General features: G+C 32.5%; 5 protein-coding genes across 8 annotated transcripts; 2 read left to right on the top strand and 3 right to left on the bottom strand.

Annotated features, from left to right (window-relative positions):
• The first annotated feature begins 9,849 nt into the window (after positions 1 to 9,849).
• Positions 9,850 to 11,547, top strand: LOC137821392 (fasciclin-like arabinogalactan protein 4). Its single transcript, XM_068625961.1, is given in 3 exon segments — positions 9,850 to 10,350; positions 10,353 to 10,693; positions 10,852 to 11,547. Coding segments are annotated over 3 exon segments (1,311 nt in total). The 5' UTR covers positions 9,850 to 9,971; the 3' UTR covers positions 11,443 to 11,547.
• Positions 11,548 to 19,109: 7,562 nt separating this feature from the next.
• On the bottom strand, positions 19,110 to 24,077 carry LOC137822501 (uncharacterized). The gene is made up of 7 exons (XM_068627396.1): positions 22,427 to 24,077; positions 22,213 to 22,334; positions 21,003 to 21,707; positions 20,366 to 20,831; positions 20,146 to 20,284; positions 19,612 to 19,705; positions 19,110 to 19,528 (listed from the first exon to the last, which is right to left on the bottom strand). Exons 1-7 carry the CDS (start codon positions 23,534 to 23,536, stop codon positions 19,411 to 19,413), a joined length of 2,754 nt encoding a protein of 917 aa, XP_068483497.1. The 5' UTR covers positions 23,537 to 24,077; the 3' UTR covers positions 19,110 to 19,410.
• A 3,255-nt stretch (positions 24,078 to 27,332) lies between these two features.
• Positions 27,333 to 32,360, bottom strand: LOC137821915 (LRR receptor-like serine/threonine-protein kinase GSO1). 2 transcript variants are annotated; one of them, XM_068626718.1, is made up of 3 exons: positions 28,933 to 31,917; positions 28,145 to 28,719; positions 27,333 to 27,892 (listed from the first exon to the last, which is right to left on the bottom strand). In XM_068626718.1, exons 1-3 carry the CDS (start codon positions 31,566 to 31,568, stop codon positions 27,522 to 27,524), a joined length of 3,582 nt encoding a protein of 1,193 aa, XP_068482819.1. In that variant the 5' UTR covers positions 31,569 to 31,917; the 3' UTR covers positions 27,333 to 27,521. The 2 variants fall into 2 exon arrangements, with proteins under 2 accessions (XP_068482819.1, XP_068482818.1); XM_068626717.1 differs by having other exon boundaries at positions 28,145 to 32,360.
• A 6,424-nt stretch (positions 32,361 to 38,784) lies between these two features.
• On the top strand, positions 38,785 to 40,621 carry LOC137823030 (peroxidase 7-like). Its single transcript, XM_068628099.1, has 3 exons — positions 38,785 to 39,137; positions 39,407 to 39,749; positions 40,126 to 40,621. Exons 1-3 carry the CDS (start codon positions 38,817 to 38,819, stop codon positions 40,533 to 40,535), a joined length of 1,074 nt encoding a protein of 357 aa, XP_068484200.1. The 5' UTR covers positions 38,785 to 38,816; the 3' UTR covers positions 40,536 to 40,621.
• A 19,400-nt stretch (positions 40,622 to 60,021) lies between these two features.
• LOC137820588 (uncharacterized) lies at positions 60,022 to 71,834 on the bottom strand. Of its 3 annotated transcripts, none has more exons than XM_068624734.1 (13): positions 71,639 to 71,834; positions 71,414 to 71,538; positions 71,164 to 71,313; positions 70,950 to 71,080; positions 70,435 to 70,668; positions 68,925 to 69,103; positions 68,134 to 68,234; positions 66,901 to 67,053; positions 61,906 to 61,961; positions 61,741 to 61,798; positions 60,952 to 61,072; positions 60,777 to 60,887; positions 60,022 to 60,684 (listed from the first exon to the last, which is right to left on the bottom strand). In XM_068624734.1, exons 1-13 carry the CDS (start codon positions 71,652 to 71,654, stop codon positions 60,590 to 60,592), a joined length of 1,530 nt encoding a protein of 509 aa, XP_068480835.1. In that variant the 5' UTR covers positions 71,655 to 71,834; the 3' UTR covers positions 60,022 to 60,589. The 3 variants fall into 3 exon arrangements, with proteins under 3 accessions (XP_068480835.1, XP_068480836.1, XP_068480837.1); XM_068624735.1 differs by having other exon boundaries at positions 71,164 to 71,307; positions 71,639 to 71,828; XM_068624736.1 differs by having other exon boundaries at positions 71,164 to 71,304; positions 71,639 to 71,828.
• Between the last annotated feature and the right edge of the window lie 255 nt (positions 71,835 to 72,089).

Here is a 72,089-nt window from a genome sequence, read left to right as displayed (position 1 = left end):
AAGAATCAGTTTTTTTAGGTGTTTGAGACACTATATGAAAGAGGATAAATGAAAAGTAATTATCACAATAAGTTTGTTAATGTGATAACATTATTTATGTATATTTTTCACAATTTCTCTTTATCGGGAATATCTCTACAAAATTGGATAGTTAAAATGAAAACTAAAATTCTACGAGAGATGGTTACCATATTTTATGAGATCTCTTCTCCAAAACACTACTAGCCAAAGACGATAAATATCGTCTATTATGTATAAAATAAAATATTGATCACAATAATGTTAAACAAAACTTCTTATGAACTGTGGATTGGAAGAAAACCAAGATTTCTTATTTTCATTTGTTTTATGTAAGTGTTTCAAATTTAATGGCATACATCAATAGAGAAATTTTAATTGCAAGGTAGAAAAATGTATATTTCTTAGTTACTTTTGACATAATCGAGGTTTTTAAAGTCTATAATACCAAAACCTATGTCATAAAGAAAATACAAATAATAAATATTATTTTAATCAAGTTTTTACTAATAAGAAATTAGTGGATTTCCATAATGACTTTAAGGATTTATAGATTAAAATATGTGACTTCACAAGAATACGTGACATCACATCCTTATAAACAAATGATAAAAAGTTGAAGGTTTATGAACAAGATCTTTTTCAAAAATGAAACCTCACATGCCTTTGTGTTTCAAATTGAACAAAACAATATAGAGGAAGCTCTATCAAACAATAACTAGATTGTAACATTGGAAGAAAAAGCTTAACAAATTCACTAGAAAGAATGTTTAAACTATAGTTTCTCAACTTAAGGTAAAAAGAGTGATTGAGAACCATATGAGTTTACATAAACAAACTAGATGAGCAAGGAAAGGTGGTAAGAAATAAAGTTTGGTTAGTAACTTAAGGTTATAACTAATAGGTGTTGATTTTGCCTTAATCCCAAGTCCCACATCAGTGAGTTCATTGTTTGGGAAAGAGGTTTGAGGGTTCTGTTTTAGTGGGGAAATTACCCGTTTTTCCCAACAAGTGGTATCAAGAGTCGAAGGTTCGCCCTTGAGTTGTTTGAAATTATTTGTAATATTGAATATTATATTTTGAGTTTGTAATGGAAAATCAAGAAGAAGAAGCGAAGGATGTATCCAGAGTGTTGGGCTCCTCATCATCATGGTAGAGGTTCCCGGTGTCCACTTTGAAATTGGCGGTGAAAATATTTGATGGCACTGGACATTTTGGCATGTGGCAAGGAGAGGTCTTGGACTCTCTTTTTCAGCAGGGTCTTGATATTGCTATTGAAGGAGAGAGACAAGAAGAGGTAGAGGAGAAAGACTGGAGCATCATCAACCGGTTGGCATGCGGAACTATTCGATCCTGCTTGTCCAGAAAGCAGAAGTATGCTGTAAAAAACGAGACTTCTGCACACAAACTGTGGAAGGCATTGGAGGACAAGTTTCTGAAGAAAAGTGGTCAGAACAAGCTCCTGATGAAGAAAAGGTTGTTTCGATTTGACTACCAAAAGGTACTACTATGAATGCACACATCACTATGTTTAATCAATTAGTAGCAGACCTGTTGAATTTAGATGTGAAGTTTGAGGATGAGGATTTGGCTTTGATGTTGTTATCATCTCTTCCTGATGAATTTGAACATTTGGAGACTACGCTCCTTTACGGGAAGGAGAATGTGTCGTTAGATGCTGTTTGTTCTACTTTATATAGTCATGAATTGAGAAAGCAGGATAAGATGAAAACCAAATCAACGACATTAGAAGAAGCATTGCTGGCAAGAGGTCGTCAGCAAAGCCAGACAAAGGGGAGGTCTAAGTCTAAAGGTCGAGTCGTTGCCAAAGATGAGTGTGCTTTCTGTCATGAGAAAGGACACTGGAAGAAAGACTGTCCAAAACTGCAGAAGAAAGGGAAGGCTCCGCAAGATGCAAATGTTGCAGAATGCAAAAGTGATGTGGAATCAGATATCTCTTTAATTGTCTCGCTTTCAGCATTATCGTATCCAGATGAGTGGATATTGGATTTAGGTTGTACCTATCATATGTGTCCCATTCGGGAATGGTTCTTTGAATTTCAAGAACTTGATGGCGGGGTTGTTTACATGCGCAATGATAATTCATGTAAGACAACTGAGATAGGTTCAATCAAGTTGCGGAATCATGATGAATCCACCAGAATGTTGCGGGATGTACGGTACATGCCAAAGTTGAAGAAGAATCTCATCTCATTGGGGGCTTTAGAATCTAAAGACCTAGTTGTGACGATGCAAGATGGAATTCTTAAAGCAACTTCAGGAGCACTGGTGATGTTGAAAGGCGTGAGGAAGAACAATCTGTATTACTATCAAGGTAGTATAGTGGCAACAGTAGCGACAACAACTTCTAGCTCTAAGAAGGATGCTGAGGCAACGAAGTTGTGGCATATGAGGTTGGGACATGCTGGAGAGAAATCCTTGCAAATTCTTACCAAGCAGGGATTGTTGAAAGGTACAAAGGCTTGCAAACTTGAATTTTGTGAGCATTGTGTTTTGGGAAAACAACGAAGAGTGAAGTTTGACACTGCAATTCACAATACCAAGGGTATTTTAGATTATGTGCATTCAGATGTGTGGGGACCTGCCAAGACTCCATCTATAGGAGGTAGACATTATTTTGTCACTTTTGGGGATGATTTTTCCAGGAGAGTTTGGGTGTTTACTATGAAGAACAAAAATGATGTGCTTGAAATTTTCCTTAAGTGGAAAGCTCAAGTTGAAAACCAGACAGGAAGGAAGATTAAGGTTCTCCGAACAGATAATAGAGGAGAATACAAGAGTGATCCGTTCCTGAAGGTATGCCAAGATTGTGGCATAGTTCGACACTTCACTGTTAGAAAAACACCACAACAGAATGGGGGTGTCGGAGCGTATGAACAAAACATTTGTGGAAAAAGTCCGTTGTATGTTGTCTAATGCTGAGTTAGGCAGAGAGTTTTGGGCTGAGGCTGTGACATACGCTCAACATCTCGTCAATCGTTTGCCATCATCTGCTATAGATGACAAAAGCCCATTAGAGGTATGGTCTGGAAAACCTGCAACTGATTATGATTCTTTGCATGTTTTTGGTTCTATTGCATATTATCATGTGATTGAATCAAAGTTGAATCCACGGGCAAAGAAGGCTATTTTCATGGGCTTTAGTCCTGAAGTGAAGGGATACCGTTTGTGGTGTCTAGAGGCAAAGAAGACAATTATCAACAGGGATGTTACCTTTGATGAATCTTCCATGTTAAAGAAGGTAAATCCAGAAGGAGCTGATAGTACTCTGCAACAGGTGGAGTGTGCCCGGAAGCAGATGGAGTTTGAGTAGACAGTGGTGATCCCAACACGAAATACTACAAGTGACTCTCCTATGGCAGAAGAAGAGTCAGATGAGAAAGAGGTTCCTACCCAAGAATCTCAACAACAATCATCGCCAATTGCAGCTAGAAGACAGAGACAAGATATTTAGAAGTTTGCTCGTTTCATGGATATGGTTGCCTATGCACTTCCAGTTGTTGATGACATTCCATCTACTTACCCAGAAGCCATTATGAGTTTAGAGAGTGGTAATTGGGCAGGTGCGATGGAAGAGGAGATGCAATCTTTGAAGAAGAGCAAGACGTGGAAGCTAACACAATTACCAAAAGGTAAGAAGGCAATTGGGTGCAAATGGGTACTTGTAAAGAAAGAAGGATTTCCTAATAAAGAAGATGTTCGCTACAAGGCAAGGTTGGTTGCTAAAGGCTTTGCTCAGAGAGAGGGAATTGATTATAATGAGGTATTTTCTCCAGTTGTTAAACATTCTTCCATTCGAATTTTGTTGGCCTTGGTAGCACAGTTGAATTTGGAGCTAGCTCAACTTGATGTAAAGACTGTGTTCCTAGACGGTGATTTGAAGGAGGAAATCTATATGACTCAACCAGAAGGATACAAGGTTGTTGGTAAAGAAGATTGGGTTTGTAAACTTAACAAATCGTTGTACGGACTGAAACAATCTCAGAGACAATGGTACAAACGATTTGATAAGTTCATGAAGGATCAGAAGTACAAGAGAAGCAAATACGATCACTGTGTGTATTTGCGCAGACTTGAAGATGGTTCCTACATTTACTTACTCTTATATGTTGATGATATGCTGATTGCAGCAAAAAGCCAAGTTGAGATTGACAGGTTAAAGGCTCATTTGAGTAAAGAGTTCAAGATGAAGGATTTGGGGGAAGCCAAGAAGATTCTCGACATGGAGATAAACAGGGACAGGAGGGGAAAACTTTGGCTGTCACATAAGAAGTATTTGTAGACGGTACTACAACGTTTTGGTATACACGAAGATACAAAACCTGTAAGTACCCCACTTGCTCCTCATTTGAAATTGAGTAGCCGTTTATCTCCGACGACTGATGAAGAACGAGAATACATGGCGAAAGTCCCATATGCAGATGCAGTTGAAAGCTTGATGTATGCAATGGTGTGTACGAGACCAAATATTTCATAGGTTGTGAGTGTTGTTAGCAGGTACATGCATGATCCGGGCAAGGGTCATTGGCAAGCTGTGAGATGGATTCTACGGTACCTCCAAAATACCTTAGATGTTGGATTGACATTTGAGCAAGATGAATCACTTGGTCAATGCATAGTTGGATATTATGATTCTGATTATGCAGGTGATTTGGATAAGCGATGGTCTACAACTGCTATTTGTTCACTTTAGCAAAAGCGCCAGTTAGTTGGAAGTCTACCTTGCAGTCTACGGTGGCTTTGTCTACGACCGAGGTAGAGTATATGGTGATTACAGAGGCAGTGAAGGAAGCAATTTGGCTTCATGGGTTGCTTAAAGACTTGAGAGTTGGTCAGAAACAACTTGAGTTATATTCTGACAGTCAGAGTGCTATTCATTTAGCAAAGAATCAAGTCTTTCATGCACGGACGAAGCACATTGATGTTCGTTATCACTTTGTGCGTGAGATTCTCGAAGAAGAGGAGATTGTTCTCCAAAAGATTCGCACTATGGAGAATCCTGCAGATATGCTCACCAAGGTGGTTACAAGGGCCAAGTTTGAACATTGTTTAGACTTGGTTAATATCTTGCACATTTGAAGTTGGCGCCTGGAGGTGCAAATTTGAAGCACTGCAAAGTTTGTTTTTGTTATGTTTTGAGAAGATTTGTATTAGGTGGGACTTGAAATTAAGCCAAGGTAGAGATTTGTTGATTTTGGCTTAATCCCAAGTCCCACATCGGTGAGTTCATTGTTTGGGAAGGAGGTTTGAGGGTTATAAATTAACATCTCCTTCTTCACTGTTAAATATCCCAATTTGTAATATCTTCTCCCATAGTAATAAAAGCGGACTGTTTCAGCTGTGCTCGGAGATTAGGCTAAATTGGCCGAACTCCGTTAACAATTTTCTGGTGTGTTTTTTCCTCTTTATCTCTTTTATTATTCCATTTTATTTATTCAATATTATTTGTCGGGTAACTCTGTTAGTGTTCTTTTTTAGTGGGGAAATTACCCGTTTTTCCCAACAATAAGAAGGTATAAATTTCAATGAAACCTTTGCATTGATTGTTAAATTGAAAGATATTAGAATCCTACTCGTCTATATTGCTCATAAAAATATTAAACTATATTAAATGAATGTTATAACTGTCTTCCTATATGGGTTTATTTAGGAAGAAAGTTTGGTTAAACATATATAATATAAACCATGTTTTTAAACTCAAAAAGTCTTTCACCATCACATCCACACTTATCACCACACTCTCTAACCCCACCTTTTGTATATGATTCTTAACCATCTACTGCACCATCTCTATCATCATTTGTTATTTAAGACTTATTTTAGATAATAGACTGCTCAAGCTTCAAGGATAGTGACTAAAGTGCCTAGATACAAACCTTAGAGTAGACTCATATCATAAAGGCCCTTTGCATACATTCTCAATAAGATTGAGATAGCATATTTCATAAAGCAAATATGTTATGTCAGTTTGTGGCAATAATGTTTAAATGGGGTTGATCTCTTATTTGTTAACGTTGTTGCAATTGGACTGAAAGAACATCCTTTATGATGTTATTATAGGTTGAACCCCTTCCTTTGAGTATATCAGAGGAAGAAAATACCACCTTAGATCACTCCAACATCTTTTTGCATCCAAGAATGAGAGAGAGGTATTCCTTACAACCCATGCTGTTTGGGAATCCTGCACAAAAGGTGAGTAGATACCCTTCCTCACTCCTCTCAGCCTCCAATATATTATAGTGGCTCATCGTTTGAATATTGTAGTACCTTGGAAATGTACCAACTCTACAACTTTAGGTTATATGACCTTCTAAAACAAGGATAATCCCTCTAAACCTTGGGTTGAGTGATGAGTTTGAGTTGTGGCGATCAAATGAATACATTTTCAATTTACATGATGATAATATTGTTAGAATGGATGACTTTAAACTAGAGGGGGGTGAATTGTTTAAAGAGGATTTTCACAAACTTTTAAGTCAAGAATGAATTTATCTCAAGAAACAATTGATAAGGAATCCAGTTTGCCAAAACAGCAAGCAAAAACAGCAGTACCAGAAAAACAATCGGTTGTTTCGCAGAAACAATCGGTTGTTTATACCAGCAAACAAATATCAAAACTGAATTTAAAGAGATTAAGGATAGAGAGATTGCACACAGATGTTTATACTGGTTCACTCTAAACCCAGAGCTACATCCAGTCTTCTCAGAAACCACTGAGGAAATCCACTAAGCAACCACACCTTGATCACTTACACCACAACCAAGAAAGTGACCTTGATCCCCTCAAGACACACACTTCTCTTGGCCAACACACCAACACTAAGATTGTTGATCTTGATCTCCTCAAGAACACACAACAAATCTCAGCAAAACACACAAACGAAACTTGTTCAACAGAGTACAAGGATTACACTTGTTACAGAAGATAATCTGAAATCAATACAAGCCAAAATCCTATTCCACACACTTTGATCAATCACAAACTCTAAGCAATCTCAACTCTTTGAAAAACTCAAAATCTCTATTCAAAAACTTATTTCTCAAATCTGTTTTTCTGAATATATTCAAAGATGTTGTTTGTTATCAAATCTTAACAAACTCTTAATTGCATTTAAGGATTGGTCAAAACATTTAAAGACTGGAGCGTAAGCAGTTAAAAACATTTAAAACTCAGTCAAAGATAAAACAGTTTTTCTGTTATGGTGCCAAAGCAAACAATCGGTTGTTTCCTCGAATCAATCAGTTGTTTTGGTTTTAACAGCTCAACCATTTGAAAAACAGTTTTCAATCTTTTCTAAAAACATCTATGTATAAACAATCGGTTGTTTCGACAAAACAATCGGTTGTTTTTAACTTAGTTTGAAAAACACTTTTCTTTTTAAAAGATTGAGAATGCCTATGCTTTGGATTCAATCAAGAGGTGGATTACAATACTCAAACTACCCCATAACCTATCTAGGATAGCACAACAACATCAAGCACAGTCAAGGCTTCAACATCCTTCAAAGGGTTTGGATTCTTCAAAGCTTGAACACCACTTGGTTCAACAAATATTGTTACGTGAAGAATACTAGCTCCACTAAAACTCTTGATTAACTAATGGGGAACATAGAATCATATGACATATCTTGTTACACAATTCGAAACATCACGCTTAATGATTTTTTTATTACAAGTGGGCATGCATGTTACTCGTCTGCTTCTTCCTTGCTACAAGGGGCGATGACTCCTTAACAACCTTCATACGAGCTTGGCCCTCCAGACTCTTTAAATCACCAATTCAAGCCATATAGGAGAAGTCAAAATATGTGAGGACCATTGATGACTTAAAGATGATAAGGAGAATGCCATTTTCACATGCCTTTTGTAGTGGCTTGGAACTTAAAGAAAAGCTCTCACACAAAACCTACCATGTACTAGTGGGTAAATGATCTATTGTACACATGTGTTAAGGCATACACAAGCTTAGTTAAGATAAAGATGCAAGTTTTTATATAAAGTCATGCCTAGGTCACCCAAGTATTGGTCATAATAAACAACATGATTTTGGTATGTCTAATAATGCTACCTAGTGTGAAACATATATACACATTGAATAACACTTCAAAAAATTATTTCCTACTTGATAATCATGTTTATATAATGTTTAGATGCAAATACACTTATTATGATAAGACGAAAGTCAGATATTAAATACAAAACACAAATTTAGATGAACTCACAATAGACAAAGATGCATTAATTCAATCGAAATTCTTTATATTGTTCATATTTTATTCTTTTCGATATCTTATTCTATTCACATTCTTGACCATTTAATCACTCATAAAACTCTAAGCATGATGTTTTAATCATCTTAAAAAAAATAAAAATAAAGGAAACTTCATCTTCACAATAGTTTTCAAAATTTTATTAAACCTTAATTAAATTTACCTATCTCTTATTTTACATACCTATTGATTGCACTATTTTTCTTTTGGATCCATCATAGACTTGATATCTAGGAAAACACTTTATTCCTAAGTGCATCCTTCTCTTTGGATTATTGCCCCAATAGGTACGAAGTGACAAGGTTTCCTAAGTATGCTTCAATGGCACCAAGCTTCTCTAATCACAACTAAATCCTTTGCCATAGAAAAAAGAAGAAGCAATAACACCACTAAGTGTTTGCCAATTCTAAAATCACTATAAGAGAACTTGTTACATATAATTAAGTTTAATAATTTTCTTATAAATAAAAACAGTATTTTAATGTAAATCTCATTAATAAATATAATTGTTTTAAAATTTAAAAAAACTACTCATATTAAAATGATTTTGTCAATTTTATTGAATCACATTTGCAGTGAGATTCATATTAAAATAATATTTTTTTAACAAATATTTATTAAAGATATTATAAATGTAACATTATATTTTAAATGTTAATCAGCGATACAAAAGGAAAAATAAAAAAAATTATCAGTAGAGTCAATTTTGAATTTGCATTTAATATAAATTAAAATACTCGTTATTCTTTATTTATTATTATTAATTAATTTGAAAAAAAAGAGATTACAGTAGTTAATAAGAATGTTTTTGTATGAAAAAAAGTTGGAATGTTTTTTTTGGGTAACAATGAATGATTATTGGTGTGTGGGGTTGAGGTGTTTTCAAAAGCAAGATAGATTGACATGGGTGGATATTGTAGTGAGAGACTTTCCATAAACATATACTCTTTTAACAAATAATTTACCAAGTACTTTTCATTTAATGCTAAACCAACTTAACCATTTTCAACTACCACCTAAATTAAGTTTTCAACCATTTTCATCCACTATTAGAGTTTATACCGATGAAATTTAAATTAAATTTTTTTAAAAATGAGTTCAATCGCTTGCCTTTTAAATGGCGTGTGTGTTTTATCGGACACTAACATTTATGAGACATTAACACTTTGGTTGTCTTATCAGACACTAACATTCGTGAGACATTAACACCTGTGTGAATTTGTATGTCTTATCGGACACTAACATTTGTGAGATTAACACCTGTGTGAATTCGTATGTCTTATCGGACACTAACATTCGTGAGACATTATTACATGTGTGAATTCGTATGTCTTATCGGACACTAACATTTGTGAGACATTAACACCTGTAAATTCGTATGAGAATTATTATTGAAGTGTTTAAAAAAATATTTATTAGATTTCTGATAATTTATTTTAAAAAGAAAAATAATTAATGAAAAATATTTTAATGTTAAAAAATAGAAAATGAAATGGTGTATATAAGAGGGAATAAATGAAAAAGTAATAATAATGGAAGGAAAACATTAAGAATCCACATCATGATTGCATCACCTCTCACTGCACATCTGATCATTCACAGCTTGCAAATGCAATTGAGAGAGTGAGAAACTCACTTCACTCTCTCATCTCAACTCAAGTGATGAACAGAAGAGAAGAAGAGAAACCAGCAATGCCTTCTCCATCATCTCATTATGGATTTTCGATTACCCAAAATGCCCTTTCACTCTTTTTCTTATTTTACCTCCTAACGGTCCCACCTCCCTCCACCGCTCTCAACTTCACCGCGCTCCTCTCCACCGTGCCGGACCTCTCCCAATTCACCGCGCTCCTCGCCTCCGCAACGCCTCTTCTCGCGGATCTCTCCGACCGCTCCTCCCTCTCCATCCTCGCCGTCCCCAACGCCTATCTCGCCGCCGACGACCACCTCGCCCGCCACCACCTCTCCCCCGCCGCCCTCGCTGATGTCCTCCGCTACCACGTCCTCCTCCAGTTCCTCTCATGGTCAGACCTCCGCGCCCTCCCCCCGCCGGGAAACTCGTCACCACGCTCCTCCAAACAACCGGACGCGCCACCGACAACTTCGGCTCCGTGAACCTCACGCGCGACCCCCAATCCGGCCTCGTCTCGATCCGCTCCCCCGCCCCCTACTCCCCCTCGAACGTCACCGTTTTGTCCCTCGTCAAAACCCTACCCTACAACGTCACCATTTTCGCCGTCAATTCCCTCCTCATCCCCTACGGCCTTGACCTCATGGCATCCGAAACCCGCCCCAACATCGTCCTCAACATCACCAAAGCCCTAATCGACGGCCACAACTTCAACGTCGCCGCCTCCATGCTTGCGGCCTCCGGCGTAGTTCAGGTAGTGTTGGTGATACAGATACTGAGTTTGAGTTTGAGTTTGAGTTTGAATTTGAATTTGAATTTGTTTTTTGTTACGATGGTGTTGATGTGAAAATCTCTATCTGTATACATCATTTGCACTTGGCATTTAACTAACTGATGAATTTCCAATTTTAGGAATTTGAGGCTGATGAGGGTGGTGCTGGAATCACTCTTTTCGTACCTGTGGATGATGCCTTTGCCGATCTTCCACCCTCTGTTGCCCTTCAGTCTCTGCCTGCAGATAAAAAAGGGGTGGTTCTTAAATTCCATGTTCTTCATTCCTATTACCCTCTTGGCTCGCTTGAATCAGTTGTTAACCCCTTCCAACCCACCCTCGCTACTGAGGCCATGGGTGCTGGTAGCTTCACACTCAACATTTCGCGTGTGAATGGCTCTGTTGCCATCAACACCGGCATTGTGCAGGCCTCAGTTACGCAGACCGTCTTTGATCAGAACCCTGTTGCCATTTTTGGGGTTTCCAAGGTTCTCTTGCCGAGGGAGATTTTTGGCAGGAATCCAATTGTCACTGCCAAGCCTCTTGAAGGTGCTCCTCCGCCGGATGATGATGCGTTGTCACCAGAGAATTCGCCGGGATTTGGTGGACAGCCCTCGCACCTATCGTCACCGCCGGGGTTTCGCGAAGATGTGCGGTCTCATGGTGGTGGTGGTGGTTCCTTGTCCTTTGTTGTTTTTCTTTGCTGTATAGGATTGTATCTTGTGGTATAGAATTATTGATTATTATTTTTTTTGTGGGGTTTTGTTTTAATTTTCTCCACCTTCTTCTGTACACGGTTAATTGCATTATTAGGTTGCAAATGCAGCCTTTTTTCATTTCTTTTTCTTGCTTTTTTGTGATCTTCATTTTTACGATTTATTATTGTGCCACTGATCTAATAATTAGTGTAATTAATTTAGGAGGTCAATGTTGTTTTTCTGCTTTTATCGTTTCCTCCCTTGTATTTTTTATATACACAATACAGTCCAATTTCATTATTTGTAAGTGGTAGTTGAATAAGCCTTATCATCTTGTTTTAGTCATAATCCTCAGAATTTGGTTGACTGCGGCTTTCTCTATTGTCATAAAAACCCTTTTATATGCGAGTGATCTTATGCTGATAGGGTGTGCCTTGCAGAGTACCTAGTTTCATTTGGTACAGGAGTTTGTGCTGCTTGCTTATTACTGTTATCTTACGCCTAGATGACCGTCAGGTAGTTCCTTCTTTTTAAACTACAATTGAGGATTACATATTAAGTAGCATTAACCTGCAATCTAGGTGCAAATAATACAAAATAACATCATACAGTGGAAGTTAAGTCATATTATTTGTAAGAAGAAATAGTAAATTTGATGTCAACAATTTTCTAATTGTTGGATATTACCTGCTGAATGTATTGCATTTGTTTGTAGCTTTTCAGAGTTTATGGAATTTCTCGCAGTAGCTTTGTGTTATAGTATGAGCTGTGATTAACATTTGCTAGCTCCCTGTTTACACTATACATGAATGGCTTTTCTTGTTTTTACAACTTAATGGTTAATCGTAATCTGTTTTAAAATACTTAATTGCAATGACCTAGTTTCAAGTAGATTGCTCAATTTGTGTATTGGACGATTGAATATAATTGACGTGTTATGGCACTCGAAACTGATCAAATTTGTATTAGTCTGCTAGTTTTATCTGTTGTCATTGAACGCATTACCTGTTCTTCTTGATCAGTGATTCAATATTCTGATTAAATTAATTTATGGTTTTCATTGTTTGCTATCTTGCAAGTACTGTAAAACTGGAGACTAATAAACTGGTGAGTTAAGACTATAGAATATGAAGTTTAGAGAGTTGGCTGCAAGCTTGTTGCTAGTTAAGATCTGAGATTGCTAGATTCATGCAATGCAAGCACAATTTGAAGATTCTTAACATGCATGAAGTTACCCTTGTATTTATTTGGATATTGAGAACACGTGTAGATGATATAATGCTGGTGGTGTAAGTTTGGTTTTGAAAGGATCTAAAATGCATTTTGATTTAGCCTTTTGAGGTAGAGATTAATCTAGTAGGGGTTTGTTTTGCCTTCTATGAAGCTTTTTATTTTATGTTTTTACTTTTGTCATGAAACTTGAATTTAGTTGTCTTATCTGCTGATGCTGAAGCTGAAACCACCATCATTTTATTTTGTATCTGGGTTAATTTCCTCCTAGTTCAAAATTTGAGGGGAGAAATAGAAGAAAAGATGAAATAATTAAAATGAAGGATTTTCAATTGAGCATCCCTATCAATGGAGGATTTGATGTGCAAAACCCAGAAGGCCAAATGTCCTACCACGCACGTCTTAGGCAGTTGGGATCACCATATGCCCAAGGTTTCTGTGGGCTATAACCAGCATCGAATAGGCTATTTATTTGTATGTGGGTTGTCTTACACCTAGTAAAAAAAGCAGGAGAGAAATAGAAGACCCAAATGTGAAATATTTTTTATTACACTTTTCTATAATTAGAAGATTTGATGCCATTGGTGCAAAACTCAATTTAGCTAACCTCACCAAGTGGAATTCCCCAGCCCCTTCTCATCAATGGACTCCTGACGTATATGAAGGAGTGTGGTTGGTTCGATAAATTTCTATCTCTTTCTCTATTTTTGAGATGTTTGGATTTTTCAAAACTCTATGGACATGCAGAAGAGAAATGCTATTCCCACTCCGACCAAGACATAACTTTACAGGTTCAAATAACAGTTAAGTTGATGAGAGTCAGGAACAACTAATGGCTGGTGCAAAACTCAGATTAAACTCTTGCCTCAGTTATATATTTTTGGTTCTTTTAGATTAAGATTTGCTTTATATTTTTGGTTGCTTCATCTACGGCAAAACAAGGAAAGTATTGTTTGATACTACATAAAAGTGTTGATGATCGTCTTTCTTTTTGTTCTTTGTGTTGTCCTGGAAATATGCGGTAATATGGCATGTAATCTAACAAAGTTCATTTGAATGTGATGCATTTTAACGGTGGTTTTGGTTGGATCTAGGCCACTTGTCTTAAAGATTGATCATTCTTCAATTCATAGGGATGCTCTACCCCCTTTTTTTTTGGAGTTTACTTGTGTGTGTGACATTACATAAGTCGGTTTCAAATCAACAAAACAAAAAATCTACTCATTCGTTAAGAGTGCATTTGCCAATTGTACTTGGGAACTCAAATTCATAAATGACTCCTGGAAGACGGGTGATAATAACTTGTTTGCGTGTTCAAATATTAAGAAATTATTTCCAGTAAGATTAGCTATTGCCTATTGTTAAAGTAGCTATATTTGGTGGTTGATATCTAAGCCGGGTACAGCTGGAGTTAGCGTTGTCATTGTTTTAGGACCAGGAATGGCACTTTGTGGACTTATGGTCAGGATAAAGATACTGAAAAGTGACAACTACACTGATCAGACTGAGCAGAACCATGACTTTTTATAAAGATGTATGTGTTTGTATGCATTAGATGGATGATGGCAGAAGTGGAGTAAATTTTTAATCTAGTCTTCAAGGTTGTAAGTATTTTTTTCTTTTTAATTTTAATATCTGACTTTACAATTTTTTTCAGTTCTTGATTTTACGAAGTCAGAATTAAAGTGATTGATCATATACTCAGTGCCTACTAGTAAGGAGATGTTTACACACAAGAATGAGATACATAATATATAATAGAAATGCCAAAATCTAATTGGAGTAGGTATAGGTATCTTTACATTGTACATCAAGTACGGGTTTATATTCTGGAGTTACTAAAAATAGTTATCTATTTCGTCTTCCACTTTGCTTTAAAGCTAGAAAAATTCAGTCACTGTAATTTCGATTAATCAATTTTAGATTTACTTAGTGATGTATATTAATCAGAATTAAGGAATCAAAATAAATTTCATGGAAGTAAATTTCATGGGGTATTCCAAGTATAAGTAATGAATAATGGGGCAGCATTTGCACTTGTTTATTGTGATGTCTATTCAAAACCAGTAAAACTAAGCAGAACTAGCATGAGAATGGTAGTTTTGATATTTAATAAAATTTTCCAATTCCATTTCCTGGGTTGACAGTTATTATATGGTCCTTTCCCTTTTTATGGTTATTTACTATGTGTTTGTTTTGGAAGGACATGGCCTGTCTGAAGAGAAGGAAGGAAAGGTGAGAAAGGGTCCTGTGTTAACTTTCCATGTTGTAGTTACTGCATTAATGAAGCCTCTGGATGCAGCTTATACGTGCTCTTCAAGTAAGGAAAACCAGTGGGGCTGTTTCCCGTACTTCATGCTTCCAGCTTTTGGTACTCCTTTTCAAGCCCTGCATTTACCAACAACAAATATCTCTTTTTTTTACTGGAGAGAAGGGTCAGTTCATTTGTTAATTTTCTAATAAACTTTTTTTTTCGATAAAATAAAAACATTTCTGTTTTTTTATGTTTTTTTAATCTTTGTTTTTAAATTAACAGTTTTCTGTTATTTTAATGAGTAAATCCTGCTTCTTGAGGTTTTAAAAAAATGACCTATTTAAGTTTAAACAAACTGATCCAATATCATACTAGTTAACAAAGATTACTGTGGATGATGGCACAGCTAAGTGTTTTGTGCAGCTGTATATCCAAGATTCAAATTTGAAACTTCAGTTAATTGAAACAATCTTATTCCAGTTGAACATGTGGTTGGTAGTAATATGCCATAAATTTTAACTGCTACTTCGCCTAGATGATCCCCTCACATCCACAAAGGTGTGACACAGGTTTATAATTTAGGTTATTAATGCAAATGACAAAGGTTTGTTCTTTGTTTATGCAAATAGACTTAATGCTTTGTTTGGATCTCGCGATGAGAGGAAAATGAAAGATTTGATAAAGAAGTAATGAAGTTATTTGGATTAAGAGAAATAAGAAATATGAAGAAAAATGTTTATGAATTTTTTTTTAATAATGTGATGAGTCTAATTGATAAATTTTTTTAACTGATAAAATTATAATTATAATTATGTTTTTGTGATTATAATTAATTAAAAATAAAAGATGATTTATTTGTATATTAAATTTAAATTTACGTGTGATTAAAACATCAATCATGCTACTGTCCAAGAACGAGTTGAAAAAATAATATGAATTATATGACATTGTGGATACATACAAAATTGTTAAAAATTATTTAAAAAAAAATAAAATAATATTAAAATATTCATAATTATAAAAAATTAAAGCAAAATTCATAAATGCAGCAAAACTTAATAAAAATAAACTTGAATTGTATCAAGCATCAACGCCTAATTAATATTAATGTATTAATCATATACAATATAATATGATGAAAAAAAAGTCAAATTACAATAATTAGATGAAAGAAACAATAATTACATGATTACATCTATCATTCGAGAGAATACTGGAAGTCATCAAATCTTTGTTCACATTGATGTTTAAAATATTTAATCCTTATTACAACTCTTGAATACCACCTCAAATTTATGAAAACATTTAAGTATTATAAGGGATTTGGGGTTGAGTTGCAATGTCTTCAACATGATCATTGGGTATTGGTAGGTCTTGCTCTTCTTCTTCATTATCCAGGTTCACCCTACCATGTAGTCAGACACTGTTCATTTGAAGAATGAAACACTTAGATTATTTACATTATGTCCATTGATGTGGACAAATTTAACAATTTGTTCCTCCACTACTGATCGAAATGCAACCTTTACAAACTTAGTTCCCCTTAATTGTTGACATAAATTAATGAATGTTTATGGACCGGACATATGCCAATAATGTCCGGACATTGTTCATTGTATACCAAGTATGACATCAACTTCTGCTGACAACGCTATTTTGTGGTAAGCACTCCCTAATATTGCTTATCGTTTGACTTAATAGACGCAACATATTTAATCCACGTGCAACAATACAAAGGATTGTCAATGCTATTACTTTTGTCCACAATTGTATTTGTTGTTGTAGTTGTAAAATTAGATTCAAGTCGACACCAACGATATCGTTATCCATGTCATTCATATCAAAATACACCGTCCAATGGTATCATTATGCAACCATAAAATGATTATTTGAAACTTAATAAATAGTATCTTCATATTTATAACTATGTTAACACTTATGACAATATCTTATTATGTAAAATTCATGGCAGAGAATAACTAATTTTAGGATAAATAAACAGTAATCATCTGCAAAGAAACACATTGTAACACTCTGTTTGGATTTGTTTGTGGGATGTGGTGCAGATGGTAGAGCGCTGATATGTTGTTGGTGGTTCTCTCAGCACAATGAAGAAAGATGTTGATGTCCACTTAGATAGCTATCTAGTTACGTTATTATCCTTATTTTTTTCCATGTTCTTTCATGCTCAAGACACAATACTTTCTCTCTACCATTTGTATATTATGAACAATACACGTTTGACTAATAATTCAACACGTTTTGAAAGTAAACATGTAGGATAATCGATTATCTAGTATGAGGAACATTGATCACTAATTTTAACTACATAATCACTCATGAAAAGTTTTTTTAGGTGGATAATTGATTATTAAATGGTATCAAAAAAATTTATAAAATTTTAATTAACTAAAATTTACACAAAAATATCTTATATTTCATTTTCAATTATTTTTAGAGATAAGAGTGAATTTTAAAACTAACATTTTTAATATTTTAAAATATTAAAATTTTCTTCACACACAAACTACTCACAAATATCAATAAACTTTTTTTATAAATTCACTTTATATGTTTTAATTTAAACAACTCAACTTTTTGTAGATTTTTATCTGAAATAACTCCCTGGTATTTTCACACATCTCATCGTTAATCAAAAGAAAGGATAATGATATTCTAGTTTTCTAGGAGATTAGTCCAATAGTATTTTGCTGTAGAAACACTGATGGGCCCAATCCTGGATCTAAGAGATGAGTAGCAGGAGTTGTCTTGGGAGTGCAGCTGGGCCCTTGGTGGCTGGCTGGGTTATATGCATTCATGTGGTAACTGCAAAATCACTCCAAGACAACCTTAAAATGCAACATAACCTGAAATTACGTAATATCATGTTCATAACACATTTTCACTGTGTTTTCATAAGGCCTTCTACAATGTACACTAATGGAATTTGGTACAAGGTACTAGCAACTAGCTTGGTCACATCCACGTACGGTCCAGCTTGTAAGATTATTCAATGAGAGCGATTGAGAATGATCTCTTTCCAATTCCTATGGCTTTTTAAATAATGTTTTCGTATCATATATATATATATATATATATATACACGTATCGGACATTGATATTTGTACAACTATTATAAGATATATATAGATGAATTGTTCAATTCAAAAAATATTTGTTAAATTTCTGTCAAATTTATCACGATTTTAATACAATTTTGAAAAGAAAAAATATATTAATTTTCTAAAATTCAAATTTATTGTATAAATTTGTATTATGATTATAAAAAAAAGGAACAAATTCTTTTGGATTAGCCATGAGAAACCTATTTCTGCTAAAAAAAATTAAAACATACATATACACATAAATTTTTATTATTATTTTATATAATTCATAATTATATAATATATAGATCCGTGATTTCGTGTTTTACATTTTAGAGATTATACGTTTTCTATACTAATTTCACTGCTAAACACTTTCCTCAATTTTCAGACTTTATAATAGCTTTTAGATTTAAAAATATCTCAAATTAGTTCTTGAGATTGAAATTTGTTAATGTTGTTAATTCCTTTTAATTAGTTGATAATACAATACTAAGGGATCTATCTCTTGGCTAAAAGAACCATAGTCAGATAAACTTGAGGTTGCATTAACTATTGATTAGCAATGTTTACATTAACATATAAACTTTAGAAGAGGTGAACCAAACCCAAATATCATTCAGAAGCTCTTCTGATCACCATGGCCAACCATGATTTTTCACGATCGCTAAAATCTTAGCAACATTTCTCCAACCATTTATTTAGACTAGTGTACTAAACTTGCTCTAGAAGAAAATTATATCATGTTTCTTTCTTATGACCTTGCATTTAATAGGAGTAGAAATGAAAAAAAAAAAGATATGTTAAATAATGAACAGTGACATGAACTGGTATGGTTACAGTATCATTTTTCCCGCGTTTTTCTTGTCCATCGAATTTTATGTATTAGATTGCATTTAGTAGATTTATGAAAAATTGGAATGAACCCTTTTCAGTGACCTGCATATAGTTCTAATGGCTCTACCACTAATGTCAGAACTTTCTAATTTCAAAAGAAAAGAAGGGTATTAACACACCAACATTCTTTTGATTTGATGTTATTATGTTAACACTACTATTGTTTATCACTTTCTTTCTAAGCCTTTCAGCATGTTGCTAGAAATACACGAGGGTGTTGTGTAAGCGTTTGTCTTAGTTTTATTATAATATATCCTTGTAATACAAGACTGAGACTGTTACTCTGAACACTGACACATATCAACAGGGAAAAAAAGATTAAATTTAAAACTACGACAAATGTACAATGATGTTGGTCAAACGAATTTCTCCTAAAAAATATCATATGCTCCCTTGACGAAAGAATATGTAAGAAAGGAGAAACTGTTGTATGGTTTATGTTGTTAATTGTAGCAGCTGGCTAAGTTTGAGGACTAAGGATAGTCCTATGGAGTGAGATTCTGTCCAATATCACACCTAACCGTCAACATATACTCGAACAACATCCACTATTTTAGCCCGACATATGGGACATTTTCCACTGTTACATTGCAACTCTATGGCACACTTCAGACACGCACACATGTGGCCACACCTGCAATGAATTTGGCCATTACATGACTCAACTTTTCTCAGAAAATGGAAACAAATCATTTTCATTCAGAAGCAGTTAATTACCTGTACAAGACCGTGTCAACTTTCACCTCATAGCAAATGCAGCAGTTGCCTTTCTTTGGAGTCCTGTTACGGCACTTATTTTCTTCTTTTTTAACTGTAATGGTGTTTGCATTGCATGACTGAAGTTATTGTGAGGCAAACAGGAAAAGAAAGCAAAAGAAAATTGGTAGAGACCATTATCTTCTAGACATATTCAGCTTCAATACAACACAGTAGTAAAATTTGTTGAAAAAACAAATGGGGTGAGAAGAAAGTGAATATGTTTGATGAAGAGAAATCTTCCCTTCTGAACTAGTGGAATGATTGAATTTCAACTTGCTAAAAAAAGTTGAAGAACGTGAAACTTGTTTGAAAATAGTGTTCATTTACGTATTCAAATTTACTTGAAAGTTAATGTTGTTAAGATTCAAGTTGTTAACATGGTAATAACTGTTTAACATTGGCACCTCTATCAACCGAATTCTATGATGCAATTGGCGATTTGTAGTAACACACTCACTTTGAGAGTGAAACATTATAGAAATAAGCACAAACCTGAGTGAACCTCATGTTTCATGTTTTGTTGTAATTCCATCTGCATATTCATGCATCCCTTTATTGTTTTCCTTAGCTCAGACATCTCGTGATAGAGTTGCTCCATGTGCCCTCTCAAATCATATATGAGTTCCATTTCCTTCATGCAGAGCAGTTTTGCATTTAACAAGAGATTTAGGAACCCTCATATGTATCAAGATTATACTAAATGCATACTTACCATTGAATGATGATTGGTGGATGGAGATTGCCTACTATCCTGATAGAAAGGTTGAGATTGATAAGGTTGTGGAGATGTAGAAACAACTCTATCAAAATCATCACCGGCTTCATTGTCCCTGTAACTCCATGATGAGGAACGATCAGCAGCTTCATGATATGAATCACTTATCAAGCTCTCCTCCTCATGCTCATTCTCCTCTTCATGCTCATCTGCATTATCCTCCTCTTCCTCTGTGTGACTTCTCTTCTCCTCTTCTTCTTCTTCTTCTTCCTCAGTTCCATCTCTTCCCTCTTGAGAAGTTCTTGCAGAATGCAAGCGTTCTTGTAAAAATGCCATCAATTCTTGGCTGTTTTCCTCATGGTCTTGACTATTGACTAAATGTGCTTGTGTTCCCCTATGAGATACCATCAATCTATCCATTTTATCCCTGAAGTCACTAGAAAGGAAACTTGACACTGTTCTCCTACAAACATAATATACTAATGTTCAGATCAATGAAGTTTATACAAAAAGTATTTTCACGAGTTATTGTCCAATTCCAAAGTAAATGCATTCAAATTTGACCTTTTCTCATCTAAATAATAATACTTGAGGTGTTAGCTGACATAAAAAATAAAAGAAAAAAATTATGTACCTTTCAAGAAGCCTCTTTATATCCTCATTTTGAGAACCAGTTTCAAGCATCTCTCTATACCATGCTTGCCTACGCTCTTCCCAATAGCTCCTAGGCCTAGAAATTTCACTGATCCAGTCATAATTAGTTTCATCATCACAATTCTGGTCAATTTCCTCTTCCTCCATCTCATCACCATAACTGCTTTCAGCATAGTTCTGATCAATTGCCTCTTCTATTTTCTCCTTGTAACTGGATTCAGCATACTGTGGGTTACTAATATCTTTCTCATTCACTGTCTCATCATTACTACTTTTAGTAATACCATTCTTTTCGCTACTCTCCTCTGCCCTGTCTGTCATCTCATTTATACTTGAATCAATCATGGATGTAGTTGCCTCACTAGTTTCTTTTGAGTTATTGTGTAGAGCCTTGGCATCTGAACGTGGATGTGTTTCTTGGACCATGACATCTGAACTTGGAGAAGCTTCTTTTGTATTATTATGATCTATTCTAGTATGTGAAACTGACTTTTGTGTGGATTTTGTGGCGAGATTGTCACTGCCATGAGCTTTCTGGTTTCTTGTGTCTTTTCTGAGTTGATCAGTGGTGGCAGAGTTACCCAATTGAGTGGTTTTGTTAACTTCCTCTCTTTGAGGACTTCTTGGGTTAGCTACTTCTGCCTGGACAGTAGTTCTAAGTTCAACCCCGCTGGTAAATCTTTCCCTGTTTGTCATAAAAATTATGATAATTGAAATTGTTTATTCACCAAATTATCAACTTGGGTGAGATTTATAGTTAAGAACTTATGCATATAATCAATGCAAGCTACCAAAAACCAGCTACAAAAGGAAATGCCAATCCAATTGTGCATTTACTCTCTTCTCAGCTCTCATCATATTCATTCCTAAATTACAGTATACAACCTCTGATTGATTATATGAAGAAAAAATATTTTTGTTATTTCATAAAAAAACTGAAATTTTAGGTAAGAAAATAGAATTGTATACTCGAGCAAGTTTGTGAATGTATATTTTTAATAGTTTCGCATCTCAGACAATAAATAGTCCACTAAGAATAGATAAACATTGAAAGTTATATCTTTCAATGCATTTTTCTACCACCTTTAAATTCAATAGCTTTCTTTTAGACAAGGTAAATGAATAGGTATGGTCTAATCAAAGGAATTGATTCAATCAGTAAGTTCACACTTGACAAGAAAAGATCAAACCTTAGTTGCATAATTGCAGACCCTTGTGCTTGTCTGTTGTTTAATTCACATAATGTTGATTTCTGGTGGGACCTATGACTATCCGCCAGGTCACGTTGCAATAATTTAATCCGAAGCAATGCCTGCATTCATGCATAGAAAAGGAGTCACGATCAGAACTAGTAAAAAGCTTAACATAGCAGAAGAAGAACCACCACTTTGCCTTTTGTTTTACCTGAATGCGACCTCTTTGTGCGAACTTAGAAACTGCTCCACGCTCTGCCAAGTTGTTGAGCTCCCTATGCCTGTCCTTCTCCATCTGCATAAGCAAATCATTGAATGCTTGGCGCCCTCTAATTCGCAGCGGACAAACAATTTTATGTTCTGAAGGTGGTTGCTGTTGTTGACCACATTCACGCTCTCTACAAGGAGAACTTGTCACACTACTACTAGCATACCCTTCATGTTCATTATCATCAAGAAAAGAAGGTGTTGAACTCTGACTCTGCCCGGTAGAAGTGAGTTTCTTTATGAGGCTAGCAACACTGACACCACTCTCAGACCTCGCCTGTGGCGAAACAGAATGGTCACTTGATTCCCACTCAGGAAAGGAACTTTCTTCATTCCCTGAAGGTCCATCAAAGCTTTCTTCCTCGGGCAATGAGGCATTGACATGCTCATTCGTGGGAGAAGAGGTCGAACCAATCTTCTCTGCCAATGTGTTCGTTTTGGAGACAACAGATTGCTTCAGCCTCTTCTCCCATATCTGAACAAGGGAAGAGGCAGCCATGTTAGGGATCTCTGAGGAGATGGATTCTTCCTCCGACGAACTGGGTGTCCTTGGGAACATGTCACCTTCATCCATTGACAACAACTCAACCTCATTCGCCAAATTCGACACCATCTCCCGAGCCTGTCTAGCTGCCCATCGATCGAGAAGCCGTGAGTGTCTCGGGCTGATCAACAAGGCCAAGGAAGACTCTTTGTTGTTGCTGCTGCTGCTGCCGTTGTTGAAGGAGTTTGCTCGTGTGAAACGAAGTCTCTCTAGGCGGTTATTTTTTAGAGCCTTACGCTGGTTAACGCCTTTGTTCTTGCTGCTGCTGCTGCTGCTGGTGGTGGTGGTGGTGTTGCTGTTGTTTTCATTTTCGTTTGTTGTGGAAACAGAGGACACCCCCATGCACGTGTTAAGGTCCATGACAAAGTTCTTGATGTTTCTTTGTAACGTAGCATGATCATTATGCGTGCCCTTCACGTTGCTTTCCCTGCATGCTTCGCGGTTGTTACGGTCCCTCAGAACGCAACCGAAGGACGAGGAAGAAACAACATCAACCTCGGACGGGGCCATGTCGGCTTTCTTTATCGTTTGTGTCCCTTGTTGTTTTGTCTCGGTTTGTCGAAACCCCTACGAAGGAGGGTGTGAACGTGGAGACACGGAAACCCATTTGAGGGAAATGGGTGGAGAGATCGGAGACATTGCAACCTCACAAGACTCTTCTCGTTTTGCTGAAACACACAGAAAAAGGCAGAAAAAAAAAAAGAAAACAGGGTAGAGTAAAACAGAGGAGGGAGGGAGGGAGAATATGAAGGAGAAACGAGTTGTTTTACGGAAACGAAGGAGGTGTTTATGGCTTATAAATGCTCACAAATAATCTTTACCTCATTCCCGTTTTCTTTGCCTCTATTTAGAGCTCTTTCGTAACGAAAGCAGAGAAATAAAAAGAAAAAAACGTTGGCTGTTAATGTTTCTGTTTTGTTTCCTCGTACGTAGGAACGTGTGTTTTGGTTGGGAGGGGTGTGGCTAAAAATGGAAGAAGCATTGTCGTGGTTGGGGTTTGTTTTTGTAGATGTGAAAGGAAGAAGGAAACAGGGTGTTAGAAAAGTGCAACAAAACTTGGAAAAGTTTGAGAATTGTTATAGACGAATGAAACAGTGTGGTGCAGTGAGAGAGACGTTGGGTTTGGACCGTTGAGATTGTGGGGTAAAGAAAAGAAAAGAAAGAGAGCGTCTAGAGTGAGCGTCTTATTTATTAGTATTAGAAGATTAAGTGCATCACTCTCTACTTTTTCATTCTGTTGACCAAATTAACTTCACAAGTTATTGTGATTTCTGGTTTCTTCTCTCAGTTCAACTTTCTTCTTCACTCACTTTCTTTTGGTTATCAACACTTATCACATTCGTGTTCTTTGCTTAAGTGAGTGTAATGTTTTAGAAGAGTGTCAAAAAAACATTTTTCCTCTTTTTATCAACAGTTAAACCATTCGTTATTTCTTTAAAATTTAATTTTGATACCCTATAAAAATTTTAGACTCTGTTTCAATTTTTTCCTTTCTAATTCTTGATCTTCCATTTTGTTTTTTATTTTTTAGTGCATTTTAGTTTATATATTTCAGAAAAATTATAGTGGGTAGATAGAATATGAAGAATTATTCATTTTTTTCTAGGTGCACTAACTTTGTATTAATTTTAGTTTTATCTAATATCTTTATCTTATTAAATATGCTTTTCTTCCTTCTATTATAAGATGAGATTGATTTTTATTTTTTTCTAAACTTTATACCATTCTCGAAATATGAAAATATTAAAATATATTCTTTTTTTCATTAAAATTGATTTAATTTAATATTTTACTTCATCAATCAATATAAAGTAGTCAGTTTGCAATCAAAACACCAAAAGACTTTTGACACAAAACAAACTAACAATATTTAAAAAATAATAATAATAATTTTACATAAAAAAAACTCATTCTAATCATTTTCATCCTACAAACATCAATTTCATATTATAGTATATAAACGAAAGATATATTTAATCTTTTTTATATTAATATTTTTATTCTAAATTTTGTATTATAACTTTAAATATATTAAATATAATTTTTTTATATACAATAAAATAATCTTAATGTAAAGTTATAGATAAAATATTTATATTAAATAAACATAATAAAAAGGTATTTTTTAAAATTTTAATGTAATTTAGTAAAAAAAATATTATAATGAATATATGATTTTCTTTTTTGTTCTTTCATTGAAAGTCTTGTAGTTTGAAGATGATTTTAATTTGATTAGGGTTTTACACGCTAATGTTAAAGTCGTACATGACTATTATTTTTCAATTTTTAAAAGTGAAGTCGTGGTATTGCATTACCAGTATGACTTCAAAATTTTCTTTTAAGTTTTAAAGTAAATGAAGTCGTGTTTATAATATAAAATTTCAATTCAAAATTAAAATTATATTTATTATATATAAATTTACTTAAAAAAAGTTAAAATAATTTCATCATGCAAAACTTTGATATATTAATAGAAAATTAATCAAATTAAAATCATTTTCAATATACATGATTTGAAAGAAAAAAAAAAAAAAAAAAGTTATCTCTGTTATACTTTTATGTAATAAAGTTGAAGTGATATGTTGTATACACGATTTTTTTTAATAAAAAATCATAAACTTCAAACACGATTTATTGTTGTATTTTTTTTTTTTTTCAAAATTTTTTCATTAGCAAAACAGTAAAATATCTAGGAAAAATGTGTTTTTCCTATACACTTTTCTTTAGACCTAAAAATATAGTAAAAAAAGGGACTAGTGATGACATTTTCAACAAAATTAGAAAATAAAAATATAAAAAAGACCTACTTTTAAAATATAATAATAGATTATATGATTATTTTTTATGTGAAATAACTTAAAATAGACAAAAATAAATTATTATTGCATTTTGTTATTAAAAGTAATAATTTGTTACACGCATTCTTATCAGTTTTGCAAAAACTTTTGTACCAAAATTTCATTACTAATAATACTGAAATAGTATATTTATATATAAAAAGTACTAAATATAATAGTTAAAGGAATCAAAGTGTTTTTTGGTGGTGAGTTTTCCCCACTATTATTGTGTATTTTCTTTTTATCACACTTAATTAATTTTTTACTAAATGACTAAAATAAAAAAGATAATCACACTTAATTAATTAATTTTACGAATTATTATTTTTTTCTGAAATTTAAAAAGATAACTAATTTGTGTATATTATTAAAATAAAAATTACCGTCAGATTTCATGTATTATTATATTATTTAATTAATAAGTTGATAATCCATAAATTGTTACCAAATGTATTCAATAATGTCACAGAATATTCAATAAAAGTATAAAGATTACTTTGTAAGTATCAAAATGGTACTTGTTATGTGATCTACGTAGAATATTCGTTTTTCTACTAAAAAAAGGCTTCCCTTTTCATTTTAGAATATTCATAAATGCGTATTTATGGACATTAATTTTGAAAGAATAATTTAAATTAGATTTTGAATAGAAACGTTTTTTATTTGAATTTGTAGCTTCTTGTATGTGTCACATTTAATTATGCAATTATTTGAATTTTAATTTGTAGCTCCTTTGATTTGTGTGAGAATTTATAACGCAATTATAGCTTAAATTTAATTTGTAGTTTTGTTTTATTGAATGTGGGAATAATTTAAATTTTGAATTTGAATTTTGTATATTAATTAAAAGCAATAGTTAGGTTATGATATGTCGACTCAAAATTTTAAAGGTCAACCAAAATTCTTGGACAAATATTAGAAATTAAAGATTTTGCATAAAAGTTTAAGTTTATTAATGTTTAAATTGTAAATTAAAAAAAATTACTCCATCACATAATAAACACATTTATAAAATCATATCAATTTCTGAATCTTAAATTATGTTTTTTTTTTCATTTTGAACATTGTTTCATTTAAGTACTTTTTTTTTATAATCATACTTAGAGAGAAAACGTATTTAACCGTTACCTGATTTATCCATCATGTTGTAATTGACATAAAATTATATCCACATTTATAAGAACAAAAAATTATTCTATTTTTTTCCTCTCACTTATACTAATAAGAACAAAAAATTATTCTATTTTTATCCTCTAACTTATACTACATAGATTTAATTTGACATTCTACTGTCACGTTCATATTTTAATTACCATATCCTTTATTAATTTGCAATAAATAAATAAAATATTAATTTATTAAAATATGAAATGTATATTTTTATAGTTGAGAATGTTAATATATAAGCATCCATATATATAAGAAATATTTATGTATTGAACTTTACTATATATTAAAAAGAAGAGACATGCATAACAAGGATAAGATTAGTCCATTAGCAATGTTACATTCCTAACATGCAATAATCTTAATGAATTTAACAATCTTTATCTGAATATATAAGATAAGTTTTGGAAGAAGCAATGCAGAAACCAGAACTACACACAGCAACAACAGCAAACATGTCTTTCTTCATCTTCAATATGTTGGAAAGAAAATCACCAGTAATGATCTAGATTCTTCTTCTCAAAATCCACAATTTTGTTGTTGGACACATGCAGGAGATGATCGCATACTTGCCTTGATGTTGGCCTCTCTTGTGGTGAAGTTTTTGTGCACTGTATGGCTATCTGGAGAACCTGCAATGCAGCAAACTCTTCACCAGGCAAAAGGGGTTTCAGCTGAGGATCTATCACTGCTTCAGCCGCAATGCCTTCCTTGTTAAGGTGCATCTCCACCCATCTCACCATGTCAATTTCTGCGCTGAAAGCTTCGTCTGTTGGCATTTTACCAGTAACAAGTTCCATCAGCACAACTCCCATGCTGTACACATCAGTTTTCTCTGTGCCCTTCAGTGAGAATGCATACTCTAAAAACATTGAAATGTCAATCAATGGTTAACAGTTGGACAAGATATAGAATGAACAACTTAGATGTTTTTGGAACGATATTCTGATTGGATTAAATTAGAGTTTCACCTTGATAATCTGGATAATAAAAGTTTGCATTAAAAAGTCAGCACAGAACATTATGGTAAAACTTCAGTTCTAATTGTATCTATGTTTTGTAAAAAGAAATGAGATAAATAAGAATTCAAGTGAATGGTATGATCAATTATTACCTGGGGCCATGTATCCATAAGATCCAGCAAAGCCAGAATTAGACTCTGTGTTAGATTCTGGATTCTCAACAAGTGATTTTGCCAGTCCAAAGTCTCCCAGGTGAGCCTCCATGTTGGAATCTAGTAATATGTTGCTGGATTTGATATCTCTGTGAATGATCTTTGGCACACAATCGTGATGGAGGTACTCCACTGCGTGAGTTAATCCTATAGCAATTTTGAACCTTGTGTCCCAATCAAGGATCTTCTTTTCTTTGAGGGGCACCTCATGTAACCAATCCCAAACATTCCCATTCTCCATATACTCATATATCAACAGATTCCAACCTGTTCCTCTGTTTCTGTTGCTACAACAACCCATCAGTTTTACCAGATGCCTATGTTTGATCCTCCCTAAAGTCTTGATTTCTCTTATAAAGCTTTTGTTCAACAAATAATCATCTTTTCCTGAAATCTTCTTCACAGCCACGATCTCTCCAGAGGGCAATTCAACTCTGTACACTGTCCCAGAACCTCCAATACCAACAACAAACTCGTCGCTTAGATTGTTTGTGGAACTCATGATGTCTTGCCACCTGAAATATCTCTTTGCAGGCACAGTCAGAGGGATCAGAGATCGTTTTTGTGCTCGTGGTGAAGAGGAGAAAACAAAACTTACTTCACTGCCTCTCTTGAAAAATTCTTGCTTGTTTTTAAGGAAAACGATCACTACAAGTCCAAGTAAAGCAATTGCAGCTAAAGTTGAAAGTGTAGAGATTATAACCACTGATGTGTTGCTGAAGACTGACCTTTTATTGTTGGAACCATCACCACTGTTGCAGCTTGCAAGAGATGCTCCACAAAGATGGTTGCCTTCAAACGACTCATTTGGCCAGCGGGAGAATTTCTTATCCAATGCACCTTGAAGGTTATTGCAAGAGATGTCAAGCTCCTGCAAGCTAGTCATTTCACCAACTACTGAAGGCACTTCTCCAGAGAGTTCATTGTGAGAAATATTAAGTGCTTCCAATTTTGACAGCATGCCAAGTGAAGATGGGATATGACCAGAGAGATTATTGTAACTTAAGTCCAAAATGCTTTGGACATTTTGGAGACTTCCAAGCTCAATTGGTATTTCCCCACTAAAGCCATTGTTGGATAGCTGCAGCTCGTAAAGATTGTTCAATTTACCTATTGCTTGAGGGATTGGCCCAGAGAAGTTATTATGGTCAAGCCTGAGGGTATTAAGAGACACAAGATCACCAATATCACCTGGGAGACTTCCACTAAGAGAATTGTTATTCAAGGAAAGAACCAGCAAATTGGGTTGTTTGAGTAGGCCTAGTGGAATAGACCCAGAAAATTGATTGAATGAGAGCTTAACCTCTCCCAACTGAGGCAAACTTCCAAGCCATGTTGGTATATGCCCAGTTAGAAGATTATTGTTTAAATCAACGTGAGTCAGGTTAGTACACAGAGAAAGCTCGTCTGGTATTCGACCTGTGAGTGAATTCCCTGAGACGTCTAACAATGACAATGTGGTGATTTTTCCCAATGTCCTTGGAATTTCACCAGAAAACTTGTTGTTACCCAATCTCAGCCTCTCAAGGGAAGGTGAATTTCCCAGGAGAAAGGGTATCTCACCGTCAAATTCATTATCCGTGACATCAAAAGAAAGAAAGGAGCTAGAGCTACATAATGCAGCCAAACTACCATTCAGTCTGTTATTTGAAAGATTCACTCTGGTCAGGTTTGCTACATTTACAAGTTGGTGAGGAAGACTACCTTCAAGAGAATTGTTGTAGAGCATGAACTGCTTCAACTCTTTGAGGAATCCGAATGTTGCAGGAATGCCACCTGGGAGCCGATTATCCGCCAAATCCAGCACAGCCAGTTTATGACAGTTCCCAAGTGTGGGGGGAATCACACCCACAAGCTCATTCTGCCTAAGGTGCAAAAAGTTCAACTCTTTCAGCCTCCCTATAGTGAAGGGAATTGCACCACTGAAATGGTTTCCAAATAAATCAACCATTTGCAAGCTTGAACAGTTACCAATCTCCAAAGGAATCTTCCCTGACAACTGATTATCATAAAGATACATTATCTCCAATTTGCCAAGCATCCCAATCTCTCTGGGCAGATTACCCTGCAAGTTGTTATGAAACAGTGCAAGATTCTGCATTTCAGTGAGGTTTCCTATGAAGGGAGAGATTGAACCAACCAAAGTGTTGTTGTGAAGCAAGAGATCAGTTAGCCCCACCAACCCATAAACCTCAGTAGGTATTGACCCATTGAGATAATTGCTTGATAAATCAAGTTGTTTCAGGGATTGGCACTGACCCAACTCAGCTGGTATCTCACCATAAAGTACATTATCTGCTATCATCAAGTGCTCCAAACTTGTTGCATTGGAACATATGGTTCTTGGAATGGTCCCATAGAGGTTGTTCCCAGAGAGAACCAAATATTGTAACTGACCCAGCTTCCCTAACTCCTTTGGAATTTCCCCACTAAGCGTATTATTTGATAAGTCAAGATTTTGAAGGTTACCCAATTGAGCCAAAGACGGTGGAATACGACCCTCGAGTTGGTTCCCCATGAAATTCAGATACGTAAGCTGACTTAGCTTCCCGAGTTGACTCGGAATCGACCCGGTTAAGCTGTTGTTGGCAAGGTTCAGAGTTTGAAGTTTCCAGATTAGACCCATTTCTCTCGGAATCGAGCCATTGAGTCTGTTCCCAGCGGCGGTGAAGACTACAAGGCTCCAGAAGTACCCCACTTCGAACGGAATCGGCCCCGTCAACTCGTTATCCTGCAGAATCAAATACTGCAACTCAGCGAGCCGAGCGAGGTTGCCAGGGATAGGACCACTGAGTCTGCATGAGGCCAAACCAATGTACCGAAGGTTGTACATATATCCAAGTGTATCGGGAATGGGGCCACTGAGTTGGTTGTTACCGATTCGCAAAACTCGGAGACGCGTTAGCGAGTCTAACTCGCTTGGGATTTGACCGGTGAGTTGGTTGGAGTGGAGAAGGAGAGATTCCAACGAAGTCAGGTTGGAGAGGGCAGGTGGAATGGGACCCTCGAGGCGGTTAGAAGAGAGATCAAGGTGGAGCAGGTTTTGCAAACGACCGAGTGAGGGTGATATCGACCCACCGAGTGATGACTCGGACAGGTTGAGTCCCACCACTTGCACCGAGTCGTCATCATCATCCAAAAAATGGCGCTTCTTTGACCCACATGACACCCCTCTCCAACTGCAGTAATCGGTGTTGTTCTCTGACCAATCACTCAAAACATTTTCTGGGTCTTCAGTGAACGATGACTTCACCTCCAAAAGCACTCTCATGGTGCTCTCATTTCCATGGCAAAGCAGAGCACAAGAAAAACAGAGGAGGAGAACAATAACAAGGTTTGAAATCCTCATTGACGCTTCTTTCATTTTGGGATTGAATGAGTGAAGGAGCCAGTGAGGGGTGAGGGATATATAGATGGTTACTTTACGTAACGACTAGTTTAAATTCTTTAGCTGAAATTGTTGTTCTGTTCTTACTAACAAAAAGAGACATGAAGACAAGTGAAATTTAATGGTGTAGTTGTGAGTTGGGAAGCGGTGGTGGTTGTTCTTGGATTGTGAGTATATATGTATTTTAGCAGAAGATAGAAGGTTGATGTGAGGGAAAAGTACACGGGGAAGCTACATGGTAGTAGTAGTGCATGTTGCTCTGCTTTCACATGCTTTCTTGAAGTGTGTATATGTGTAAGCAAATTAGAGAGGTTTTGATGATGATGATGCATTTGCATGACATGCATTGGAGATATATAGATGAGTTGGTAGCAGCTGAGAGTGTGTTGAGAAAGCGTGTCTATGATCCATGAATGACTATAAATGAGTATGCGATTGTGTCAGTCAGCTGCAACAGTAACCAATTACCATTTATGGCAAAACGCTTATTCATTAAATGTGGAAGAGCTCAACGCTTAGAAGGTCAAAAGAGCATTGGAAATAGTATAAGAAAAAAAGGTGGCAATGAATAAACCAATAAATATTAAGACTTTGTGATGTGATGCAGCAGAAATCAGGGAGTGAAACCAGAAAGACAAAAAAAAAACGGTGAAGTCAGCAAGGTATGATGAGGTTATAGTGGTGATAATATAGAGTGGTTGGTGAAGAAACAGAGGGAAATAAAAATGGTGGATTTTGCATGGTTTGAAGAAGAAGAAAAACTACCATGGAGAGAAAGTGAAGAGTTAAATTTCCCTTTGAAAATGTTTGTGTATGAATCTGTAATTTGTTTGTTGTAGGAAGTCAATGGTGTCATTTGTCATATTATACGTAAGCCACGAATGAATGGTTAACTTTTCTTGTGAAGTTCTTCAAGTAACGCTTATAAAAGAGAAAGTATATAGTTTTGCAGTGAAATGAAGAAAAGTTGTGTAGTTTATGCATAACTACTACAAATATTTATTGTTGATGTTAATTCATATAATGTTGTTGTTGTTGTGAATTTTGATGGTTTAATGTAGATTTTGTAGGGTTTGGTGTTTGTGATTGATTGGTTGGTTGGTTGCAGAGTTGATGCAGTAAACCCTCTTAGCTACTTCTCCAACTGGTCTTGTCTTTTTTCGATTTCCTCACTTAACAAGGTTCCTCTAGTCCTAAATTCTAGCATTACTAAATAAATTGATAACACTATATTTTAACATAACTCCATTAAATGGTTAGTCTATAAATAATTCATTAAATTCTAACTAAGTTTAAAAATTAAAATAATTAGTTAACATTGAATTAAATTAAATATTATTTTAGAGACTAAAAAATTATTGATATCTAAAATAGTTTTTATTACTAATAAAAATTTATAAAATAATTTTAAATTAGTATCTAATAATTAGTATCAAGATTTTGACTACTAATATTTTAGATTTTAAATTAATTTTTAGAAGACTAATTGAGACTAATTTAGAATCTAAAATATGTAACTAAAACCTTGGTAGGTAATTTAGATATCAATTTAGAAACTATCTTATAAATTTTTATTAATAATAGAAATTATATATAAATAATTTTTTAATCTCTAAAATAATATTTAATTTAGTTCATATAGAGAGTAATTATTTTTTATTTTTAAATTTAATTTTTATTTAATGAATTTTTTTAGTGACATAATATAAAAACATAATAAAATTAAAAATTACTTTTTATTTTAAAAATATATACTTTGTCAACAACTAAATAAAGAAGGATTCTTTTTAGATTTTTGGTATTGTCTCTTGTCTTTAAAATACATTAATTTTGATATTTTTAAACATATTAAAATATTTTAATATATCAGAGTCAGTATATTTTAAAGGTTCAATAGAAGGACAACATAAAAATTCTAACAAACAAAATTGGACTCCTAAATAAAACATTAATAAAATTGAATTTTAAGATAATATCTTAAAAGTAATGTACGTAATAAAATTTATAAAAAATAAATTAAAACATAATAAATTCTATAGTGTTGAGCTATATTTGAAAAGATTAGTCCAAAACTAGTTCATAATTAAAGGTGACAACCGATAAACTTCTCAAATTACATTTTTTTCTATTTTCAATTAATGTACCTTTAAAAAAATTGAATTGTTCTTCTTAAAATATTTTTAGTCAAAACTTAACTCATGTATTCATTCAAATTATTTTGGTCAGTTTTATTAACTATATTACAATAAAAAAACAATAAAGCCTCGATCCCATAAATAAGAGACAGATATATATTAAAATTGTTATCACAAATATCGAAATTAATAAGTTTAATTAAGTTCCAACTAATTCAATTGAATCCTTATTAAACAGATTTAATATATTCAGTATATATTTAATTTTTTTATTTTATTTTTCAAGTGAATTGTTTGGTATTTAATTTTTTGTTAATTGGATCTTTTGGCTGCCATGTTGCTTACTTGTTTTCAAGTGAAAAAAATCGTTATATTTTGTAATTAATATAAAATAATATACTATTAATCTAAAATAATAAATAATTTTTATTATTCATACTAACTAGAGACTTCACAAAATAACAATCACCTCACTTAATTAACCGAAAAATTAATCAACAAAACGAAATTAAAAAAATATAATTTTTTAATACTCAATAAACTAAAAAAATTAATTAAAAATACTCAAATTTATAATAAACTTAAAACTTAATTAAACCAAATTAAAATATAGATATCATGTATTAGTATAAACTTTATCATCAAATAAACTTGTCCATAACACAATATTTAAAAATCGAAACAGTTAATAAGAATATAATCATCTGATTGTTCATATAAAATTGAACTTATATATTTATATTTAATATAGAACTTCATTTTGGTTCATGATGAAAACTAACAATTTTTTTAATATAAAGTAGTCCTTCTTAAACGAATTCCCATGTTCTAGGTTATTTTTCTTGGTGGAAGCATGTATTCTACTACCTACAAATAATGTGTTAACAATAAATACGTTTTCTTATATGATAATACTATTAAATAAATATTAAGAAATGGAATAAAAAATATTTTAGAAAATAATTATTTTCTCATAAAAAAAATCTCATAAAATAACACTACGCTTATTTTTCAATCAATTTTGTTAAACTCATAGTCATCGATAAAAAAGAGATTAGAAGAAAGGGGAAATATTTTCTTATTTGCATACTATTTTATATCTTTTATATATAGGAAAAATGTCATGGATATAGAAGTAATCAAATTTAGAGATTAGAAAAGAAGGCAAAATATTTTCTTAATTGCATATTTTCTTATTTATTATTTTAATAAATTAAACTCTAAAAAATTAATTGAATGCTATATTAATAATTTTAATAAATTTTCTTATATTTATAATATTACTTTAACATATAAATACTTTATTATAAAAATTAGAAAAGATGATTATTTTTTACGAATACAAGAGTTAGAATTACACTTAAAAAATCATTAAATTAAAATCAATTTAAAAAAAATCTTAAATATTATATTGATTAAATTAAATATTATTTTATAAATTAAAAAAATAATTAATATCTAAATAATATAAACTAGTTTTTAAATTGACATTTAATTTTGTAATTTATTAGATATACAAATTGAAAAAAAAATAATTTATTAAATACTTAAAAAAATAATTAATATATTAAGAATTCAACTTGTAACATTAATTATTATATCCCAATAGTTGAATTATGTACAAAAAAATTACAATTGATAATTATGTCAAACTTCTTGTACTTAATTTATAGCATAATAACTAAAAGTCCACAGTTTAGCTTAATAAATAGGAAGAATCTCTAATCTTATGTCTTTTCATCACGAGCAAATTATATTCAATGACAATTTTACCATAAATGCATCAAATCTTAAGAGGCTCTTGCAAGAACTATAACTTTTTGGTACTAATATCTTTCTTTTAAATGGTTTTAATTGCATCTAAATGTTTTTCACATCTAATGTGAAGATAAATGATTCACCTACTATACCAATAGCTACAAATTCCATTTTTACAAGATTTTATGACATGTTTATAACTATCACAAGAAAAAAAAAACTAAATTAAGGTTAAATTAATAATAATCACCATATATATAAAAAGTAAATAAAAAGAAAAAACAATGTAAAATAAAATTGTTAAAGAATGTAACAAATAATATGGTTTTTGAGAGATTAAGCATGTATAAAATTAAATAACATAAACCAAATAACAAAGCATGTATATATTTATCATTTTTATCAGCAATTATTTATCATTATAAAGTAAACAAAAGAAAAAAAATGTATCTATGCAAAATAATGTCAAAGTTATAAATTTTCTTCGTCACCACTTTTATAAATAATTAAAAGTTGAATATCTTATTTAAAATAATACAATTTCTGCTTCCAAAAGGAAAAACGAAACTAATACAGCAGTTGATAAAGTGTAGGCAATGTCTTCAGCGAAAGGAAAAAAAATGAAGTTATAAGAGAAAAAAAGGGAAAATAAACTTATTGCATTGCATCCAAAAAGAAGGCTGTTTATTTCTGCACCTTAATAAATTTCTTCTTGCACCCCATTTTTTAAGAAGACTATATTACCCTTTTAAAAATGACTTCTGGATTGTTCTTTCAAAAATATTTTCGGAACATATATTAATTGTGGGATTCATCTTTATATAACATAACCATGATTTTTAAGATAATTCTTGTAATTTTAACTTATATATAATATTATATTATAATATAAGTGACTTCTTTTAATTCATTTTCAAAATTCATATTTTAAGAGGTTTAATGTGCAATTAACAAATGTAATAATATAATATTTAAAATTATTTTTTATTTATTAATGAAATTATCAAAATGAGTTAATTGGAGAGTTGTAGTATAGAGAGGAATCGAAGTTCTTAATTTGTTAAGCAGGTGCTGTTGCTGTTCATATATATATTTTCTTTTTTGTGGTGTTTGTAATGAATTTCTGATCTTATAAATTAGGTGGTAAGTTTGGTTTATTTGTGATACTCTGTTTCTTTTTAATTTTATTAATTTTTTACTAATAAAAACATCTTTTTATTTAATTATATATGAATTAATTTTTATGTATTTATTCTTTTAATTTATTTTTTTGTACATCTTATTATTTTATTCTATAAAATTCATATTTGTTTTTCGTTAATTATATATCAATACAATAATGTCACGCATCGATTCATGTGAACATTCCGTATATTACTAATACTAAGTCAATATTAGAAAAGGGCTGAATCTCTTAACTGGTGTTTACTATTTTAAATTTAATTATTAATTATTTTTTTTATGTATTTTATCTCTTTAATTTAAAAAATTACATTTTACTATTTATTTTGAAAATTTTGTACATTTTTTCTTTGATTATATATGGATACGTTAATTTCACATCAACGACATGTATATTAATAAGTCAGTGTTATATCATCAGTCAATTAAGAGAAATGAATGATTGAGCAAAATGCAAGAAAGTAAAATATAAAGATAAGGTAAATTATGGGAAAAAAATAAACTTAAATGATAAAATTCACGAAATAGTAATAATCGAGTAGTAAAATGTGCAATTAAACTTATTTAAAAGTTAAAAATATTGAATCACAATCAGTTTGCCCTTCTCTTTTCTTCTTATTCTTTCTTGCCATATTTAATGACAACTTTTTAAGAAAGTAATTTGAAAGAGAGAAAGCAAAAACTTAAAAGAAGAAATAAATACTAAACATTTGGTCAAAGTCAACCATTACAGTACTATCACAATAAATAGTTTAATACAATGTGCCTATAATTTTCTTTCCCATGAATATTACCAGTATTTAAAAAAATCAATTATTAATATACAAGTTTAAAAGTTTTATTCCTTACAAACATAGTTTTGTGTTAAAAAATATCTAATGCATATATTATACCTAACAAACAAAGTTCTTACAAGATTAAGAATTTTTTTAAACTTAACATATATTATACTATATCTAATGCATTATGCATTGTTAAATACAATTTTCTAAAAAACATTGAATGAACACATAAGATTTATTAAATAAAAAGTAATACCACATAATTTTATAATTCTTAATAAATATAACTATAAAAAATTATTAAATAACAATCAAATTTAGAGAAAAAATAATTAGTCACTATATTAACTAAATTAAATACTAATTTAGAGACTAGAAAATTACTGATATCTAAAGTGGTTTATATTATTAATAAAAATTTATAAAATAGTTTTTAGATTGGTATCTAAATTAGATACTTAGATTTTATTTACTAATATTTTAGATTCTAAATTGGTCTCTAAAATATTAATAGAGACTAATTTAGAATATAAAATAATAACTAGCTAAAACTTTGGTAGTTAAGGGTTAAATACCAATTTAGAACCTATTTTATAATTTTTTATTAATAATATAAACTAATTTATACACCAATAATTTTTGTTGATTTATAAAATGGACTCTAATTTACTTTAATTTACTCAAATAGTAATTAATTATTTTGGTCTCTAAAATTAATTTTTATTTAATGATTTTTTTGTAATCTAATTTTTATCTGATGATTTTCGTGTTGTGATCAATTTTTATCTGATGATTTTCTTCTAGTAATGATATAATGCATTATGTATTGTTAAATACAATTTTTTAAAAATCTTGAATGAACACGTAAGTTTTGTTAAATAAAGAGTAATACTTTTTTCTTAAAAAATATATATATAAATAAAACGGAATACCCAATCCATATACAAAATTTTGTAAAAATACACTTGTTAAAAAAATAAGAAAATTACAATCCACAAAATTATAATAAAATTAAAAATAAAATCAATAATTAACAATAACATTAACAAATCCTAATAATCACATAATTGAACAATTCTTAATAAATATTAACCAATATACATAATAAAGGTGTTTGACTATATAAAAAATGGGTTACGAGTATTATTTTAATGAATTATGCCCTAGGCATATAAAAATAATAGGAGAGAGATAAAGTATGGAAGAGTTGTGGTAGATTTTGAGGTGAACAAGGGAACATGCTAGCATGTCATGTGTGCTCCATTTTGTGCTTCCCACGTTTGTTTCAACTCTTCTTCTCTATATATATATACTACTCACCAATCACCCATGTCACACCTATCATCAACATCTGGGAAAGAGAGAACATGTCCAACTCTTCCATCCCATTGTTTCTTCTTCTTCTGGTTTTGTGCATCATTTCAGCCTCAGCAGATCCTTATTATGAAAACTCTGACTATAAATCTTCCTCTTCCTACACAACCTCAAGAAGTGACACTGTCTTCTCTCTTCAAGTACCAACATTAGATGAAACCACATTTGATAACCTTCTATCCTTTGGTTACTACCGTAAAACATGCCCCCAGTTTGAGTCCATCCTACACAACAAAGTCAAAGAATGGATCAAGGAGGACTACACTTTAGCAGCTAGTCTCATGAGGCTCCACTTCCATGATTGCTCTGTCAGGGTACATAACATCTATTACCCTAGCCTTTTTCTGCTGCATAATTCTGTTTTGTATAGGAAATGGTGGATGAGATTGTGTAGCATAGGCCTTTTTTAGTTATAGGTACCAATTTGGAAATTTTATGCTATTATGGAATAGATTAGATCGACTTTGATATTTATATAAGAGTTAAAACAGTCACACACGAGAGAAGTACATAACATATTATCCATTATTTGAGATTGAAAAAGCGTTTTACTGAAACAATAACATTGTTTGAATGAATGCAGGGATGTGATGGGTCTATTCTGTTGAAGAATGATGGAAGTGAGAGGACAGCAAAAGTTAGCAAGACACTGAGAGGGTTTGAAGTGGTGGATGATATCAAGGCAGAGTTAGAGAAACAATGCCCCAAGACTGTGTCTTGTGCTGACATTCTCACTGCTGCTGCAAGGGATGCCACGTTTGAGGTAGGTGGACCTTATTGGGACGTTCCTTATGGTAGGAGAGATGGGAAGGTATCCCTTGCTGAGGAAGCAGCTTTGGTTCCTACGGGTCATGAAAACATCACTTCCATGATTGAGTTTTTCCAGTCCAGGGGCATGACTGTGCTTGACTTGGTTGCTCTCTCAGGTAAAAAAAAAAAAACCAAATGAAGCATTTATAAGTACAATATCTTGGTTCTATCAGTTAATCATAAATTGTTAGGTAAAGTATGAAAGATGTCTACTTTGTTATGATATACTTTAAATAACTCTGATACCATATTAAGACTTAGATTTAAGTCTAACTGAAACTCATAAAGCTGCTTATAAAGCAGGTTTCTATATCAACATTTGTAATGAATAAGAAGGTGTATTTTTAACCTTATTCTTTCATAATTTATATGGTATGTAAGGTCAAAAGCAAAATACTAAAGTTAACATGTTTTACTAATTCAACTTGTATAGTTTGTTGTAAGTATGCATGCAATCTTATGATAGGTTTATGTATGTGATGATGATGTTAGGGGCTCATACTATTGGAAGGACTTCATGTGGGTCTATTCAGTATAGGCTATACAATTACAAAGGAACAGGAAAACCAGACCCAAGCTTAGATCCCAAGTATCTTGATTTCTTGCAAAGGAAGTGTAGATGGGCCTCAGAATATGTGGATCTTGATGCTACAACACCAAAGACTTTTGACAATGTGTACTACATAAATCTGAAGAAGAAAAAAGGGTTGTTATCTACTGATCAGTTGCTATACTCAGATCCAAGGACTGCACCTCTTGTTTCAGCATTCACTTCCACACATTCTGTTTTTCAGCACCAATTTGCAGTGTCTATGGGAAAGCTTGGCCTTGTTGATGTTCTCACTGACCAAGATGAAGAAGGAGAAATCAGGACCAATTGCAATTTTGTTAATGCTTATTGATTTATCATTTCTTCCCACTTTCTTCTTTTCTGCATGCTAATGCTTTGCAAATTGTTTCATCAATTAATCTCCACTTATTTTGTTTATGGTTTCTCTTCCTTTCATTTTATTTATTCTATCTTGATGGAGATCCCATATCGACTAGAGATGAGGACATTTCATTGTGTATAAGTGGGTGCAAAACTCAACCTGTTGAGTCGATTTTATGGGGTTGAGTTAAACTTAAAGTTCACTTCGTAATATGGTATCAAAGTCATTTTCGAGCTGGTTTTATGGGGTTGAGTTAGGCTTAAAGTCCTCTTCGTAATATATCTCTAGTCGACTATTTTCGATCAGAGTCATTTTCGATCATATCCTAGTAAGTCTTTGTTGGGCCTATCGGACTACTCATAAGTGCAAACCTCAACCTCATGAGCCTGATTTTATGGAGTTGAATTAGGCTTGAAGTTCATTTCGTAATATATCTCTAATTGACTATTTTCGGTTTTTTTATTAACGTAACTCATATATTAATTATATATGAAAATAAGCATTGCAACCATTATATTGAAAAATAAAAATTAAATAAAGTGATTTTAAAAAAATAATCAGTTATAATGTATAAGATATTAAAAAAGTAAAAATTGAGTAAAAGGAATTAACGAAAAGTTAACAGAAACTATCTCATGTATATGTTAGGATTATAGTTTCATTTAAATCGCCAATCTAATATAAGGTACAATAATATTTAAGGAGACATGTTTTATGTAGTGGTTGGATATTTTTGTTATGTTTAACAATGTTCTACTCATAATTACTTATTTAGTCAACATTTTGATTTTACTCTACCTAATTTTTTTTTGGTTTATTCCAATATTTTCTACTTGTCCACCTGTTGTCAAGCACTTTTTGGATATCGAACAAATTTTCCTAGAAGGTAATTTTAATGTGGTCGATTTCTCCTAGGATCTAGTTGGATTTTTTTCTCGATTTGTTGTGGATTTTTAAGTGGTTTATGTTTCTACGTTGTATGAGGGTTGCGACGTCCCTAAAGTGTATTTATTTATTTGTATCAGCAAAAAATTAAAAAAATTAGATAGAGTTCTTTAGGGTATCCTAATCCTTATATAAAAAAACATATAACCTTAACCAGCTTATCAGCCTTACATCCCAATCTAATAGAATTCCAACCCAGTTATAAGATCCATAACATTACATCATTCACACTACCCTCATCTTTGTATCCAAATAACCACAATCTTATAACACCACATAAGCCTAGACATAAGCCAAACACAAAGTAATTTTACAACATATTTATTAATTTTTATTGTTGATAAAAAAAACAAGGTATTGTAATTTCTATAACTGTCAAATAGGTTTTAATAAGTCATAGTTTTTTTTAGGTTTAATTACCTTTTTCGTCCCTATATTTATAGTCAATAGTCAATTTGGTACAGTGGTTTTTAAAAAATTCAATTTGGTCCCTAAGTTTTTTAAAATGTATTCAAAATGGTCCTTTCTGTTAAATATCACCAAACGGCGTTAAGTGGTGCTTATGTGGCAGACACATGTAAGTTACGTGGATTGTGCTTACATCACTTTGGTGAATACTGAATTAGGGTTTAGGTTATTCAAATTGGGGATTTCGAATTTCTGATTTAGGGTTTCTGATACGAGGATTGCGTCCCTGGTTGGATTCTGTGGTGCGCTTCCCTGCTTCGATTCCATTCGGAGGTGTGCTCCCCTCATTCGATTCTGTGGTGCGATCGTGAGGGGAGCACACCTCCGAATGGAATCGAAGCAGGGAAGCGCACCACAGAATCCAACCAGGGACGCAATCCTCGTATCAGAAACCCTAAATCAGAAATTCGAAATCCCCAATTTGAATAACCTAAACCCTAATTCAGTATTCACCAAAGTGATGTAAGCACAATCCACGTAACTTACATGTGTCTGCCACATAAGCACCACTTAACGCCGTTTGGTGATATTTAACAGAAAGGACCATTTTGAATACATTTTAAAAAACTTAGGGACCAAATTGAATTTTTTAAAAACCACTGTACCAAATTGACTATTGGCTATAAATATAGGGACGAAAAAGGTTATTAAACTTTTTTTTATATCTGATTAGTTTAGTTAGTTTTTTCAAAGAACTATAATTCTGTTATTTCGTTAAATTTTATGTTAGCTCAAGGGGTTAATCTACTATTTTAATTCCTTTTAAAAAAATTAAAAAATAATAATAAAATAAATATTATTAGATTTAATTTTAGATATAATTATTTATAAATAAATATAAATTATAATACATATATGTATGTTTTTAAAAAATAATATTACTTTTTTAATATTATTATTATTATTTTAAAGAATATATAGATTAGTCAATAAGTTCACAGACGTTCCAATCTAAATTTATGTGAACTGCAAGAACTAAAACAAAAAATGTTCAATTCAATTTAATTATAAGTTTTTTTTTTTTTTAATTTGATTTGTTCAGTTTTACAAATTTTTGAGCTTCTAACTTATCAACCTTCCTTCATCTTTCTTCCAGTAATGTTTGAAAATATGCCTTACTATATACGATAACCGGAGATGAATTTTCACAATGAAATTACTTTTTTCTTAAAAAACCTCGTCTTATTGTAATTTAATGAAGAACTTGTAAGTTTTATTATTTAAATATTTAGATGTAGTTTTAATCGGTGAATAATAAAAGTTTACAACATAGAAAATTAAACTATCTCCTAAAATAAATTAAGGAGGGTTTGTGATTGACCCTAGATATATAATTATATGGTAACACCACTATCCAACAAGAGGAAAGGAGACACTGGATTTTATATTTATAAATACAGACACAAATAGTCAACCTGTAATTGTTTGCTTCAGTTTTGAAAGAAGGAGACAATTGGTACCATGAGACTTGCAGAGAAACTCATTATCATATTTTCAAAAATTCAGAATTAATATTCATCCTTTTTGCATTTTTTTTTATAAATTCTACTCTCCCTTTGATAAACTATGTAACAATTTTATCAGTTATCGTTCATTTTAAAGATTGATGTAACAATTTTATTTTTAAAAGACGTTTCAGTAAATTAAGAGAAAAGATAAAAAAAATGTATTTAAACTGTTTTTGTCGACTGAATAATGTAAGACTATATTTGCTTATAAGAACAACACTTATTAGACATAACAAAATTATTTCATATAAAGAAATGTAGGATATTTGCGTATCAGAACAACTTGGAGGCACAAAAATAGGATTATTTTTAAAGGGGAATAGTATATGTACTAGAAATTTTGGCGTTGGTTCAATTAAATACTTGGTCTTGAGTTTCATCCAAGTCACAGTCTGCGCTTTTTTTTCTTTTCTGATTGGTGCATTGATCCGATGGTTTGTATTAGGATGATCTTGTAAGATATTTACTTAGTATGTCAGGTGACTTTCTTTGGGTTAAGTTATGAGTATTTTGTATAGCCATACATGGGAGTATGTCTACCAAGAGCAATTAAGGTTGTCATTATGTATAATGGTTGAACAACTCCTAAAATGACTCATATTTATTAATTTTTTATTACCGATAAAAAAAATAAAAATGTAATTTTTATTTTATAAACTATTTTCCAGAATTAAGTTAAACCAAAATGCTCTTTTGTTTTTGGATATTTCATCTTCATTTTATTCTTTAACCCCCGTTTTCCTTATTTTTACTCTGTCTAATAGGAAAAGTTCAGAAAGCTTTACATGTAATTTGTTTTTCTTTTTGTTTTTATTATAATAAAGTGTCACTTTATTTGAAATTTTTTTCTGTTTTAAATTTTTTTACAAGAGATATCGAAAAATACGGTTTCATCTTTATATAAATATATAGAAACAGAAAATAGACGGAAAAAAAAGAATTAAAAAAAAGCAAATGACATTGGAATTGGAATGTTAAGTGTTTCCCACATTCTTTCATAGTTTGAATTGGACCAGGACGTTGACATGAGGTGTCCTTAACAGAAAATTGACAGAAATAACCTTCTCATATCACCATTTAAATAATTTGATCATCACAAAAATGCAATTAAAGCCTGCACACATAGGAACCAATTGGTATCTAATTAACAACTAAGGTTTTAGATACCAATTATTTAGTTTCTAAATTTAGTCTCTAAAACCTTGGTTGCTAATTAGATACCAATTTAGAAACTATTTCACAATAATAGAAAATAATAGAAACTAATTTAGAAACCAAATTTTTTTTTAGTTTCTAAAATGGTCCCTAATTTAGTTACTATTGCAACTAATTACTTTGGTTTCTAAAAATTGGTTTCTATTTCATGATTTTCTTGTAGTGACTATCTTTCTAAGGACTAGAAGTGATTGATAGGGTATATTCCTAAAACACTTCCAATAATTGCATAAAGTATATTAATTATCTTTATATTGTTATTATTACACATAATAAATACTACTAAAAAAATCATTAAATAAATTAAAAAATTATTAAATAAAAATTAATTAATTTTTATATTTATTAAATTAAATACTATTTTATAAACTTATAATATTTTTAGTATTTAAATTAATATCTATTATTAATAAATAGTTTTTAAATTAATATTTAATTATTTAAATTCTAAAGTTCATAGTTAAAACTATTAAATATTAATTTAAAAATTATTTATCAATAATAGAAATTAATTTAAATATTAAAAATTGGTTTGCATAAAAAAAAACTTGTGAAAAAACAAAATTGCATGTTTATAACATAGTTTGAGATGTGTGAAGCACAAAAAGTTAAATATTTATAAAATTCACCAATAAGGAAACAAATAAACCAATATAATGTTTGATTTAATGAATAAAAAACACTGATTATTGAAATTGTGAACAAATAAAATGGTGAGTTGGAAGAAAGTTATGCATTTAGATATGTAAACATATGGGGCACCATAATATGATGGCGATTCTGAAAAGCATCAATTATACACCTAAACATAATCATTACTTGAACTAGAATCTCACATACAAATATCTATCTTCCTGTTGAATGTACGTCATCAAGATTTCAGCGTCAAACAAAAATGAACTAATCTGCTTTGAAGCCCTAGACTCCAAACTAACCCTTTGTAAGTATATCAAAAAAGAAGGAGGAAGAAAAATTAAGTTACTCTTTCCAGAAAAATCTCAAGAACAAAATAAACGTTTTTTTTTCTTCTTTTTGTTAGGTAAACTAATTAATATAAAGATGGAAATGAGCGTAGTTTGAACCAAACTGATGCACACGAACATTGAAGATCGTGTTTCATGATTGCAACAGTAGTTTATCATTACAGCATTCTCTACTTAGACCTTGCTGCAGTTCATCAGGGAAATTGTGGCAGTTTCTTTTCATGTCATATCTGGTTTGTTTTTTTGTGAAAATGTGAAAATGTTATGTGTGGGTGGGTTTTGCATCGAAGGTTTATTAGAATGATTAAGAAAAGTAGTTGTAAATAATATCTGATTTTTTCTACTCATAGTGTCTCCATTTTTATCCGCTAAATAAGAGATCATGTTTGGTAAAGAATGCATCAGTAACGAGTTCGATAGAAATTTCGTACAAGACTTTACCATTGAACAAATTTGGCTATTTACTCGCTCAACACGTAAAAGTGACATTTGTTAGCGCTGCAGGTATGCTTGCCATAACACATACTACATGTCACCACCTTGATTTATGGCACAAGCACCTCGGACATCTTTCTCCGGCATGTCTACAACTTGCATCTTCCTTACTACCTATCCTATCAGTAAAAATCTCATTTTCATTCATAATAATTGTAGTATTTGTCTCAGAACTAAACAGACAAGGCTAAACTTTCCTTTAAGCACAATAAACCGGCTAGGTTTGCACCCACTTATATACTATGAAAGGCTCTAATCTCTAGTCGATGTGGGATCTCCAACAAACAGTCATAGGAGAATTCTGAAAACAAAGGAATGAGAAGATTTTTAGGAATGAAAGTTTAGATTACAATGAAATTTTCACGATAGCACAATTGAAGGTTTGGTCGTGGTAACTGCGAAGGTTAAACTAATATGTTTTTCTTACTCTGTTGTTGTCTTGAACCACTTGTTTGTATGAGGTCAATTAATAGAAACACAGGTTAGTTATTAGTTATGCGAGTGACAAAGTTCTTGAGAGTTTTGTGTGATGGTGTTTTTTGGTGTCTTGTATAAGGTTGAGATATCCTGAAATACTTCCATTAATTATTTTTTTTTTTATAAAAAAAATTGTCTTTGTATTTTGTGCAAATTGGCTTCTATTGGTGAAGTAGATATGCATGATGATGTTCCTCGTTTTGGCACCATCTCATGATGTTTCATATATAGTTAAGTGTAATGCAGAAGAAGTTGGTCATGTTGATGTAAAAGGGAATGCAGCATCAACAACCATGCAATACGAAGTGCAAATCATGTGAAAAACCTAAGCATCTTATATCATTAGGTGAGTAAAACTTTAGAGTTTGAATATTTGAATGCTGTGATCATGATTTTTTCAGAGGTGAAGATCACAATAAAGTAAAAAAGTTCATAGACTCAAGAGGAAGATAGGAGAATAGTTTTCTTTTAAAAATATTAAAATATTAAAAAATAAAAAGGTGTGTACTCAAGACTCATAATATTTCTAGACAGTGAAGGCATGTGGGCAGAAGCTATAGTGATGAATAGTGTTAGGGGAACGAAGGAGAACCCCACAAAAAAATGAGGTCTTTAGCAAAAACATATTTTGATAAAACAATATTTTTAGACATATAATCATATATCCTCTGAATAAATAAAATCTAACATCACATTTTTTAAGATAACACTATTGACACAGATTTATTGTAATTATTGGGTCGCATTTGCTTTGCTTGTTTAGAAGATGAGCAGCATAATAAATTTGATCATGATTTCAAATTTTGGGCCAAAAGTGCGAAGATTAGAAACTTGTTATCATAACTTGTTGTCTTTTTGTTGTGTGAGATGAAACACATTCGCGGTTCTTTTCTTGCAAGACAACTTCCAATAAACCTCCTTATTATGGGGTCCTCAAGCCACATGCTACTTAAAACACAATTTTATTAGTCAAATTTCTCAACCAATTACCCAACTTATAAGAACGACCACTTCAAGAAAATAATAAAATAGAATTGGTAGATTCACTTAGGTCGAATTTGACTCACATTATTCTTTAAAAATAATTAAAAGAAATTAATTTTATGTGTGTTGACTTGGTTGATGTATTAAAATGAGTTTGACTCATACTACTTATTTTGGATCCGTCTAACATCTGTTTGGTCCATTCTATTTGCGTCTCATTCTTAGTCGATGCTTAACTATGATGGCTAATCTCTGTTTTTCTTGTAGTGGGCATACGAAATTGGGCAATCAAAACTAAAAAACCATGGGTAAATAACACGAGGAATCTATTCAACATTGTTCCTACTTATGATTTCTCTAATAAGGATAATCTTCTTTCTTTTATTAAGAGTGATGGTAGTCCGTTGGTTAAATTGGTTAAGCTAGTTGTGATAACTTTTTCTATTTGGATGATATGACATATGAAAAATTATACTCGTTTTCAGGATAAGATTGAGGTTTATAAGGCTATTTTGGTTATTAAAGATTTAACTTGTCTAGTGGGCTATTTTGGTTATTAAAGATTTAACTTGTATTAACACTCATACTGGTAAAGTTCTACGTCATCTTTTTGTTAGATGGGAGTTTCCTTCACCCGGCTGGGTTAAAATTAACACTGATGGGGCTGCTAGGGATTATCCAGGTCTTGCCGCTTGTGGAAGTATTTTCCGTGGGAGTATGAGGGATTTTATTAGAGCTTTCTTTGCGTTTCTTGACGTTCAGACTGCAATTTTATGAAGTTATATATGCTTTGGAGGAAGCTCAAAAGTTGGGTCTTACTAATGTCTGGCTAGAATGTAACTCTACCTTGGTTTGTGCTGCGTTTACTGCTAGGACAAATGTTCTTTGGATGCTTCGTAATCGATGAAATACTTGTGTTAATTACTGTGGAAAAATCAGGTTTAGGGTTACTTATATTTTTCGTGAAGGGAATGCGTGTGCTGATAAGTTGACTAATTTAGGATTTATTCATAGAAAATCCTTTCATTGGTATAAGAGGCTTCCATCTATTTTGTTCTTATAATTCTTTATTAATAGGTATAGTCTACCTATGTATCATTTTTGTTAGCATGAGTTTTGGTCTAATCCCCCCATATTTTTGTATTTTTTTTTTAATAATATTTTTTTTCATGTAATGACAAATGATTGTTGTTACTTGAGGTGTCAGCCTAGCTGAAATGTCAAGTAGCATAGTGATGCCTAACATGAAAACTTTTTATAAAAAAAATAAAAAATAAAAAAGTAACACTACAAGAAAATCATTAAATAGAAATTAATTTTAGAGACAAAAAATAATTACTTGTTTATATTGACTAAATAAGAAACCATTTTAGAGACTAAAAAAATTATTGGTTTCTAAATTAGTTTTTATTATTGATAAATAGTTCTAAATCGGTATTTAATTAGTTATCAAGGTTTTAACTACCAATTATTTAGATTCTAACTTTGGTAGCAAAAACCTTGGTATAATTAGATATCAATTTAGAACTATTTATTAATAATAGAAACTAATTTAGAAACCAATATTTTTTTTAGTCTTAAAAATGATCTCTAATAGTCAATATAGCAACTAATATTTTTTATTTCTAAAATTAGTTTCTATTTAATAATTTTCTTGTAGTGTAAGGAGACTATGATTTAAGTGAGAAAGACCAAAAGTATTATCTTTCTAAGAGAAGGTAACAAGAAATTCTCTAAATAGGAAAAATGGGACACTAGGATGTGAAAAGAAGAAGAAGAGGATGAATCAATAGGATAAAGTGGACTTATTTCAAGTTGCAGAACTAGATGAATAGGGTTAACACAAGTTTTTATCTTTTTATACCTTCATAACAACATTTTACATGGAGAACAATGCTAAATGTTGTGGCTACTAGTATAGTGTGGAACATGTGAGATAATTGATAGGGGTAAGTAATGTGTATCATAATCCAGATAAGGAACATTTTCAACAGTTTTATCTAGTTAAACTTAGTGGCAGGGATATATATATATATATATATATATATATATATAATAGAGTATTGTTACACAGAAACTTGATTGGACATGTACTAATATATGAACACGGGTTAAATGAATTGAAAAATTTATATTATCTAATTTTTCGTACGATTTATATATATTTTTAATTTTAATATATTTTAAATATATTATTACAAGAAAATTATGAAATAGAAACTAATTTTATATAAAAATAATAATTAATTGTTATAGTGACTAAATTAGATACCATTTTAAAAACTAACAAAACTTTTGGTTTCTAAATTAGTTGTTATTATTGTTAAATAGTTTCTAAATTGGTATTTAATTAGCTACTAAAGTTTTTACTACCAAATTTAGAATCTAAATAATTGGTAATTAAAACTTCGGTAGTTAATTAGATATCAATTTAGAAACTATTTAACAATAATATAAACTAATTTAGAAATCAAAATTTTCTTTAGTCTCTAAAATGATTTCTAATTTAGTCACTATAGCAATTGTTGTTCTTGTCGGTTGACCTGGTCACCGATAGACTCTGGGAATAGGTTGTGACTCTGTTTGCCTCTACTGGAATTTGTTCTTTCCTTTGGGTGTTGAAACATGGCTCCGTTGAAACAGAGGGGTCCTACCTGTTGATTGCACTCCGACGATCAAGTCAGTACATGGCTTATAGAAACAATGAGTAAGTAAGTAGTTTCAGTATTAAAAACGGTGTACCTTTATCAGGGATCTCAAGTCCCTTTTATAGACTACTTTTAAGTTACTTCTTGTAACAACCACTCTCTCACGATAACCTTATCTTGAGTGAAAGTAAGTTTGATGGGAGGAGAATCTGTTACAATGCACACAATCTTAGTACGACAACCTCCAGAATTTTTCCTTCTTGGAGTGCATAATCTTAACAGCATGGCCGTCAGGATACCAACTCATGTACTAGCATTAAAGGACCCACTACAAGAAAATCATCAAATAGAAACCAAAATAATTAGTTGCAATAGTAACTAAATTAGAGACATTTTAGAAACTAAAACAAAAATTGGTTTCTAAATTAGTTTCTATTATTTTCTATTATTGTTAAATAGTTTCTAAATTGGTATCTAATTAGCAACCAATGTTTTATCTACCAATTATTTAGTTTCTAAATTTAGTCTCTAAAACCTTGGTTGCTAATTAGAGACCAATTTAGAAACTATTTAACAATAATAGAAAATAATAGAAACTAATTTAGAAACCAATTTTTGTTTTAGTTTCCAAAATGGTCTCTAATTTAGTTACTATTGCAACTAATTATTTTGGTCTCTAAAAATTGGTTTCTATTTCATCATGCAACTTATCCCTAAAACCTTAACGCTCTTAGACTTAGGTGTTTCTATATAATATTTTACTTGTGCTAGACCCAAATGTACTAAACACACCACTCACACTTTTTCGCTAACCAGGTCTTATACACGTTGAGTATATGAATGAACTTCAACGCATTCATACTTGAGATCCACTTACGTGGTCCATTAACTTGACCAGACCACCAAGCTGGCATAATTGACATAGGCGCCGATGTTCGATTCCCGAGCATTGAGCCCAATACTCTGGTCCAGTACAACAACTAATTATTTTTTGTCTTTAAAATTAGTTTTTATTTCATGATTTTCTTGTATGATTTAACTAAAATTAAATAAATCGGTATACTTCCATGAATAAACCAAATGCTTTGTGACTATATATATATAGATAGAGAATGTTTGTGAAACCAAAAAGATAACTAAAGAACTGCTTCCTGCTTTCACAAAAGCAATCCAAAGTGCTTTCACAGCTTTCCTTTTACCCACTGTTTACTTTATTCTGCTATTTATTATCATTATTATTACTGATAATCATAACAAACAAGTTCTCTGGTTTCTAAGAAACAAGTTAATGTTTTAGAAAATACAGCAATATGCAGAACTCAAAAGCATAATACATTTTACTTTTCTAAATGAACTGCACTTTTGGCGTTTTTTCTCATGCACGTATTACTTTTCACCCCTTTTACTACCCTTTTCAAATTTATTAGCCAAATGGGTAACAATAGAAGGTTGAAATGAGATGTTTTTCTTTTTCCAACCCTTCCAACTTCACAGTGTAAAACTCTAAATGCTTACACCTCTAAAGTTCCCTTCTTATAACCCTTCTATCTGCTACCAAAAAGAAACAAAAATAAAAGTTCAATATCTTCTACTGTTTATGTTTGTTTGTTTCACCACCAAGACACAAATTCAAGAATAATGTCTCTTCTTATACATTCAAACACCGTTAAATTTCCCACCAAGTCATGTTGAAAAAGTTGATTTATTTGATTACTAAATTTAGATTTAAAATCCATCTCAATTTTTGATAAATTCAGTTTATAAAATGAAGAATGTTAAGTTTCATAAACACTCTTATATGTTCATAAACATTTATAAATACATGTTCAATTTTTTTTTATAAAAAAATCCATTCACACCTAGATTAAAGGTCATAAATTATGGTAGAATATAGGATGCTTACATTTCGCACTCCCAAATATATGTATATCAAATCTGAAATTAATATAAAGTAGATGTGAAATTTTTAAACCTATTTTATTCCTACTATAAGGAGATAAGTTGTACTTGTGGATACTTGTTACCTATAAAAAAATACTTAAATATCCTTGATTTATATACGTTACTAACTTTAACTATAAAAATGAAAGAAATTACCCATGAATTCTTTGTAATTTATTATATTTACAGTACAATTTTATTTAGACGTAAATTTTTATTGTGTTCGTGGTTTGTTAAGGTGTTGTGCTTTTTGTTTTTGTATAGAAGATTAAAAAAAAAATCTTGTGATGATACACTTGAACTGATGTCATGGACTGACCTTAAATAATTTATATTTATTTATTATTTATTGTTGATAAAAAAATATAAGTTTTTAAATTGTTTTTTAAAAAGTTAAAAAAAAAACCTTAAAATACATAAAAGGAAATATACATTAACTACATTTTATATTAAACTTAATTTTTCCCCAAAATTTTGTGGATATCTATGAATATCCTCAGGTTTTAAAATAATTAGTAGTATTGAGGAGTTTTGTTGTTGAACCAATGACAATTACTTATTACCATCATTCACCATCAACATTGATACTACTTTCTGTGTTATTTTTTGTGTGTGGTAAGTGTGCTTTTCCCACAATTCCAACGTTTCTTTAACAGTAGTGTGTGGGGGCTCTCTTTGCTTCTGATTCCTCACCAAGCTAACCAAGTTTTCTTCCTTTTAGAGTCTTGTGTTTCACACACACTTTTTTCTCAAGGAAAAAAGTTACACCATATTTCAATCCTACTTTTCTTCAACCTATATTGCCATTGATCAAGTTTTCTTTATACACGACCATGTATTCAAGTTATTTATCAATCATGACACACTTATAATGATTGTTACAATACATTGTTTTAAAGAGTACATACATTTTTTTATGAAAAAAAAGCATTATATAAATATTTAATGCAGTTTTGCTGATAAATCTTCATTTGTATTTTAGTTTTCCTTGCTCAATAAGACAGAACATATTGATAAAGCTATGTACCTAACAATCAATTAACACACCGTCAAAGGAAGCTCACCAATCTCTCCCCTTTCCTCTTTTCATATTTCTGCACTCTCTTTCTCTTTCTCTTTCTCTGAGTTGAACTTCTTTATCATTACCATACAACAAAACCCTACAACCTAGATATCTTCTCCACAAAAATTATCTTCCTTCTCATTTCACATTCACATACACAATATACAATCTCAACCCTTATCGTTTTTTTTTTGCTGGTATTTCAGGATACTAAAATCTTGTCGTCCTTCTTATAAGCTGTGTTTACACTTCTTGGATGATTTGTAGAAGGCACTTCGTTTTGCATGGCTGGTGATGCAGCTTTTCCCTCTACCACTTCCTTGATCACCCTCTTGTTCTCTTTGCTCTTAGCTTTTCACTTTGCTATGGCCGTCTCAGATCGCAGCTTGTCCACATCAGCTTCCATAAAAGATGGTGCAAAGAAGAGAAACACCATGGTAGCAGCTTCAGCTAGAGAAGGAAGCTCACAAAATCTCATCAAACCAGAACAAACTACCAAACAAGATCTCTTGAAGGGCCCTAAAAGAGGAAGCTCTCGAGCTCCACGGCCTCCATTGAAATGGCAAAACAAGATCTTCAATGCTAATGAACATGAAGTGCCTAGTGGTCCAAACCCTATTTCAAACAGGTAAATATTGAACATCAGGGTAGAACCCCCAGGAAAAAAATTAAGATTAAGATTACCAACCTTTAGAAGGTTTGCGATTTTCAGATTGTTTATGTTCGCTACAAGAAATATTGATATTAGCCTTTGCAAAAAATTTACACAAAACCTAAACCTAAAAAGGATACTAAACTCATTCTAATTATCATTTAGTGTCTTCTTTTTAGTTTTTGTGTGAGTTTTTAACATCAATATTTCTTGTAGTGGTTGTATTCCTTGTTATTTATCATTATTATTATTTTGTTGTTCATTTTTGTCCATTTGCTAAGAATTGAATTGGAGTGTTAGCTAGCTAGGGATTCAAAACATGCAGTTTGATATGTGAGTGCAGTTCTGTTCATATTGTTGTCATGAAACTGAACCACACACGTACCAATCATTTAATCATGAGGATATGTGTACATGAGATTCTACTTCTAGTAATCATGATGTTCATATATATGTATATACGATTGCTTCTTATGTGAATGATCATATCTTAGTAAAAACAACCTTCTTCACTGCAATTTTCTCAATTACTTATCATTTTTATACAGCCAAACTTATCTTCACTAGATCCTCTTTTGAGTAGCCTTTACAAGGCTAAACTAGGGTTGCTGAATGACCAAATTGAGTGCGCGATAAAGTAAATAATGTTTCTGCTGGTAACATTTAAGAAATATTGCATCTTCCTCAAAGACAACTTGCAATTTTTTTGAAGGACTTTTATGAATTGAAACAGGAATATTGGAGGAATAAAAGTCAGTACTTTCTAGAACTGCATTTGTTTATTAGGAAGGATATACAGTTTTGACATCTTATATTTGAAAAAGGGTATCCAACCTTTTGTATTTTTAGGCCAATGGATATGTATTATGTATTGGGCAAACGAAAGTGAAAGACATGAAAATGGAAAATGGAACTCTGAGTATACGTAACAAAGTTCTTAACAAAAAATACAAGTTAAGATGTCTTTTAGTCGCACATATGAAGGTTTGGTTATTGGTAATGTCTAAAATACGTTGTGTAAGTTTTTCGTATTCAGATTAGTTTCTTGAGTCCCTGATTTACATGATATCTGTCAATTGTTATAGCAGATAGATATCATGTGTAAAAAGTGCCTACATTTAGATTTTTTTTTTTTAATAGCTTCATAAGGGTTGATGTATCTAATACCTTTTATTTATTATTTTTACTGATAAAAAAATACCCTTTACTCATGACAGAGGGTTTCCATATATCTATATATATCTGCTTATTGGTGACTAATAATCGAAAAGAATAAAGTGGACATAATGATTCAAGTTACAATGAAGGTTTAGCTTTTGTTTACGACGAGGAGTTTGAATAATGAAAGGGGAATTGGGTTAAAAAAAGTATGCAGAAACATCCCTGATTCACCATTGTTTTGCGTGAAAAAGTTACACGGATTTGTCATGCAAAGCAGTGTTTGAAGGGTCAATATCTTTCATCCTCAATTACCTAAAATATCCTCATCATTTTCTCTACACTCCCATAGTATCCTTTGTCCCCTTCCTTTAAAAAACAAACCATTGCAGAGCTGACTCAAATTTTATATGAATAAATCCAGTGGCTGCTTCCTCTTCATAGTACCCTCTTGTTTTCTTTATCACATGAAACTGCCAAACTCATTTGGACAATTCCACTGCCTAATTATTGGATCCTTTTTTTCTGTGCTCATTTGGATTTCTCTAATCTATTCATTCAGTTTTTGGAAGCTCTATTGTAGCTATCTGCTTTGATCATCATCATTTCAAATTTTGGGATATAGCTGCCAAGATTCTTTAGGGCTAATTAATCATCCTAAATTATCTTTTAGCATTTTATGGAATGAAAACATTGGCATTGGAAGCATGTGTGATGGAGTACCATTTGCCAAATTCATTGCTGGATTTAACTGGTGTCAAGGAAATTGAACAGTTTTCACTGCATTCCTTTCCTATCACATTTAATCTTTTGTTTTATCTTAAAAATAGTGAAGATGCATGAAGGTAGAGATGTTAGATAAACAAGTTAAAAGAGAGCTATGAGACTCTAATACTCTAACACGCCTCTTAAATGGCATGTTTGTTGGACACATGGACACTGACACTTGTAAGGTACTTCTGTAAAGTATCCAATTCAAAAAAATATTTATTGGATTTCTGAGAATTTTAACAAAGGTTCTAACACAATTTTAAAAAAAAAAAATACATAATTTTCTAAAAACTCAAATTTATTATATAAATTTTTATTATAATTATAAAAATAAAGAACAAATTCTTTTGAATTAGTAACGAAAAACATCTTTAGATTAAAAAAAATTGAAACATAGTTGTGGAGATAAATCTTTATTGTCAATTATATCATTTATAATTATATAATATATATATTCATGTTCATGTGTCCTATATTTGAAAAGTCATAGGTATCTCTATATCTGTAGCGATATTGTCTCACTGTTCGTGTTAGTGTCTCTCTCTCAGAGGAAAAGAGAGATGGGTAGGCTCTCTGCGACATGATTTTGCCTGACTTTTGTTTTGAAGGGGTGTTGTCGCTTTAGTTAGTTGCTTTAATTTGTTAGTAAGGGTGAAGTGAAAAGCTTTGTGGTAAGCATATGTGGGTACTAGCTAGAGAATGTTTGTCAAACACAAAGATATCAAAAGAACTGTTTTTCTTGCTTTCACAAAAGCTATCAAAGTGCCTTCACAGCTTTCCCTTTTCATGACTGTTTTCTTTATTTCGTTACTTAGATTTCCTTTTTAATTATTCCTCATCTTCATTCAACATTTCATCACTTTCTTTTTCTTTTCGCTTCTCATTTCTGAAAAGGCTCAATTTTCTCTTCTTTCATTTTTCTTCTAAATTAAATTACTTACTTACATCTAAATCTCACTAAAGTAAAATAATTAATTCAAATACCAAGGTTTTAACTACTAATTATTTAGATTCTAAATTTGGTAGCAAAAACTTTGGTAGTTAATTAAATACTAATTTAGAAACCATTTAACAATAATAGAAATTAATTTATAAATCAAAAGTTTTTTTTCTAAAATGGTCTCTAATTTAGTCATTATTAGCAACTAATTATTATTTTTTTCTAAAATTAGTTTATATTTTATGATTTTATTGTAGGATATAAGTGTTTTGAGGCTCTTTCATGTTTAGTAAAATTAATTACAAGTAATGTTACGATTATTTGTCAATTAAAACTTTGGCAGTTAATTAGATATCAATTTAGAAACTATTTATCAATAATAAAAACTAATTTAAAAACCAATAATTTTTTAAGTCTCCAAAATTGACTCTAATTTAGTCATTATAGCAACTAATTATTTTTTTCTCTAAAATTGATTTTTATTTAATGATTTTTTTTAATGTTAATTGACATCTAATTAACTATATCAATATTTTAACTATCAATTTTAAAATTTAAATTAGTTGATAACTAAAATTTTTATAGTTAATTAGATACTGATTTAGAAATTTTATTAATAATAACAAATATTTTAATACTGATAATGTTTTTAATCTTTAAAATAATAGATAATTTAGTTAAATATAGTGATTAATTAAATATGAAACCCATATTAATAACTGATAACATATAATACAATATTAATGCTAAACGGTGTATAAAATATTAAAATGTCTTGGGGATGATTCATATCCCTAATTTTAGTTTAATTGTGTCTCCCTTAACTATTAAGATATATTAGTTAGATTTGTCAAGTTTATTATCATGCACAGTAAATGCATCAGCAGACATGGATGGAAACTTTAAGGTTGTTAATTTTTTTTTGTGAATCTTAAAGGTTTATCCAACAATATTATTTATGGAAATTACTCTTATCTTCTTTCCTAATTAGACTTCTACCATAAAATCATGAAATAAAAATCAATTTTTAGAGACCAAAATAATTAGTTACAATAATAACTAAATTAGGGACATTTTAGAAACTAAAAGAAAAATTGGTTTCTAAATTAGTAAGTTTTAACTATCAATTATTTAGTTTTTAAATTTGGTAGAAAAACATTGGTTGCTAATTAGATACAAATTTAGAAACTATTTAACATTAATAAAAACTAATTTAGAAACCAATTTTTCTTTTAGTTTCTAAAATGGTCTCTAATTTAATTACTATTGTAATTAATTATTTTGGTCTCTAAAAATTAGTTTCTATTTCATGATTTTCTTGTAGTGTACATATCCTATATATGTGTGGGAGAATTTTTATTTCAATTATGCAATTTCAAGATTTATCATGGTCATACTTTAAATTCTATATTATTTTTTTCATCAAATTGCTTAATCAGAAATCAAGTTTTACAAAGCATTTTTTTTTACAATATTTTAAGTTTTTTTTTTGTCGGCTTTCAAATTTTTAAGTGTCACAATGTATCTCAAATAATAATTTTTTATTTTTAAAATCACTTATTACACATTAGTCTTAAAAGTACATGCAGTATAAATTCATACATAATCACATTTAAAGCATAAATTAGTAAGAACTATCTTTTCTTTTAACTTGTTAAATAACATGTATATTTCTATAAAATTCAACAACTAAATCAGTTGAAGATCAAATTTTATGTTTTATAACCTAACTTATATCTTACTTAGTTCTATAATATAACCTCATAATAAGCTCACTCAATAAATTTTGATTCTTAATTGTGATTACATGTGTGCAAAGTAACTTATTTATTCCTTTTATAGGAAAAAAAAACACTGAAATTTTAAATACTTATTTGCAAAGTAATTTAATTTAAACTTCATTACCTGTTATGCAGTATTTATTTTTTATTTATTAATAAAATAAATAAATAAAATAGATCTTTTAGAATATCTCAATGCTTATACAAGAAAGCATAATAAGATCTCTTAATAGAAAGGAGACCAACTTTAAAGTCAAACAAATCAATAAATTTAAAAAAACTACTCAACCAAAAGAACTACTCTGAAACACAAAACTACAAAATACTGAAATGTCCTACTAACACCAAACTTCTATAAGTCCCGTGATCATGTATAGAGTATATTACAACTTTGATTTCTAGTTGTTTCTTGACTTTTCATAAGACATATTTTTTTTTATATTAAATAATCTTGATTTAATTAGTGACAGTAACAACTCTATATATGTATTAGTAGCTGGATGAGGGATTTGGTGATGAAGGTGATATTAATGAGTTAGCACCAGCAAGGATCATAACCCTTGTTTGACGTGGATAAGTGTTTTTAGATGTTATCATTTAATAAAAAATATTCTGGCTTATGCACTTCATTATGCTCAAATGTTTTCCTTCACACAATCTACTCAATAGTTCCTTCAGAAAAACTGCAAATAAAAATTTCACAAGTCAACTACCAAATAGTAGTCCACATTATGCATCAATGTGAACAAGAATCAAACAAGGAACAATCAAAGTCCTGATAAAATATTCAGGGAAATTGATATCAGTTATCAATTAGAATACTAGAGCAATGTTGTAGAAAGAAGATTAAAGCAGAATTGTAAAAAATAATGAACAATTTAATGTTAAGACGAGTAGATTACACATTATTTATATAACAACCTCATTCAATTTTACATTTTTACTATTAAACAAATTCAAACAAACTAAAACATCTTTTCAAAATTACACGGACCAAAAATCAATTCTAAATTTGAAAGAAAAAAAAAGTACTTACAACAAATTTAAAGAATTAAACATATTTAAGCCTGTACAGAGTAAAACGGTTTGCTTGATTACAGTTTAAAAATTAAAACCTGCTTGTGATGTTGTTCAATCTTCATTCTTGAAAGCGAAAACACAGAAGCATGTAAAAGAAGTTTTCTACTTTATTTAGATTTTCTAATTCATAAGGAATGTCACCACTCTTTTCTTTCTCACACTTCATTGTAGGGATATGAATTTATTACGTTATGTTCCCCATTTCTACGAAACATCTTACAAGATCCATTTTCACTCATTAATTTATATTTAAAACAAATAACATTGTTACTACATTTTATTTCAGTAAAGTCTGCAGAATTTGTTTCTGTCCTCCACGTTTCATCTGGTAGTATAAATACTAGCTGTTATTCCAACCCATTTGATTTCAATTTCTTAAAACACAATAAAATTGAAAGTTTTTTTCTAAATAATAACCACTAATTCTAAGAATACCATATTGGCCACTAACACAACTAAGGCTGGCCAGCTAATATGATGGTTCTCAAAGTAGAGGCACAACGTCAACTAGAAACTTTTGCTGCTAAAAAGCCATACGCAACAAGCACAATGCTTTCTTTTTCTTTTTGGCTTATCTTTCCTAGTGTGTTCTACAAAGTACTGGTCATCTCTGCCATGTGGTTACTGCAAGTATCAGCTTTAATCCCCAAAAGAGCCTTTAACAGGGATTTTTGCCATGTGAGTACATATCTACAAGCTGCTGGTTACCCTACTCATACTTAGACCAAGACCACCCTGATTCAGAAAGGACCTATTTTCCATTTTCCATAGGGCATTAGCATGCAAACTAAAACCTCGAAGTTTTGATCACGCATTGTGTGCATCTAGAGCAGTAGACATGAGCTTTGGTCACGTGAGCATAGGGTAGCTCAGCAGCAGCTTCAGGTTCTGTAGCCGCAGAACCATTTACAGTCATCACCAACGCATATAAAACAGTCCTTCGTGTGATCCAAGCCATGCACCCTGAGAGAAGTCACACTTGTATTGGTTTTCCTCTTCTGCTCTACAACCTAAGCAACCAACTTTAAAATTAGCAACCAGCTGAAATATAATAGTATTTATAAAATTGAAAGCAGAAAGGCTGAGAGCTTATCGTCCTCACTACTGTATGTTTTATAGCACATAGCGGAGATAATTGAATTAGAGAACTTGTCCTCAAAAAGCAATTCACCAGACTTGAGACTCCATAACCGTAGCTTGCAATCCTCTCCACCTGAAATGACAAAATATTCAGACGTAGAATGCAAAATAAAGAACATCACTGAAACAACACCCACCTGACATAACAAATCTCTCAGCTGGATCGACACCAATTTGTATACGAGTATGAGAATTCACATGCCCATCATAACATTGAACAGCACCCCTCTGAAGTAGACGATGGTCATAAAGCCTAATCTGAAAAGGAAAATAACATTTATGATTAAGCAATTTCTCTCGTGATATGCAGACTGCAAGAAATGGTGGCAACCAAGATAATACAAATTAACAGTTTCACTGACTCATTGTCTTGTAATCTCTGGGTAACATATACTGCCTTCGTTTATATCAATCACTATATTATCTAGGTGATGCTAGACCTAGAGGATAAAATGAACAAAATCTCCCATGAAAAAGAAAATTCAATTAAACAGGATTTGTTACATTTAGTCTGTGTATACTAAGGATTTGATTGGACAAAAATTCCCCCAGAGAACTTTTTGGAGAGAAATAAGAAAAAAAAAAAAAAGAGATTCTCCATAAACTAAAATCAGATGATTCATAAGTTAATTCATAGAAGTTCTCTCAGGATTTCTCTGAGTTCTTTTCTTTCAACTTGTATATAAACTAATTTAACTCATGGATAAACTAATTATCTTTTTGGAATTTTTTTCTCCCATAAGTGTTTAGGAAGAAGTTTGTCCAAATATAATCTAAATGCAAATAATTTTTCACCAATTTAAGTGAGGAATAAATACATGCAACTACCTAATCATGAGATGCTGCTGCAACATGTTGGTATTATATGAAACGTAACATCACACATAAATAATATAGGTAACAATTTTCCTGGAGAGTGTACTAACCGATCCATCCATTGAGCTTGCTAGAAAGTACTGCTCATCAAACTGAAGTGACACCAAACTAGTGTCAAACCCACAATAAATTACAGAAAATAGTCAAAAATCAACCATATTGAAATGAAGATACATGTCAAGTAGATAACTAAACAGGGAAAAAGGATGACTGACGAAGATATAGATGAAGGCATCCTAATTGTATGAGAAGCATATATGTCACCTTTGAGCTGCAATTAGGGTGAAACATAAGCTCGTCAACTATAGATAAAGCTAATAGTGTAAAGAGAATCATAAAGTGGATCACTAGACATACAATAACAGATTTTGAACATAACACAAGAAATAATCAGTCCATCAAATAAAAAATTTGTCCAGGAACTTGAACAGTTTCTCATAAAACAAAGAAAGCTACTAACTAACAGGCAATAATAATTTAATTCTGAAAAGTTCAATTGTTAAACAAGTAAATGGGAAAACTACTAAAACATGTAAAAGTCATTCAAGAACTTGTTTACAAAGATATAGTTCATCCAATCTTTTACCCAAATTGTAACTTAGCCTATAATACTTTTAATTTCTACTGTTTCAATTTATCATTCCACCCTTTTTAAGGTTTTATCAACAGAATTGCCCAAATTTGAGTAAACCACTCATTTGAGCCTTAAAATGGTAACACAAGCCAATATTGTTCCTGATATAATGAAACAAAAAGTAATGTACCATGACAACTAATGGAATGCAGATCAAATAACAGAGACAATCAGCAAGAAAATGGATATCTCCTTTAGGATTCCTGAATCAGGTAACTAATACTGTGTATCTCAGCAGGAAAAATAAGGAAATAACAATCTAACAGTAATTGGTAGCAAGCTACCAATCCAGAGCCACAGGGCCTCTACAATTCACGTTTACAGTGAATCCACTTCTAACAGAATCCTCGATACTCTCTCTCTCCTCTAACCACCTATATATATTACTAATGCTTATACCCCTTATATCCTCCATACATATCAAGCCTGATTCAAGGCCACGTCATTCCTTTTAACCCCTCTCTTATTCTTCCTCTCATACACTCTCCAAATCTTGGGCTTAGGACCATATTCCTGGCCCAGTTGTACCTCAGCATTTCTATCAATGCCACCCGCATCAGAAATGACCTTGTCCTCAAGGTTAAATTCTGGAAATTGACCCCTCAACACAGCATTGTCCTCCCATGTGACATCATCAATAGATTTATTCTTCCATTGGATCAAACTTTGAGGAATGGAAACTCCTTCCTGAACTGTTACTCTAAAGCCCAAAACCTTTACTGGATATATCTCTTCTTCAGCAACAACCTCTAATTCTTTAGGCAATTCTCCCAGGATATGGTAGTTCCCAACTGCCTTCTTTAATAAGGATATGTGAAAAACATGATGGATTTTGGAGTAGTCAGGTAGTTGAAGCTTATAAGCAACTTCTCCAACCTTCTCAATGATCTTGAAAGGACCATAAAAACGTGCTGCAAGTTTCTGATTTATCCTTCGGACAACTGATTGTTGCCTATGGAGCCTCAATTTTAAAATCACCCATTCACCAATCTCGAACTGCAAATCCCTCCTCTTCTTATTGGCATACACTGTCATTTGCTGCTGGGCTTTGAACAAGTGCTTCTTAAGTTGATCCAAAGCCTCATCTATGTCTTTTAACTCCAAAGCAACTGCAGCTACCTTTGTTTCATTGCTCAAGTATCGCAGCAATTTAGGAGGTTGTCTCCCGTACACAACTTCAAAAGGGGACTTACCTATAGACACATGATAAGTAGTGTTGTACCAATATTCAGCCCATGGCACCCAATAGGCCCAAGTCTTGGGTTGATCAGCCGCAAAACACCGAAGATAGCTTTCAAGACACCTATTGATAACCTCGGTTTGCCCATCTGTTTCGGGATGATAGGCGGAGCTCATTTTGAGTGTCGTACCCTGCAATTTGAACAATTCCCTCCAGAAATGGCTCACAAACAAGGGATCTCTATCACTTACAATGGAACTAGGAATTCCATGGAGTCGCACCACCTCCTTAACAAAGACTTCTGCCACAGACTTGGCAGTATAAGGATGCTTCAATAAGATAAAATGACTATACTTGGATAGTCTGTCTACCACCACAAAAACCGCTTCAAAACCTCTGGATTTAGGCAAGCCAGTCACAAAGTCCATGGAAATATCCTCCCATACAGCATTGGGAATAGGTAGAGGTTGTAAAAAACCCCCTGGAGTAGTTGCATCATATTTCTGTCTTTGGCACACATCACATGCTCGTACATAATCCCGGATGGATTTCTACATTCCCACCCAGTAAAGATTCTCTGCAATACGCCTATAAGTCCTCAAAAATCCAGAATGGCCGCCCATAGGAGTTTCATGAAATTCTTTCAACAATGAAGGAATAGAGGGAGATTTAGCACCCAATACCAAACGGCCCTGGTACAATAAAACCCCTTGCTGCACACTATAACCCGGTTTAGCCATAGGATCTTTTATCACCTCCGCCATTACCTTCTGAACAGATTCATCATTCCTCACTTCTTGTAGTAGCTGATTACTCCCTAACCATATAGGAGTGTGCACCAGTGCAGAAAATGCACCCTCATCATAGCAACGAGACAAGGCATCAGCAGCTTTGTTTTCGAAACCCGGTTTATAACGCACTTCAAATTGATAGCCTAACAACTTTGCCAACCAGCACTGTTGGTCAGGAGAGGAAATCCGCTGCAGTAAAAAATGCTTCAAACTCCTATGATCAGTGTACACAACAAACTCCTTGCCCAATAAATAATGCCTCCAATGTTGAATGGCAAGGACTAAAGCCATCAACTCCTTTTCATAAGCAGTTTTCATCAAGTTGTTGTCAGACAAAGCTTTGCTAAAATAAGCAATTGGTTGTCTGTTTTGCATCAACACAGCACCTACTCCTCTCCCTGCAGCATCGCATTCAATTTCAAAGGGCACAGAGAAATTAGGCAGCAAAAGAACAGGAGATGTTGTCATAATTTTCTTTAACCTCTCAAAAGCTTCCTTAGCAGCCATACCCCAATTGAAACCATCTTTCTTTGTCAATTCGGTCAGAGGTTTGGCAATCTTGCCATAATCCTTGACGAACTTCCTGTAGTATCCAGTCAAACCCAAAAACCCACGCACTCCTTTAACATTCTTAGGTTCAGGCCACTCCAAGATGCATCTAACCTTTTCTGGATTCACAGAAACCCCTGCACCAGAAATTATATGACCCAAGTAATCTACTTGCAAACATCCAAATTTACACTTAGCCATGTTAGCAACAAAACACTGATCCACTAACACATGTAGCACTTGTTGAAGTTGTTGTATGTGCTCCTTTTCATCCTTAGCCATCCTCATCATCTGCATCCGATTAGAAGGATTCAGAGTTCTCACCCTTCGCCGGATCGGAGGTTTCAACCCACTCATGAAATATCCTAAGTATTGCTCCTCCGGCAATCGACCCACCGGCGAGGAAAGCAATTCAAATGCTTCAACAAACTCTTCAACTCTTCCAGTTTGACGGAGCGTGGATAATTCTTCAAACGGGTTTTCCAATCTCCGGCCACCGTAACGTGCGATCAATGCCCTTTTGAGTTTTTCCCATGATAGCTGATCTTCCGTCTCCATCAGTAAATTGAACCAATGGATCGTGGGACCTTCCATGCTCAAACGTGAAAGCTTCACCCGCATATCCTCCGGTGTGTTCTGGACATCGAAATATATTTCCGCATGAGTTATCCAAGCCACTGGATCTTCGCCATCGAACAGTGGAAGCTTCACCTTCTTCCCGGCGAGTTGAGACTCACTCGAAGGCGAATCACCACCCGAGTTTCCACTCGATGCCTCTCCTTCTCTATTTCCCTCCTTTAGTTTGCTTAGTTTCGCGAGAACTAGACTCTGCTGCTGCATCTGTTCGGACTGGAGCTGCATCTGTCGAACCAATGCGTCGAGCGTGGAGGTAACATGTCCCACTTGGGTCTCCAAAGCGTCAATCCGATCACCCATCTTAGGCGTAGGTGGCTTCCTTGGCATCGACGGTCTTCTCCGGGCTGGGTCTTTATCCGGCAGGTCGGACCAATTTAATGGAATGCAGATCAAATAACAGAGACAATCAGCAAGAAAATGGATATCTCCTTTAGGATTCCTGAATCAGGTAACTAATACCGTGTATCTCAGCAGACAAAATAAGGAAATAACAATCTAACAGTAATTGGTAGCAAGCTACCAATCCAGAGCCACAGGGCCTCTACAATTCACGTTTACAGTGAATCCACTTCTAACAGAATCCTCGATACTCTCTCTCTCCTCTAACCACCTATATATATTACTAATGCTTATACCCCTTATATCCTCCATACATATCAAGCCTGATTCAGGGCCACGTCATTCCTCTTAACCCCTCTCTTATTCTTCCTCTCATACACTCTCCAAATCTTGGGCTTAGGACCATATTCCTGGCCCAGTTGTACCTCAGCATTTCTATCAACAACCATCAACTAATTAGTTTGCTTTTGCTTAATGATGCAATTGACATGTGACATGTCCTTGCTAGTGAAGACAGTAAATTTTAAACAAATTCCTCAACTAATAATATCAAAGAGCCAAATACAATTCCCTGTAAACCTAAGATCCAAATAAATAAAAAATGTTAAACAAACTAGTACTCTAAAAAGATGAATTCAAAAATCCAAGACATGATCCTGTTTGAAGATGAAAAGATGACCATATTTCATATTTTTACAACTAGTACGCATTACTAAACAAAGACCTCTAAATTACATATTAAATACAATTTATGGGATTTTTTCAATCACTAATATAGTGAGAGGAGTAGTTTAAGGACATGCATAAAACCTTGACAGTGCGTTATGTCAGTAGTCTGGAAATGAGCTTTGAAAGTATCAGCAAGCATACATCATTTGGCACATACTGGGAAATCTTAGTTTTCACCTTTTTCTCTATTAATAGATTTTCTTACATTTTTACCGCATAATTTTAAAATCAAGGTTTACATTATATATTTTGAACCACTCTATAATATTTTATTATGCTATATTTTGCTTGTTTATTGAAATCTTGTGCTTCTCTAGCCTCTCCTCAATTCTAATTTCCATAAAAAAAATACCTTGAACCATTCCCTTTTAGAACTTCCAACTTTAGTATCTGAAGTGTAAGGTATCCGATGGGTAATAAGCCTACTAGAAAGCCTTTCTCTTTTCTCACGAAAATCTGCAGTGACAATTGCCCCATTCCTAAGCCCGCATAAAATCACATTTCCCTGCAACAACAATTAGAAAACATGTTGAGAATAATAATCACAAATTATGCACAAAGGATATGTCACAGTGATTTAGTAAGAGCAACCAAGATATATCCCATTTCGTTCTACATAAAAGATTTTTTTTATTAAAGAAAGTAAGAAGGAATAAAAGTAAACCAGGGGATAAAATATTTCCTGAACAAAGAAAATAGAAAAGAACACAAACAGACAAATAAATAAGATCATCAATGTAATAAACTCCCAAGTCCCTGCAGAACTAATTCTCAAGAAAAATAAAAACAGGAAAGAAGGAATAGAAGTAAATCAGAGGATAAGATATTTCCCAAAGAGAAAATATTAGAAGAGAACACAAACAAACAAATAAATAGGATCATCGGTGTAATAAAACTCCAAAGTGTAACTTATTCCAACTGACTCCCAGATGTTCAATTACAGACTGCTATCACTATTCCTACAACAGAACAAATGATTCCCTAGACTCTTACTTCCCTTTCTACTTTACCTAACATGTACCCTTTTAATTAATGGACGTATAGACACTGTAAAAAAGTTACACGATGAAGCACAATGTGTAAACTTTTGACAGATAATTAAATTTAATGCTGCTCTCATACAGATCTCATTATGCTAGTCTCCATATTTCTGATCTAAATGTAAGACCAAACAAAATATAAAAACAAGTGGGACTAGTACTCTCCGTAAAAATAGATTCCTTTTTTCTAACATCAAGCACAGCATTTCCTTTTGAACCTTATGATTATTATATCTTTTTCAAAATGAGCAATAAACAATTAAATAACTCGGATTTTATTTCAAGTGTGTTTAAACAAGAATTGTGCAAGTGATAGATGATATGATATAGAACAGTACAAGTGCTAGCAGTTCTGTACACTAGGTAAATTTTCGGTTCATATTCATAATAGTTAAATTTACAAAAACATTTTCATCTATGAAGACATGGTGAAAAATTCATCTTTTCTTCAATTCCATTATATATTTGATTGAAAGAAAATGTCCTGGGCAGTATTTTAAAAAGAATAACCTGCTAACTTTTTCAAATAAAAAGGGATAACCTACAGAATTAATAATCTGTTGCGCAAAAACATCACTTTTACATCGTAAAAACCATGTTTCCGTCCTTGTTTCCAGATCCACTGAAGCACCTCCTAAATTTGTACCTAATAAAGATATAGAACACCAATAAATATCTTGCAAAAAATTAGATAAAAAATTACAAAGGAGGAAATTGTAATGTCTAAAAGCTTATTCAGATATTCTCATGGAAGAGGGATATATATCATAAACCATTCCCTGTGGCATACACATGTTCCATCATCTTAAAGTAACAAAAACAGGTGCGAATTGAAGACAAGAGACAGAACTAAAATAAAAAAAAAGACCAGTCACAGCCATATTGATACTGCCTAGACGGTATCATTCTTTGTAGCTAAATTTTCTAAGCTCAAAATCAAACAGCGAAGAAGAAACTTAACATATTAGAAATAAACCAATGGGATGAAAAATACCAAAACATTATAAGTCTGTGCAGTAAACAGAAGCAAACATAGTCTCTCAACAATAAAGAATCCTTGCTAAACTGTTGACAAAAGTTAGGGTGCCGTTATGGGCCAAAGCTATTTATCCATTACCACCTATAGCTATTGGTTTGGTTATAATAAAAAACTCAACTGGGTTGGAAACTTGCAATTAATATAGGAAAGTGCTACTGAGGGAACATAAAACGTAACAAAGTGGAAAGGCCAAAAATTAACACTAATAGTATCTGTATCTAAATTTAACATTATGTGGCATAATACATGTGTCCGTGTATATGTGTGAGAAAAAATAAAGAGGAACATGTAACTTACCAATTACAGCCCGATGTCTATTATAATCATATTCTGCTGTCCAAAGAGTACATTTGAAAGAAGCAATTTCCTCAAGTCCGCTCCATGTGTTCAGTATACCTGGTCCAAGATTCAAAGGTTCAACAAGACCAAGAGTGTAAAGTGATCCACCTGATGTTTCTGACCCCAGTGTAGTAAATCTATTTTCATGTTAAGATCTTTCAATTGAAGATCAATTTTAATAAAAATAAATGGAATACATTATCCCAATAAGATGATAGGATTTAACATATTGAATACCTTATAGCCAAGGTTATCAAACTCAAGAGTTTACCTAAACTCGTGAAAGCTCCGTAAACTCGTAAAACTTTACTTCATATGAAAAATAATAATTTATACAAATAGAAGCTTCTTTTCTTTGATGAAGCTTCCTTAGCTTCTGCAACAACTTTTATCATCAGAATTTTTATTTCTTCTGAAATAGAAGCACAAGGTTCAAAATCCTTTCTAGTTCCAACAAGATGATGCTTGAATCTAAATATCCCTCTACTCACAATCTTTGAACAATAATTACATTTCACTTTTCTATCATTGCCATTAATATCTATAATCGTGCTTTCATCCAATGTCTGACCTATTTCTTGGAGCATTTTTACTTCTACTTTTAATAGATAAGAATGCACTTGGATTACCCTCGGTTGAACTTTATCCACTCCTAGACATACTTTAAAAAACAGAATTTTCTATAATAAAAAACAAAACTAAAAAACCCTAATTTGATCCCATGCATGCCCTAATTCTAATTTACAATTAAAAATTTAAAAACATTATTCCATACCCCTTTAAAATCATCTCCAATGTAAGATTAAAAAAAATTATCTTACCTACCGGACAACGGAGCACGACCACAATAACACAACAGACCACAAGCACAAACAATGATGCACCACCACACAACGACAGTGCAACGAACGACCAAAACAATTTCATGCGACGGCAACAACGATGGCATGAGGAACAAAGAATTATGCCACAACGAACAAAGAGAATGACAACACGGAGAGCAGAGACAACCACGGCACAGCGAATGACAGGTAGCGACCAGCGACAGCAAACAAGGAACCCTAATCACGAGCAGCAATGGAGGAAAAGAACGAATTGAGGTGAGTTTTATTTATTTCCACATAGGAAACTACATCATTTTGGGTTATAAAAACCTCTAGATTCATTAACTTGGTTGCAAGCTCACGAGTTTAGCAGAGTTCACCAAGTTCACGGCGAGTCTACCGATCCTACTCCAAAAACGAGTTTGCTTCCAAGTCAACTCAGCCAATGGGTGTGGCAACGTAAACTCAAACAATTTTTCGAGTTACAATGTGAGTTTGATAACCATGCTTACAGCTAATCTTGGTAATCCAATGTTACATGGATGATCAAGATTATAAGTTACGTTCTAATTTTAACCATATATAGTCACATTACTATATAATGCTCACAGAGGAATAACCAAAAAAATAAATCAAAAGGATACAAAACACGTCCTGCAACGGAACCATCACTCGCTACGTGAGGAGAGCACTTTGGACCCAACCGTATACAAGATATTCTAGAGGGCATAAGCAATGCAGCTCGATTAGGTCTGAAAACTGGCTTATGCACTTCACTGTGCTCAAATGTTTTCCCTTTAACATAATTCATCACACAATCTGCTCTCCATTTTGTCCCGTCATCAAAATATTGCCCAGCCCCTCCAACTTCAGAAAAACTGCAAATAAAAATTTCACAATCAACTTGCAGACAGTAATCCACATTATGCATGAATGTGAACAAGAATCAAACAAGGAACAATCAACATCTAGGTTCAAATGCAACCAGTGTGGCCCAATGAGTTAACAGGATCATCAAAGTCCTGATAAAATATTCAGGGAAATTGATATCAGTTAAAGAATAGAGATTCTCCCAATCATGTAATTACATTACATTACATGATGCAAAGCAAGCACAACAAGAAATCATAAAATGCGCACAAACACAAACAGAAGTTACCTCAAGGAGCCATTTATGCTGCCCGTCAACAAAACATCAGTTTCCGTTTGCCCCTGCAACGTCTGCACATCAACGCGCAAGTGTTCCAAAGCACAAACACCCAACTTATCAGTTCCCCGGTATCTCCAGACCTGCAATTTCAATCTTTAGATTTGATTCAAAACTCGGAAGGCTGAACCACAGAGAAAAAAAATGAAGCCAAAATCATTCGCACCACAGGTTTAGATGCTTGAATTTTCCCGCATTCCTCGGCAAAGTTACATTTGCAATTATGAGAGTAAACGACACGGTGACCATCCAACTCCCTAGCCTGAAGCAGCTTGGACAAGGTTCTGTTTCTAAGCTTCCTACCACTCTGCTGTAACTAAAATCAGTCACATTTAAAGTTAAATTTGCAAGTACTCAAGCATAACCCTAATAAGACATACAATACATTATTAAGGTATCACAGACATTATAAATACCTTATTGGAAGGGGTTTGTGGTGCCTTGGGAGTAGGGTTCTTGTGCGTGGAAGAAGAGCCAGGAATGGGGCCTTTGATGGGGAAATATCTGTTCTTCACAGGATCAAAGTAAAACCCCGGAAGCTCTGTCACAAAATACACAATCACTCCATTATCATCAATAATTAACCATGAATTGGGATAAACAAACATAAAGGTGAATGCGATTGGAACGAATAGAATAACCTCGTGCCGCTGCCATATATGCGTCGGAAGAGGAAACACGTTGTTGCCGGTGTATTGGGTTTGGGAGTGACGGAGAATACCGTTACCACCGATTTTGAGCGGCGAAATAAGTTTGCAGCTTCGACTCTCTGAAACCCTTTTCGTTCTGGTCTTGGTTTCGAACTATGTTAAAATTTTCAAAATGTTATGCGAAGTTACTATTCAGTTATTTTTTATAAGATTATAATTTTAATCTCTTTTTAATTCTTTACATGCGATTTTCTATTTTTTTTATTTTACTCAAATTTTAATCCTCATTTTTTTAAAAATATTCAGTTAAATAATTAAACTTGATGTTTTTATTTTAAAATATTTAATGTTATTTTCTCCTAGGGATGACAAAGCGGGGCGGGCTGTGCGGGCCGGCCCGCTGCTAAAAAACGCAGGACGGACTGACCTTTTCAACCCGCAT

This window comes from Phaseolus vulgaris, chromosome 9, assembly GCF_000499845.2.
Source record: "Phaseolus vulgaris cultivar G19833 chromosome 9, P. vulgaris v2.0, whole genome shotgun sequence".
In the NCBI taxonomy this organism is placed as follows: Eukaryota; Viridiplantae; Streptophyta; class Magnoliopsida; order Fabales; family Fabaceae; genus Phaseolus; species Phaseolus vulgaris.
Note: the sequence above shows the minus strand (reverse complement) of the source record. Positions and strands in the feature narration are given on the sequence as shown.

Coding starts and splice junctions, on each gene's coding strand:
- LOC137821915 (XM_068626717.1), bottom strand. CDS start 31,568: ATGAAAGAAGCGTCAATGAGGATTTCAAACCTTGTTATTGTTCTCCTC. Junction 27,893..28,144: donor TTATGGATACATGGCCCCAG/GTAATAATTGAT, acceptor CAATGTTTTTAG/AGTATGCATTCTCACTGAAG.
- LOC137820588 (XM_068624734.1), bottom strand. Junction 67,054..68,133: donor CGCAACAGATTATTAATTCT/GTAGGTTATCCC, acceptor TTGTTGTTGCAG/GGAAATGTGATTTTATGCGG. Junction 61,799..61,905: donor ATGCCTTCATCTATATCTTC/GTCAGTCATCCT, acceptor GTTTGACACTAG/TTTGGTGTCACTTCAGTTTG.
- LOC137822501 (XM_068627396.1), bottom strand. CDS start 23,536: ATGGCCCCGTCCGAGGTTGATGTTGTTTCTTCCTCGTCCTTCGGTTGC. Junction 22,335..22,426: donor CACAAAGAGGTCGCATTCAG/GTAAAACAAAAG, acceptor GCATGAATGCAG/GCATTGCTTCGGATTAAATT. Junction 21,708..22,212: donor TCTGCAATTATGCAACTAAG/GTTTGATCTTTT, acceptor TATGACAAACAG/GGAAAGATTTACCAGCGGGG.
- LOC137823030 (XM_068628099.1), top strand. CDS start 38,817: ATGTCCAACTCTTCCATCCCATTGTTTCTTCTTCTTCTGGTTTTGTGC. Junction 39,138..39,406: donor TCCATGATTGCTCTGTCAGG/GTACATAACATC, acceptor GAATGAATGCAG/GGATGTGATGGGTCTATTCT. Junction 39,750..40,125: donor TGACTTGGTTGCTCTCTCAG/GTAAAAAAAAAA, acceptor TGATGATGTTAG/GGGCTCATACTATTGGAAGG.